The sequence below is a fragment of the Paroedura picta genome, chromosome 10, assembly GCF_049243985.1.
Source record: "Paroedura picta isolate Pp20150507F chromosome 10, Ppicta_v3.0, whole genome shotgun sequence".
NCBI lineage: Eukaryota > Metazoa > Chordata > Lepidosauria > Squamata > Gekkonidae > Paroedura > Paroedura picta.
This window is the reverse complement of record NC_135378.1, coordinates 71,166,172-71,238,260: the sequence shown is the minus strand read 5'-3', so window position 1 is coordinate 71,238,260 and position 72,089 is coordinate 71,166,172. Positions and strand designations below refer to the sequence as shown.

Below are 72,089 nucleotides of genomic sequence, written 5' to 3'. Positions count from 1 at the left end.
ATGGGGCGAGGCAATTTTTTTCTCTTTCTCTTGACACATAAGAATTGGGTTCTGTCTTTAGGAGGCTCCTGCAGTGGCACCGTTGAGTGTAATGGGCATGAGAAAGTATATGGTTGGAGGGAAGGAGGTTTTAGCTACACAGCTCACAAGGACTTTGTGGCCATGGAAGAGGTTTCAGAGATGTCCATACTGGATCTTACTTTCATTTGAATGAGAAAGCTGGATTTTAACATGAAAGAAGGAACAGGAGGAAGTACAGAAAATGTTGAACCCAGAGAGTAGGGAAGGGATTCCATCTATGTGTGAACTTTGTGTGAACTGCTGGAAGGGGCTCATGGGAATTGTAGTCCATGGACATCTGGAGGGCCGCAGTTTGACCACCCCTGGTCTAGTGTGTGTTAGGCTGAAACATTGCTTATCCTTATATTTCTTTCCAGAGGGACAACTGTACTAATTTGTTGCAGCAACAAAGAACCAGGAAGCTCATGGTGCTTTATAGAAAAACCATCTTCTTTCATCATAAACTTTTATGGGTGCAAGGAAGAAGTCCACTTATGAAGATCTGATTGCCTCACTCCCATATTAGCAACCTGATGTCCCTCTGCTAACGTGGGGCGGTTTGGGGGGGGGGTTAGTGGGGTTAGTTCGTGCTCGCCTGTTGCCTAACGTTGATAACGTTGATAGAGTGGATTGGTTTTAATGGTTTTAACTATGGGTTTTATTGCAATTTCCCCCCCTTAGGCTCACGGCAGTATAAAAGTTTAATGAACAAACACGCAAACAAACAAAAACAAATAAAAGGAGTAAGGTCTAGCCCATAGAAACTTATGCTGGAATAACATTTCGCCTATGTCCGTCTATGGTTAGTGTTTTTATTACACTGACATGTAGCAGCTCATGTTTCAGTTTAATTTTCAAGCGTCCTGCCAGAGAGCCTGCCTCCCCCAAGATTCCTCAAACCACCTGCTACAACATGTGCCTCTTATTGCTGAAATTCACTGCACTATTTTTATCACGCTGCTAAACAGTGCTAGGTGTCTCTTAGGAGGCTTGTGGCTGATCTGTGGTTTGCAGGGCAGTCCTAAGCAGCCCTGCGCCTCTATAAATTGAAGGCAGTGGTTTTAGAACTCTCTCTCTCTCTCTCTTTAGGATTCCATTGGTGGGAACTGAAACCACTGAACTGGGTGGGCTGGGCTGGAAGAAGAACTTGCTATTTTATGTAACTCATAACTGTTAAAATCTTATACGGGAGCAAACAAAAATTCACCTGCTTGTTGAGGTTGCTTAAGCCAGGGGTAGTCAACCTGTGGTCCTCCAGATGTCCATGGACTGCAGTTCCCATGAGCCAACGTTTGCTGGCAGGGGCTCATGGGAATTGTAGTCCATGAACATCTGGAGGACCACAGGTTGACTACCCCTGGCTTAAGGTATTGTTCACTCCTGAAAATAAAATTTGTGGGATGTCAATGGGAGAAAGGAGGAGAGAAAGAATTGCCAAAGGTTTATTGGGTACCTATGGTCATGTGGACCTTTCCCCCTCCCAAAATGGCCAATAATGGACTTGGAGAGGGTGGCAAGTGAAGGGGACCCAGGTGGGTGTATACACAGCTCTGCTTCCTAACCATATTCTGCACGACTGCACCCCTTCCGGGGTTTCTTGAGGCCTGAAGAATGTTTCAGGGATTTCTCAATGGTAAAATGGTTGAGAAAGGATACGAGGGAGAAAAGGCGTGACCTTTTCCTTGTGCAAAAAGAGGGGTACTGTGATGCCACCAGTGACGACAGCACCCTCCCTTGAAAATCCTGGAAGAAAACAAAGGGACCCCACAACTGTGAGAATCAAAAGGGAAGGCAGATCTGCAGAAGAACTGTTTCCAAACAGAATCCAGTGTTTTCAGACTGACTGCCAAGAAAATCAGAAGGAAGTCGAGTGTGAGTAGAAACCCTAAGGAGGGCTATATACATGAAGCAAATAAATCAATAAATATTGCACACTGCTTTTGAGATGTGGAGAAGCTTGTAGAGAGATTTGTGCCTGGAAGACTCTTGTCTTGCCGAGATCCTCCGAAAAGACGGTTGACTTGTTTGTTTTACTCCCCTCATAAAACCACTTAGCAACAGTGTCTTTTGCTCCATTAGGGAATAAGCATTATGTTTGTTTAATATATTAAAAGTATTGAATGATGACTTTGAAGCCTGTTTGGCAAAACACCAGGGCTACTGTCTGCAAATGTGACTTCAGGCAACTCTATGATTCTTTGTAGAAGAGGTGAAGAAGAGAAGGTCTTTATGCCCTGCTTTTCTCTACCTTCTCTACCTTAAAGAGTCTCAAAGCGGCTTCCCTTTCCCTTGCCACAACAGGAATCTTGTGAGGTAGGTGGAGCTGAGAGACTTCTGAAAGAACTGGGACTGGCCCAAGGTCACCCAGCAGGCTTCACACTAGAGGCTGCTGCTCTGAACCTCTGCACCACGCTGGTTCTTGTGAAATGGTAGGCCTGCCCCTAATATAGCAGAAGAGGATATCACTGTATTTCTTGTGGGAGATTTCTCCATTTTCTACTCTTCTGCTTAGCTGTGTCAGATGGCATCAGGCCCACTATAAAAATGTTTTGTCTGAAATGAGACACAAGCTTTCCCTCGAGAAAACCTCAAAGGGGGATAGCAAACACGGTCCAATCATAGAATGCATGAACAGTTTTCAGTAGCAGATTGCACAAACAAAAAAATATCTGCTAGTGTACAAGTATTTATCTGCAGCTTTGAATGAATGTATGAGAATGATCATTATCGCATCAAATTACTTACAAGTGTTTTGTCCATGTTTTCTCAGCAGTACTTACAATACCCCTATAAGATAGGCCAGTAATATCAAGCTTGGATGACAGATAGGGAGTGAGGGCTGAGTCAGAAAAACAGGGACTTGTCTCACTCCACTCAGTGCTGAACTGAGATAAACTGAGATCTGCAGCTTGGGCCATGCTTATCTGAAGGACCGCTTGTCTCCTTATGCCACCCCCCGCAGGACTCTTTGCTCTGTGGGTGTTAATCTGCTCATGGTCCCTGGCCCCAGGGAAGCATGCCTGGTCTTGACCCAGGCCAGGGCTTTCTTGGTCCTGGCCCCGACCTAGTGGAATGAGCTCCCGGAAGAGCAGAGGGCCGTGATGGAGCTGTCTAAGCTCTGCAGGGCCTTCAAAACAGAGCCCTTCTGCCAGGCTTCCTTGGAAGGTGGTGGGTTCTCCGTCTTTGGAAATTTTTAAACAGAGGCTAGATAGTCATCTGACGGAGAGGCTGATTCTGTGAAGGCTTAATGGGGTGGCAGGTTACAGTGGATGAGCGATGGGGATGTGAGTGTCCTGCGTAGTGCAGGGGGTTGGACTAGATGACCCATGAGGTCCTTTCCACCTCTGTTATTCTATGATTCTATGATTCTAGGTTTCTCGTTGAGGCCAGGGTCACGAACAACTGGGCCCCCTTCTCCGGACAACACTTTAACATCATGCGAACTCCACCCTGTGGCGATTGGCTGAGGATGGTGGAGGGTAGATGGGGATTATGCTGCCTTCTACATCTGTTTTTAAGTTGATTAGTTTTATTTGGGACTTTTATCTATTTTATGTAACCTGCCATGAGTCTACGGAAATTGGCGGGATAAAAATCCAATAAAATGTACGCGTCAGAGCCAATGCCAGGCTTGCTCTCTGCCCCAGAACTGTGATTGTCTTTGCAGTGCATCTTTGCTGGCATCTCCAGGCTCTGGCTGGCTGAGAAACAGCTGCAGCAGCAACAAAACCATCTCTTCTCAATCAACTGCCAAGGCTGAAGTTGGAAACACGTCGTTGGCCATTCCTTTCACACAACAGTCAATAGTTCCAAGGTCCCAAAGTTGCAAAGATAAATCAAATGCTGGTCCATCCTTTATGATGTTCACGGTGAGGTTTTTACACACACACACAAACACACACACACACACACACACACACAGGCAAGGAGCAGAGAAGATTCCTTCAAAATGCATGTCTCTCATTTTTAAAAAAGCTCTGCTGTGCATTTTGAGAGCTTATGTGTTGTAGTTAGTAGATAAAGTGTGGGACAAAGATCTTGGAAGACCCAGATTTTAATCTGCACTTCTACCGTGGAAGTTAGCCGAGTGACTTTGGGATTGCCACAAAGTCTAAACCTGGCCTACCAACCAGGGCTGTTGTGAGAAAATGGAAGAGAGGAGAATAGTATTCTAAACCACTTGTGGTCCCAACCAGGGAGAAAAGAGATATATAAACAAACACATACTCTGTACAGCCTGCTGTAACCTGTCAGCGGCTGCTTCCTGCGCTGTTACTGGTCCAGATCAGACCCAGGAGCAGCGTAGCTTCATGTTGTGAGTCTGTGTTTAGTGACACCTGAGACGCTTCTACCACTCTTGAAAACTGTCTTGTGGATGCACCCTGAGAGTAAAAAGGGTATAGTCATCTTTGCTGAATGCTATCATAAACATTAATGAGTGAAATGGGTGAGTGCTTTTGGAGAACACTTCCCCAAAATTATCGTGAGCCGTACAAAAACTTGGGCAAAGTCTCCTTGCGCTATCATACACAAGAGCCATTAACGATTTACATATTCTTAAGACTACAAATCCCATGATGCTAGGTATAGACCTATAGGTATAGATATATAAACTACAGGCAGAAAACAGCTGGAACATAAACATCTGCAGGACCAGTTCTAAATTTGAAGGGCAGTTTCTTTTTCTTTTTTCCCCTTTTTTAAGCTCTGGGGTCTCAAAGAGGTTTCAGGACAGAGCTCCTAACAGAAAGTAATTATTTTTTTAAACTTCGGTTTGACCAACTTCTAATGGCTAGCTTGTTTGTTAGAAAGTTTGTATCTTCTACTCTGTTTGAACACTGCAATGAACTTTTTTTTTGCCCTTCAGCCTCACAGGCTCATGCTGCTAGAGACGTGAGCCTGAAGCTTTCAGCTTTGTTCTCTGAGGTCAGAGAAGACGAAAAACTTTACATCTCTCCTTCAAGGACTGGGATTCATGTTTCTGCCAGACAACTGCTAATGTCATTCTTCCCTGTATCACTTAGTCAGGGGTAGTCAAACTGCGGCCCTCCACATGTCCATGGACTACAATCCCCATGAGCCCCTGCTAGCGATTGCTGGCAGGGGCTCATGGGGATTGTAGTCCATGGACACCTGGAGGGCCGCAGTTTGACTACCCCTGACTTAGATCCTTGACTGCAGAGTAACTTCCCTTAGTGATACCACAGCTCTCATTTCTTCCTCTATGTTCTGCAGTGCCTGAAAAGCACAGGTGAATTCGAACCTCCACAGTGATCAATTCCTTAACGCCGCGGATCCATTAACTCTCTGGCGCAATCCATCAGATATGCTGTTTGTGTATATTCGAGAATAATTAATGCAGCTTCAAAAGCACAGGGAAACAGTCAATTTGCACATCAGACTGGGCTATGCAACAGCAGAATGCATTTGCATAATGGCTACCGCTTGGCTAAATTTAACATTGGCTCTGAATACCAACAGCACACTAATGATCCCATTCCTGAAACTGCTGCTGAAAACAGAATGGGTCAGGTGTCTCATTTTCACACAAGGGAAGACGCTGGGACAAACCATAAGAGCATGCAAACAGCTCCTTCCTTGGCTAGGTCCTTTCCATCTGGAAAACAGAAATATTATTTGGAAACCGCAGTGGTCTGCTCAAGGTCAGGATAAAACATAATTTTTAGAACTCTGTGCATTGGCTCCTGGACACATTTGGACCAGAATTGTTCCTCTGCTCAGGTAGCCTGCCTGGCCTTGGATCAGCCAGAGCCTGGGTCTTCTCCACTGTGGCTAGAGGCTCCCTGAAGAGATGAAGGGAGCTTAGGGGGGCCAGGTTGCCAGTTTTGGGAAGACAACTCTTGCCTTCTAAAAATCCCTGCCTGCCTTCACACAGCTGAGTGGCAGGGGGGAATTAAAGGGAAATTTGGGGGGGGGGGGTCATGCCAACACAATGATGTCAGCATTGATGTCATGCCAACACAATGTCAGCACTTCTGGAGTGGCCTGGAAGTGACACCATCATGGAGGGTAATGTTCTAGTATTTGACAAAAGTTCTACGTTACATCATGGAGTTTGGGGTGAATGCTCAAATGTAACCCCTCTGTAACCATGTCCCTTCCAGGTCACACCAGAAGCAGCAGGCGTCTTGGTGGGGGTGGGTGGGGGTGGATTTGAGGATTGTATTTTGTTTTAATCTGTAATTATTGAATAGCTACTTTTAAGCCACCGTGAGCCCTAAGGAAAGGTGGGTATCGATATTTAAATAAATTAAATCGAATCAGAAGGCTTGGATGTGTGTAGCTACCTTATGCAGAGTCAGACTATTGGTTCATGTCACTCATCATTTTCTTCTATAATTGGCTATGGTCCTGCACCGTCATGGGAAAGAAAAGTTTTACCCAAATCTGCTTCCTGAGATCCTTGGTTAATTTTTGCATGGTGCCTGTGACATGACATCACTGCATAGATCATTACAAACCCTCCTGATGACCTCTGCCACTTTGAATGCCCAGCTAATGGCTTTTGCCTTCTTTTTCCTTTTTTCCCCTTTTGTGCCTTACCGTGGAGGTCCCTTCCAACTCTATGATTCATCCACCTTAAAAAAAACAACAAACTGGGGGCCCTGCTAAAAAGCAAAACCATCACCCAGGGACAAGGTTTACCCAGCCTCCTTTTTAAAGGCTATTTCTGAAACACAGAAAGCAGTGAGACTCCAAAAGGTCAGTGTTTCCGCACAAATCTGATCTGTGCACTGGCATTGAGAATTCATTTGAAAAGAATCAACATGCTTCTGCGGCTCCAGGATCACTTCTGAGTTAATCAGGACAAATGTGTAAATGTGGGGGCAGAAAAGTGGAATATAAATTTTGTAAATAAATAAAATAAATTAAAAATAAATTGTGTGGGGGAAAGGGGGCTGTGTTGATATTGTTGTTAGGAAGCAGAAGCATCCCAGAATAATATCCAGCTCAAGTGGATTTGATCTAAAGGTCAGGTCAGAGAGTATGCCTACTGTGACATCTAGTGTTTTGCAGAAACACCTTCAGGTTGATCCACCAGTTCCCCAGTTCTGAATGAAAAGTAGGCTGCTACTACATAGCATGATTTTTTCGGGTCTCAGAAGCTAAGCAGAGTCAGCTCGGGTTAGTATTTGAATGGGAGACCACCAAAGGCGTCCAGAAGCACTATGCAAGAGCAGGCAATGGCAAATCATCTCTGAACATCTCTTGCCTTGGAAACTCTATGGAGTCACTATAAGTTGGTTGTGACTCGATGACACTTTCCACCCCCACCACCACCACTGTGAATCTTACATGAAGTTGGCTTATACCATCAAGGTCACTATTGTCTACATCAGGTTTCCAGAGTCTCAGGAAGAAGTCTTTCAGATCACCTGGAAGAAGAAGAAGAGTTGGTTCTTCTATGCCACTTTTCTATACCTGAAGGAGTCTCAAAGTGGCTTACGATCGCCTTCCCTTTCCTCTCCCCACAACAGACACCCTGTGAGGGAGGTGAGGCTCTACACCACTACACCAAGCTGGCTGATCCTTTTTAGTTGGGATGCTGGGGACGGAACCTGGGACCTTTGGCATGCAAAGCACAGGTTCTTTCCCTGAGCCACAGCCCCTCCCAAGCTCGAGCAGCCTTTCCTCAAAAAAGCTAAAGAACATTTTCACACATCCATTCACTTCTGGCTTCCTTTAACTTTGCTGAGATATTTCCTTGATCTTTTTTGAAGGCTACAGCCAAACATTTGCTCCAGCAGGGGTGCAATGGTACACATTTTCCCAAGCACCTTCTGCTGGCAGCATTTCCCTTGCCTCAGTCCTCTACAGCTGCTGGTCTCGCATCAGTAATTGACATACTGGGGTTGCAATATGTCAATTTCCAGATCTTTTTAAAGCTAAAAAAGCCCTCCGGTCAAGCATGCAGGGAATAAAATGGTGAGTGAAAGGACAGTGTCTCTATGTTTACAGTAGCAACAAGAGCCCTACAGAGAACATATGGAAGCATCTCTAGTAACCTTTTTGCTGATTGGTCATCAATGGAAAGATTAACCAATAGCAACACCAACCTTATGCTGTAATCATTTATCTGGCATGAAGAAGAAGAGTAGGTTCTTATATGCCGCTTTTTTCTACCTGAAGGAGTCTCAAAGTGGCATACAATCACCTTCCCTTTCTCTCCCACCACAGCCACCCTGTGAGGGGGGTGAGGCTGAGAGAGCCCTGATATTCCTGCTCTGTGAGAACAGCACTATCAGGGCTGGGGCGAGCCCAAGGCCACCCATCTGGCTGCATGTGCAGCAGGACTGGGGAATCAAATCCGGCTCACCAGATCAGGAGCCCCCATCTTAACCACTACACCATAATGACTGAACTGCATGCATTTACCAATGAAAGGAGAAACGTAACACACCAGGAGATATGATTAAGGCCATTGTCAAACATATTTTGTTGACTATTGTATTTCTGATTTTTTCTCACCTGCCCTGAGGCCTTGGGGAAGGATGGGCTAAAAGCCTGCCAATGAATACAATAACAATAAAACAATAAAAGCTTACTTCATCACTGAAATCAGCAGTAGGCTTTTCAGAGGGAGGGCTATGGGCAAGGAATGGTGATGCGAGGCTGGTGGTTATGATTTGGGTCTGCCAAGGAAGAGAATGAAAGTGAGAACGGAAGCCATGCATATTCTGCAATTCACTTGCGGCTTTGCAGTGAAAGATTGCAAAGACAGTTATGGTTGCAGCAGGGAGAAATAAGAATGTATGAGGCCACAGTGAGCAATTGAGCAGAAAGCAATAAATTCTACTGCAGTGCATCACCAGTTCTTTTTTTTTTATTATTGCATACATCCGTAATACATCTTGCATATCAGAAATGTTTCTACTGCACAGGTTTTCGATATCTGTGACAACTATGGCATCTTGCCCCCCCCCCCATCCCCATGCAAATCTGCCAGGAAGTAGGGGGGCATCTTGCCCCTCCCCCATACTATGCAAATCTGCCAGGAAGTAGGTTTGCTTAAGCAAACATTTAACAAGACTTAGTAATTTTGCATTTGCCTCTTTCAGCAGCGCTAATGTGGATTTTATCGATTTAATTTATATGCTCATATCTTGGCTGAACAGCATGAATTTGTCGGCTCAGTAGTACATCTACTGAGGTGTGAGGTTGTTATGGAGGACAAATTAATGCTTTGGGAAAGAGGTTCATTTTGTTCTTCTAAAGGACATGGGCCACATCACGTATGTGGACCGGAAGAATTTTATTTTCCGTTTTTTAGTTTAGGGAGGGGCTTGTAGGGCTTCTTTTCCGGAGAAAAGTAATTGGTTCAGGTCATATGATGAAACATTTGGAGCATAATGTGAACTTATGTTGCAGTCCTATCAGTGTTTATCTTCAGTACCAGAGTCAAAGCCTGGAAAATGCAAAGTTATAAGAAGAATGCCTCTGAGCAGAAGACTTTCCTGGCTTTTTCTGTCCATATATTGGGGATGTTGGACTCACTTTTTAACCACAACACCAAACTGGCTCTATAAGTGATTTGACAGCAGTTAGCACACACAACCACAAAGTAACCACATGGTCAGGTCAGCTTTGGCGAAGCTAAGAACAGATGGTAAAATGCCTTTTTGGGGGATCTGCATCAGCTTGATTCAGCAATAAAGCTGGATCCAGAATCACCCCTAGGGCTCTTAACAGTATCAACAAGAGACAATTGAACCACACCAACAACGGGGAGACCCATGTCCTTAAGGACCTCAGCATCTCAACTGACATTATCTCCTTCTTGTGAAGATTCAACTTCTTTATCCTTAGCTGTTCAGCTACAGCAGTCAGGCACTGGTTCAGAGGCTCTGTAACATCACCAGATAGATAAAGAAAGGTAGAGCTAGGTGTCATCAACATATTCCTCAATCCCAAACCATTCCATTTCTATTTTATTAAGATTTGATAGCCCATAAACCATACATCTAAAAGTACAAATGTCTCAACGGACTGGTGTGGTCCATTGTTTCAAAGGCTGCAGATAAGTCTACTAAAAAAAGCAGACTGGCTTAGCCTTTGCCTACATTTAGATGGAGGTCATCTGCTAGGGCCACCAGTGTAATCCCCCTCCCCTCATTCAGGGGCTGTTAGAGGCTCCCCTCACAGCAGGCCTGAAGGAAGTGCGGAATCCTGAGCAAGAGCAGCAATTGGCCCTAGGGGAGGGAAGATGCCACCAATAGGAGTCTTTGGAACCTTCAGTATGTTGTTAGAAGTATGAATCACATTTTATGTATAAGACTAGTGGCAAAGCCCGTTGTATCCAGGAATTCAACAGGCGCTAGAGCTTGGCTGTGGGAAGAGGAAGGGGAGGAGTTGTCCAGTCTGTAAGAGCATGGGGTTGAATGTGTGTGTTGTATGGGAGGTTGTGATAGCAAATTAAGGCATAGGTGTGGAGAGATGGTTTGGAATGTTCATTGAGTGTGGGAGAGGACTGATATGTGAAGGGAAAATCAGATTGCCCTGGGCCAACCTTGGGGGGCGGGTCATGTTGCCTCCCTATTGGCCCCAAGTCTGAGGGGCAGGGACAGTCCAATCCTTGGTCCAAAAATCGGACTGGCCCCACCCACTCTCCGCTCACCTAGACCTTAGCTTTTTTATATTATACAGTGAAGCTGTTCTAGATATATGACAGTGTAAGAGTATAGAAGTTAAAGATATCATAAAATGACTATGCAAAGGGAAAACACTGGAAATGTTTCAGGTTGGAGAGTCAATGAAAATTGTAGGAAGATTGTCACAATGTTTATGGTTATATTTGGATCTGAAAAAAGACCTAAAGTATTTGACCTGAACAGAGAGGTAGATTTGTGCTGTTTATTTAGCCTCCTTCTTACCCTTCTGTATAATCCTTTAGATAAAGTTTGGCTTCTTTTGAGATGATCTCTTCAAATCAGAGTGGAGAATTATTTCGTTTGATGCATAATGCTTACACTGTACAACCAACTAAGTTGGGGGAAAATGGCAAAGATGAAACTAGTGAATTACCATTTGCAAATTGCTACATCCATGCCCTTTATGTGAGATCTGTAAGAAGCTCAGTGACAACTAAGCTGAAAGCAACAAAGGAATTTCCAGTACAATAAATCTTCTCTTCTTGCTTTGGAGGGTATTGATGCCAGGTTGACGGATTTTTAAGTCAGGGGATTTAACTTTTCCCAGAATGACAAGAGAAGAAGCCTTAACTAGTTCTGTCTCTTATACAACTATTGTACCTATGCCAAACAACCTGCATTGCAGAAGGAGAATCCAAAGCTGAAGGGAATTTCCATTTGACATGTCAGAGTTCAAAGGGATCCCACCTTGACCGAAGTAGATGTATTTGGGAAGAATTCAGGCCCTCACCTAACCCAATCAGGGCTGCTAAATCACCAGTCAGGTGCCTGGGTACCTGAATACGGTCCTGTACTTGCTTCTCTGAGCAAGTCTGGGTGCAATTATGGGATTATGAAAACATTCTTTTCCATTGGTGGTATAGCTCCTCTGTCCAAGTCTACTTACTGAAGCAGCACCTTCATTATGGATTTAAATTGACTTGCAAAGTGGATTAACTGGGCATGGTATTTTCATGAAGTTATTGAGGTCTATGGTGGGCTTTCCATGAAAAGCTTCGGAGTAAGTGTAGAATACGGGATTTTTTTCCTGTTTTCTGATATAGGACCATTACACATGGGCATTTTGCCCCAATTTTGTTATAGCTCTGTCGAGTTTTTCTTTTTCATTCTGCATTGATTTCCCCCTTCAGCGGTCAGTTCGTTTTCTAGTTCCTTAGGTTTTCTGAGAGTTGTGCTGTCCTGATTTTCCCCTTGTTTCGCTTCCAAGCCGAAGAGGATTCAAAGGTGCATGGATTCACTTGGCTCCCCACCCTGCCCCTTTGTTGCCCCTTGAAAGTCACTCTCCACCAACGCTGAAGTAATTCCACCTACTCTGTACCTTCTGCCATTCATTGGTGTGCAAGCTCCATTGATTACTTTCTCCCTCATTGTTCCTTTCCTCCCTTCAACAAACAGCATGATTGTAGTGCTGATATGGGACTATTGATAGGATCCCTCAGGAGGAAAAAGAAATGACAAGGAAAAAATATTTCTCTTGTAGGTCTCCAAGAAGCCTGAAAGTGGCAGGGGAGAGGGAAAGACTGGCAATGGAAGTGTGGGCCTTTGGGAAATCAAGTATTTGGAAGAGAGGTCTCTCTTTTCCCCTGTTGGCTGAGTTTCTGTTCTCTTCCACCCCACAACCCCTTGGTGTTATTAAACCTGGAAACCTTTTCTTCGCATCTGGAAAACCAGCAACGAGAATAAAATAGGTCTCAAAAGGCTGTGGTTCCCAGGGGGGCTGCTTCAAAGAGGTCAATCAGGGGGGTGGATTGAGAGGTTTGTTTAATGTGCAGGGGAAGGGGGGAGAAGAGACTTGTGGATGCATGTCAAGTGGCTTTGTGTTTTTGGGAGTTTTTCGGAGCTTGCTATCGGATAGAACCTGCAATTCTTCCAAGCTGGGCTTCTTGGATCAGATCGCAATACAATTTGTTTTGTTTGAAATGTGAATCTTTCTATGAATGAGGTGGTTTAATGGAACTGTGCCCCTTCCCCCATATTGCTCTAGACTGCAGATTCCCATTCCTAAGTGTGGTGTAGTGGTAGCATAGCAGGGGGGGCAGATGCCAGGGTAGAATGAGGACACCACACCAAATAGACTATTTTGGCAAAAGATTGGCAACAGCTTTATTATAAAATGAATGAGCATCAGCACAGCAAGGGGGCAGATCCAGCCATCTTGCAGTTAGCAGACTGCAAGGGAGCTCCAATGCTAGCAGCCTGTCCCCAGAAATGCATGTGACCTTGATGTGCCTGAGGCTTGCTGGGAAACCAGAAAGTGGAAAAGGAACGGGGGCTCTTGTGGGCAATGGCCTCTGATAGGAACTCCCTACACTTTTGCCACCCAGAAATGCCAGCAGTGAGGCCCTGCCCCTTCCGGGGATGATGCAGTAGCTCCATATCCACACAGACTCTTAAGGCAGTCCCCTGCTATGGGGGAGTCCAGCATGCAGGCTTGCTCTCCCCGCCCCCGCCCCCCCCCCATATAGATTTGCCTCATGCACAAAACCACCGGCTGTGACTAAAATAAAGGCTGTAAAGAACAACAAGGTGTTAAACACTTCAGTGAACAGCACAATAAAAGACAAGCCATGCAACTAGTGTGGGAAGGGTGGGTTGAAATGCCATTGCAGGAGGAGGAGAAGAGGTTGGGTGGTTGCAGAGAAGACCCTCATAAAAGGGGAACCTGCCCTGGAACCCAGGCCCAATGGCCATTCTCCACTAGGAAAGACTTCTTGCCCTGGGAGCCCTGGGAGCAGGACCCCCATCCCCAACAGCTGAGAGGTCGAAAACAGAGGGCTGCCATTCAATGCCAGCCTGCTGGATGCCTCCCTTGCCCTGTGGTTCCCGCACTGCTGCGATCTGCAACCTCAGTGAGTTGTGGCCACATTCGCACTGGGGTTGAGGAGACATAGCTTCAGATCCTAGTCCTCCATGAAGCATGATAAGTGACCTTGAGTCAAACACAGGCAGACACACACACACACAGAGAAATGAAGAGGAAAGGGAGAATTAACCTACAACCAATCCCCAAAGCAGAAGAGTCAAAAAGCTGAGAGTCAAGGTCAATAAGTGACAAGCAGACATCCTGTTTGTAAAATCAAAGGAATTCTAAATCCAATAAGCATGCTTAACTATACCAAAAATGTTGAAAAATAGTCATTGCATATATGGATGGAAATGCCGTCAAGTTGCAATTGATTTATAGCGACTCCAGTAAGGGACATCCAAGGCTGGAGAGAAGTAGAGGCTATGCTTCGTCGTTTCCCAGCTCTGCATAGCTTCTGCGGTCTGATGAGATCAGGCAATACCATGCCATCATGGCGTAGACAACATTCCTGCGGACAATGATAAGTCAAAAGACCAAATGTGGCTCACATCTGGGCAAGACAGCTGGTCCGGTCCCCCACTGGTGAAGTTCGAATATCCTAATGCCAGTGCATTACAGGTGTCATTGCACCTTGGCTCTTGCGTAGCGCCAGATATGCCAGCCTAATTTTGGAATTTCCCTGTGCAGTTCCCCTCCTTAATTTAGGATGGCCCAGTTATGCTCTCAGGCCATCTTTCATCACCATGTTATTGTGAGAATACAGTGAAGGCAAACAGGAACATCTCTATCAATCTGAACTACTTGGACGATAAAAATGGGATTACAGATATTCCAAGACCATCTTGGAAAATCCTCAGAAATTGGTTGACGGTAGCTTTATGACAATGGGTTTTTCAGTTGGCTGGAATGCAGAGGAATAATATATTGCGTTGGTGTTATAATATGAGCAAGGAGGGCACAATATCCAGTTGTTAATTCTTGGAAAAGAACCCCGAGGAGTACAGTAGTGATTAGAAACCGTATGTGACATCGCTGCTAACTAGAGATTTGTTCTGGGAGAGACAATTGCGTTTAAGACAGTGTTTGCTTCCCACATAATGCACATAGATTTTGGCTCCGCTGTCACCTCGGTCAAGCAGAGACTGCAAGCTTTTGAAACGAAAGAAGGTGATGATCAGGGAAATCTCTTCCAAAGCCCCTTCAGCTTGTTAGTGAATGAAACAAAACCGTCTTGTGTGTTAATCACCTGAAAGTGGTGGTCAACCACCACTTGGCTATATAGCAGAGGAATATGTAAACAGGTAGTTGAAGATTGGGGTGGTGGGGAATTAATAAGAAATCTGGTAGCATCTTGAACACTAGAGAGATTTACTTCAATGTGAGCTTTCTTCAGATGCATCAGAGGGAGAGAGAGAGAGATGGTGAGGCAAAAGGTACGTATTCTGTGGATTCTGATAAACAGCATTTCTCAGTGTCTGTTCGTAATGTAGAAGACATGAAAACACCAAGTCATTGTGCTTCACATACTGTGGGGCTTTTTGCACGCCTTCAAAATAGCACAATGGTTGCCAATTGAAAACGCTACTGATTTGCTGTTTTGCACAACGTCGTCGACAATCTGCCACACACCTGAAACCAATCTGCAAAAAGCGCTTCCTTGTAGCGCTTTCAGGGAAATCCCCAAAAGTGGATTCACCCTCCGGAAAGCGATACACTCCTGCAACCAATCTGCAACACTAGCGAAAAAGACCTGTGCGTTAACATTGTTGCGGTTTCTACAAAGTCCCTCCCCCTGGCTCTCTTCTCTGATCTTCCGGCGAAGCGATCGCCATTTTTTTTTTTCTCCGAGCGAGCGGGGATAAACGCACCAGCGAGCCTCTTTCAGTTTAGAGGCTTCCCCGGCTTCAGTCCCTCCCCTTCAGTCACTAAGCACACTTCAGTCACTAAGCACACTACTAAGCAGTCATTTTATTTTTTACACATTCATTCAGCCGAAAATCGGGCCCGTGAGAGGGGGGGGGGGATTTTTTTTTTCCACTCGGAGGGAGTGTGGCAACGATCAAACGACAGCTCAAACACACCAGGCAGCTGGATGGGTCTCTCCGTTGCAACGAATTAACACAGATTCGTTACAATGGGTCTGTTTTTTTTAAAAAAAAACCTTTCTTAAAGGGAAAGGGGCTGTTTGGGAGCATGCTAACGGCTGCACATTGGCTGCTTGACGGCCAGGGGCGGGACGAGCTCGGCAATAGCGCTTCCTTTCTAGCGATTTCTGCCGAGACCGGAAGCCTGTGGGAAACGCTACAAAACGCAACTGGATTCCACTACAAAGGCAGGTATGCATAACGACGAATTCCACTATTTTAAATGGCGATTTTTCATTCAGTGACCAATTTGCTACAAAGATCCCGGTGCGTAAAGCCCCTGTGTTTCCACCTACAATTGAACCTGGCATCTATTTAACATTCCCTGTTTCTGATATGTCTCCTATGTTTAAAGTTGCTCTATAATCATTCCGGGTCTTTTTCTGCTTTTCTCCCTACATAGGATAACAACCCTGTTGCGAGGAAATAAATATATAATGGCTTCTAGCAATACCCAAAGCTCAGACGTTGCAGGCAGACAGATAATAAAAAATTTCTTTTCCCGATCTGAGCCTTCGGTATTGGTAAGTCATGATATATTTATTCCTAGGAAAACAGGAGGGAGAGTTTTTCTTTGCATTTATTAAGTTCCAAAGTTTGGCCAATAGTTACATTGGAATCATAATGACCCTCAGGAGCCATATTGTAAGAACCAAGGAAGCAAAATTCATCACTGATATCCAGTTAGCTTTGTTGTTGTTAGGTGCGAAGTTGTGTCCGACCCATCGCGACCCCATGGACAATGATCCTCCAGGCCTTCCTGTCCTCTACCATTCCCCGGAGTCCATTTAAGTTCGCACCGACTGCTTCAGTGACTTTTAGTGACTTCCAGTTAGCTTTAATTTTCTTTAAAAGTAACCACGGTAGGAGGGGTGGTGGCGGTGGCAGGGGGCGGATATGGATCAGGGCCATGATGTAATGCAGGAGGGATCTCCTCTCCTCTGTGCTATGTCCCTTTTCAAAATCATACCACATCCCTGCTGTTTGCCCCAGAAGAGAACTAAGGACAGATTAATTTTTAGGTGGAAAAGTCACTATAAGGTTATTCTGCCTTCCAAGTATTCAGTGAGAAGGCCACCGTATCCAAGAGGAATCTCTTGAGGCTTTCCTAACTTCTGACAAATTTGTGTGAATTGGCTAAAATGATTCTTTAAATCACGGGCATGTGAAGTTTATGGTCAAACCTGCATATGTCACTGTTCCTTCCCAGCATTCATCACATCAGTGAGCCCAGCTATCTATATTACAAATATTCTTTTGAGGAAACAAATCCCCAACGTCCTTCTTCTCATCCCTGTATTATTACAGAATGCCAAACCCTTGCCATCAAAGGAAGGATTAGCTCCCATAAATCTATTGAAGGGATTGTTGCTCGCAACCGTGGAAACCTTTATGGTATTAGTTGAAAGATTAGGGCTGAACTCAAAATGACAAATACATCTGGATGCCAAGGTAACCCAAATTCTATAACTAATAAGGTGTCATTTCTACAGTCCTTTACCGAGAAGTAAGCCCCATTGAATTCAGCTGGGCTTTCACTTAGGTAATCATAGATAGGACTGGGCTGTAAATTATGCTTTCAGGAACTGTATCTGGCATATTTAATACTGCTTCTATTGATTGTGGGGAGGAGCAGTGAGGAGCAAGAACCCATCTGCTGACCTATGAAATGCCTGCTCAGTTTTCATCTGTGAGTGACATTTTGACCGTTTATGCACTGGAGGTTTCATGCTGGGCTGCAGGCTGGAGTTTTAGTCGTGGCAGGTTGCCCGACCTCTTCCTGCACCCACACAGGGGAATATTTGGCTCAGTGCACCTCATCTGCCCCAATTTGTGCTCCTGCACGAGAGCTGGGGCAGTGAAGTTCCCAGTGCGTAAATGGTCTTTGTCAGACATTGTTTTGTGAGTTCAAGTTAACTTCAGGAACAAAGGTTGGGGGGGGGGTTGCCCTCCAAGGACAAAAGTCTAGGTACCCTGGTCAATGGTGCTCCCAAAGCTGGTGAAGCAATCTTATTTTTAATAGGATATTTGACCTGTGTTCCCGTAGAGTGAGGGGACATTGGAGTGAATCTTTGATTGAGAGCCCTCAACGGCACTTTGGTGACTTTGTATATAGAAACAACATTCAATTAGATGAGGTTCCTTTATGTCTGCTTCATTAGGTGTTTGCTTTCAGGTTCAATTCAAGATGTTGTCTTGAATTTAAAATTCCTTTTCAGACTGGGATTCAAGTATTGGAAGGACTATGGGTTCAGTTCTAGCATTTAGCTCCATTGGGACCTATCCAGATGCATTCATGGAAGGCACTTCACAGTGGAGGAAATGTACAGGTGTCGGGTGGAACAAAAATATACGACCACTCCCCATTTCAGGCTGGAAGAGCAGAGTTCCTTAGGTACCACCAACCCGTAGAATGAGAACGATGGGGGCAAAGATCTTCTCTGGCAGGTATAATGCACATATATTTCTGAAGAGCAGGGAAAGAGCTCTTTCACTTTTCTGGAGGGGGTACAAAACTTAAAAAATAATAGCTTGCCTTTTGACATATGAGGATGCTTGGTCCTGGTTTTTGTAAAAAAACTTTTCATGAGGATGTTTTAACTGTTTCCTTTGCAATCTGAAAAGCTGCTGGAGAAGTGGTATATACGTTTAAAAAGAAGTAAAAACCATGGGCACCATCAAGTTTTGTCCTTGGGATAAGTGGACAGGAAATCCAGATTCCCCGTGTGACTGAGCAGCTGCAGCCTGAGGTATAAAAGTCTTTATTGGAAGTTCAAGAAAAAATGTTAATGTTTTGCTCCCTTGAAAGGAAGACTGTGTTTTTTATGTACAAAACCATTAGTCAAATATCAAATGCTTTTTTTTTGCATTACTAGGATGTGAAAATGTCACTGTTTTTACATAGGTGGAAAGCAATAAATATATACTATACAACAGTCACACCACAGACAAAAAAGAAAAGAGGATTTCCTGTGGGAAACAGCAGGCATAAACAAGAGAGAGAGTTTCAGAGTAACATGTTATACAGCAGTTAAATGTGCATATTCTATTTGTCTGCTGATCCACACTGTTCCAGGGGGCGGTTTCTGCTTTGGTGAGTGAATCCGGCAAGAAACCATGAAATAAGAATTCTTCACACCTGAAATGCACCAAGGTTGACAGTTACTTCTCCTTATAGGATCATTCTGCTATATGAACACTCTCTTAGTTGATTTTAGGCTGGCTGAATAAAAGGTACCTCATTATCAAGCAGCAGGGATAACCAGGAGAGTGTCTAAATGGCAAATCCTGCTTTGAAATCTCTTTGGCCTTTCTTAAGTTCAATTGAAACATCATGCTGGTAGACGCAAGAACCAGGCCTTGAACATACCCAGGCCTCTAAGGCTGCTCTATCATATTGATTTTAACTGCATTTGCATTTGACCCCTTTTCTAAAGAGCTTAAGAGGGCACCTCCACTTTACTATCTCCACTTTATCTCCACTTAACTATCACAACACCACACTATAATGTAGGTTAAGCTGAAAGTGTATGGCAGAACCCAAGATCATCTTTTGCATTTCATTAGACAGAGGAAGTCTGAACCTGTGTCTCCCCTATGCAAGCACTGGGTCATGTCTGACCCTTGGGGTGACACCCTCTAGCATTTTCATGGCAGACTCAATACGGGGTGGTTTGCCAGTGCCTTCCCCGGTCATTACCGTTTACCCCCCAGCAAGCTGGGTACTCATTTTACCGACCTCGGAAGGATGGAAGGCTGAGTCAACCTTGAGCCGGCTGCTGGGATTGAACTCCCAGCCTCATGGGCAGAGCTTTCAGACTGCATGTCTGCTGCCTTACCACTCTGCACCACCTAATCATTATACTACAATAGAACCTTCTAACCACATCAGCGTGTCTTCTAATTATGGGGGACAGAGTAGTTGCTGAATCGTAGCAGATAAAATCTCTTTATAGAATATACAAATTGGATCCAGGGTCCCCTCTCTGTCTTTTCTTGTAATAGCCACACATGACTTTTGGGGTTCCTCAATTCCTGTGCATGTAGTATGGGAAGGAATGCATTTTTTTCAGTGAAAAGTCTAAGTTGAGCATTTTAACAGCTTTTTTTCCTGCTCTGGGCAGATCAGGCGAAGGGGTGGGGTCAGTCCAATTGCTCACCTTCATTGGTACACCATCATGAAGGGAAAGGACTGACAACTACTGCTTACTTAACACCATTTCTGTAATTGAATTAGAACCATCATGGATACAATAGTCCAGAAGGGTGCTCTCATTTGGGAACGGGGACTGCATTGCCTTCAGCCTTTGTGATCCCACATTCAGCACTGTGCGTACTATGCAGTTTGTTGGGCATACTGACATTTAATTTTTGCCTAGTCTTACTGCACTGTCATTGTCATTCAGCTTTGTATTCCTAGTCCTGCTGCAATGTTGCATTGGATGTCCTCCATTATATGACTATTTCCTTTCTCCAGCTGTATTCTGTAACCCACCTTGAGTTTCAATGAGGGTGGAAGGCTATAAATAAGCACAGTAAAGAAATAAGCCAACCACCCAGCCGGGAGATAAGAACAGCAATACAACTAGGCACCATTTAATTCTACAGACGTAACTGGCCTTTTGAGGGGCAAGTGGACAGAAATGTATTGCTCTGTTACAGATGGTGCTTGAGTGGCAACAGCAAGAAACACCAAATGACAGTCATGGTAAGAAAGAAATTAGCAGCGCAACCCTAAATCAAGTTACTCCCTTCTAGGTCCACTGATGTTAATGGACTTAGAAAGGTATAAGTGCTAAGAATGGGACCATAATTCAGCTTTCAGTACACTGAGGGAAAACACTAAACATACACATTTGTTGCCCAAATGGGAAGAGGAGTCCTCATGCTGTCGAGTTTTATTCTTCCCCTGAGAGGAGTGTTCTCCTAAAGAAGAAAAGGAAAAAGATAGGAGTAAATTCATCTCGCCTGGAAACATAATAAAACCCATGTTGATTGTATCAGCCATAGGCCATTGCACTGGGAGGACAGCTACAACATAAATATATATCTAGAAACGTGTCTCCAAAGATATCAGACCATGGCACACAGCCACAAAAATGGCCTGGACAACTTTGCAGCACTTCACAGCACCGTGGGGCAGGCCAGGGTTTTAAAACTTTTTGCAGAAAGGTGGGATTGCATGGGAGCCTTCCTGCAAAATAAACCCCTTGCCACCAGTCCCCGCATGGCAGAACCTTCCTCCCGTGGGTGCATCCCCTGAGGGTGTCCCCACGTGGGTGTCCCACTGAAGTGTGTCCCCTGTGGGGCACATTTTGGAGCTGGAGCAGATCCAGTGCTCAAATGTTTTTCCCATGGGGACACAGAGTGCTGCAGAGCATGTAGCTCCCCAGCAATGTATCGGTGGCATGGCCACTGGCATGAAGAATGATGCAGCTATGCAGTACAGTACAATTGATTTTGTATGCGCATGGTAACATTTGCAGCATCTGTACACAAAAACTGATTGCATGTTCTATTTGACAAAACAGCAATGCAATGGGCCTGTGAAGAGGTAGGGTTTGATTATGCCTCTCATCCAAGTACTAACCATAGACAATCTTGCTTATCTCCTGAATTACCACAAGTTCAGCTATTCTCATTGGACCATGGAACTGCTGTAATATAGTCCGTTGTTCTCCACACTTTTATGCATTCTTCCCTTCACTAAGATTCACTTGCCCTGGCTTCTCTCCCCCCCTTGCCCCAGACCTTGATACGCTAGCTTCATTTCCGTCACAATGTAACTAATTGTATAAAAAAGAAATATCCCAGCAAAAATTGGCAGTGGAAATCCCTGCATTTTTGGGCTTTTCCAGTGAAAAATGGATTCTTTTACAAAACTTGAAAGGTAAAAGTGGATTTTATACTTATGGAAATGTGTGTGAGCTGAAAATGCATTAAACTTTGGAATTCTACCACAAAACTGTATTAAATATGAATCGAATTAACTGGAGTGTGAGAGGGAAGAGAAAAATAATGTTCCTCAAGTGGTTATGACTCAGACAGCTTCCAAATATAGTACATGGGCAACATTGTTCAGTAAAGAGATTATCAAGCATCTGCCTGGCAAAAGGAGAGCTCCTAGTCAGGGCTGGAGATTTAGAAGGATCCATAGGCAATGCTTTCCCCATTTCCTAAAAAACAAAACCCACGACTGTCCTATTGCTGCAAGGTAGAAATCATGACTGGCTTTCAGGGACACTTTAATAACTTTGCATCAGTGTCTTCTAAACTGTTCCACGGAACCTTGTGGTCTGGGGAAAGCTCAGAAAGAATTTTCAACAAGAAAATCAGTAATGGAAAACAAGTTGCCCTGGAAAGCAGCTTGGTGTGCTTATGTATTCAATTGTGAAAATTAGTATTTTGTCAGCCGTCTTGGGCATTGTGGTAGGGTGGGATATAAATATGCTAAAATGCATGAATACATAAACAATCACCTATGAAAGGTGACCATTTCACCCATCTGCTTGCAGCCCGGCAGGTGGAATTCCCTGCAGGAAGGGCACCATGCCGGAATTTGTCCACCCAAGTGGGCAGAAAACAGCAAACCCCCCCCCCAAACAAACAAGAACAAAACAAAAACAAACAAAACAAAAAAAATTACAACCCCAAATGCAATTTTCTACTGGAACCAACAGAAAGGAATAATAGAATAAAGAAAATAAACATGGGTAAGAACATAAGTTAAGAAAAAATGCAAAACGTTCTTGGGACAAAATGAAACGGAAATGGACTCAGGGCTTGGAAGGGTATTTCTTGCCCTTAACCCATTCTTCCCTGCTACAGTCAGGAATCTAGCCTTGTGGAGTGTTGCAGTTCAGTGTCCTCTTAAGCAGAGTCGAGGGATGCCAGCCTCCAGGTGGGACCTGGGGATCCCCTGGAATTATAGCTCATCTCCAAACCTAAGAAATCAATTCCCTGGTTTGGAGGGTGAACTCCATAGCATTACACAATATTGAGGTCCCTCCTTGCCCCAAATCCTGCCCATTCCCAGCTCCACCCTTAAAGTATCCAGGTATTTCCCAACCCAGGGTTGGCAAAACCTAGCAGAGCCACACCCTTCTAAGAACACTGACTTCAACGAAAAAGGAAGAATATTACTCTGGTTGAATAGCCCAGACTAGTTTGAGCTTGTCAGATTTTGGGAGCTAAGCATGGTTATGCTGCCTCTATTGCATCCATGAGCTCTCAACCGGTCCAGTTGTTTAGGATAGTTTGATCTTTGACTGCCCTTGAGGAGGGGCACCAAAATAGTAGTCAATTGGCACTTGGCTGTGAGACATTAGCCCTTCAGTGGTTGCGTTCCTTTCCCCAGAACTGGACAGAGTCTGGCAATGGGAGAGGAATTATCATGCCCTTATTGACTCCCTTGCGGGGTCCCTCAGGGTGTGGTTCTTTTCCCCACACTATTTAACATCTTTATGCACCCTCTGGCATGGTTAGTCCAGAGCTATGGGCTGGGTTGTCACCAGTTTGTGGATGACACCCAGCTCTATCTCCCCATGGATGACCACCTGGACTCCCCCCAGTTACATTTGCCAGATTTTTGGAAGCTGTTGCTGGATGATCAGAACAAAGTCATCTGAAACTCAACCCCTCCAAGACAGAGTTTCCTGTGGCTGGGCAGAAAAGTGGTCCTGGCCCTAAGGAAGGCCCCTGACCCTAAGGAAGTGCACTTGGCCTCAATCAGGGCCAGGGTCCAACCTGGTGGAATGTGCTCCCAGGAGAGCTGAGGGCTCTGGCAGAGCTGTCACAGTTTCATAGGGCCTGCAAAATAGAGCTCTTCTGTCAGGTCTTTGGTTGAGGCCAGTGCCAGTGCTAGGGATACCATGGCTTGGCAGAAGAGCTCCTAATAATTAATATTAATAATAATTATTAATAATAATATATGGTTAGGAGATCATCAGGAAATTCCAAGGGTTTCTGCGCAGAGGCAGGTAATGGCAAACCAATTCTATTCCTCTCTTACCTTGAGAACATGTGTGGTGACTGTGAGTGTATTATGACTTGGCAGCACTTAATAATTACTATTAACTCTGCTTAAGGCATGTTTATCAATTCTATCTGTATTGGTCCTGTGAGATTTAGAACTGTGTATTAGACTTCTTTTTATTATGACAGCTGTAGCCTTTTCTGACATACTCATATATTTTTACATCCTCACGTTCTTAAAGGCAAAAGGCACAATCTAGTACATTCAAGTCCCTCTAATTTGAGTGGGAATAATTTTAGCAAGGGCTTCTCTCTCCCACTGAAATCAAATAAGGGCTTAACTTGGGGCATTAATTTTGTATTTCTGGTGAATTATTGTGTCATAATCCCTAGAGAATCTGTTGTCCTGATTTGGATTGCCCAGATTAGCCCAATCTAGTTGGACTTTGGAAGCTAAGAAGAATCAGCCCTGGCTAATATTTGGATTGGAAACCACCAAGGGAGGAGAAGGGGAAGGGGAAGGAGAAGGAGAAGGAGAAGGAGAAGGAGAAGGAGAAGGAGAAGGAGAAGGAGAAGGAGAAGGAGAAGGAGAAGGGGAAGAAGAGTTGGTTCTTATATGCCGCTTTTCTCTACCCGAAGGAGGCTCAAAGCAGCTTACAGTCACCTTCCCTTTCCTCTCCCCACAACAGGCACCCTGTGAGGTGGGTGAGGCTGAGAGAGCCCTGATATTACTGCTCGGTCAGAACAGTTTTATCAGCACCGTGGCGAGCCCAAGGTCTTGGGCTGGCTGCATGTGGGGGAGTGCAGAATTGAACCCAGCACATCAGATTAGAAGTCTGCACTCCTAACCACTACACCAAACTGGCGCAGGGTCATGATCCTCACCTTGAAAACCCCTTGGGGTTGCCATAAGTCAGTTCTGACTTGATGGTACTTTCCACCCCACCACCCTCAGATAAACTGTTGGTGTTTGATTTCCCAAAGGCAAAGCCTGAGGTTTAATTATTAAATTAACATTCTATTTTTAAACACCTTATCTTCATTTCTTGCCAAGACCCAGCATAATCAGAGATGATTGAGCATGAAGGAAACCAACTTACCAGACTCTGGAGAAGTTGTCTTAACAGAAATTAATTTCACATTCTCTTTATCTAATGAAGTGCTGTCGGGAAACATTTAAGTAGACAATTATCATTGAGAAGAAAAAGTAGTATATTTCTGGACTAGGAGGCAGTGTGATTGGTTGTTACCACGAATCAATGAATATTCCTATTTATCTATTTAGCAAAACCTGTGCCTCTTTAGAGGCTTCCTTGAGGCAGCTCACAAACCAAAACAATGTTAAATTAATAAAAACAAAATAAATGATCAATATTAAAAACAGGCCAGGAGCATAAAACAACTTTGAGCAGTTTAAGATGATATCCGTAAAACAGTCCTTGGGCTAGAAGTGAATAATAAAAAAAGCTAAAAAACAAACAAACAAAAACCCTCCCTCAGTTAAAAGTCTGGGTAAAAAAAATATTTTCACTTAAGGCCTAAAAAAAAAACCCCTGAGGTAAATTTCAGGCAAGCGTTAAAGAGATGACATTCTCCAATATTGAGATCTCCAATATCGATAGCATTTGTTAGATCTACTGGATTGACTCCCACCCTCTTCTGAATATTATTTCCCACCAGGCTGAACATGGGGGAAGTGGGTAATTTTGATTAGAATTGTGACTGCTGCCGCTTATATATGTTATATGTTGTATGTAATTTGTAAAATGGAATTTGGGGTTTTATGGGGATTTTATTGTGTTTTTAACTGTTTTATGCTGTAAATCACCCTGAGGCCTAATTGGAGAATGGCGGTCTAAAAAATAAAATAAAATAAAATAAAATAAAATAAAATAAAATAAAATAAAATAAAATAAAATAAAATAAAATAAAATAAAATAAAATAAAATAAAATAAAATAAAATAAAATAAAATAAAATAAAATAAAATTCCAAAGGCAAGAAGAGGTCATCACCGAAAAGCCATTCTTTAGTCAACTACCACAGGCAGGAGCACAGAGAGCAAGGCTTAGGAAGATGATCAGCCATCTGGATCAGAATCAGACAGCTTCACATGGAAATGATCCCTAGTCCTTCCCCAGCTCTGTGGTTATTCTGTCCCCTCATAGCCCCTTGAATATACATGTGGAGCTGCCTTGTACTGATGCAGACTCTTGGTCCAGCAAGGTCAGTATTGTTTACTCCAGGGGTAGTCAAACTGTGGCCCTCCAGATGTCCATGGACTACAATTCACATGAGCCGCTGCCAGCGAACGCTGGCCAGGGCTCATGGGAATTGTAGTCCATGGACATCTGGAGGGCCACCGTTTGACCATCCCTGCCTTAGACTGACAGCAGCTCTCCAAAGTCTCAGGCAGAGGTCTTTCACATCACCTACTGACGCATCCTTATAAATGAAGGTCATGGCGGTTGAATTTGGGACCTTCTGCACAAAAGCAGCTCTTCCACGGAGGTACAGCCCCTCCCTCACTGATATTATCTAGGCAATGGAAAGCATTGGTAGCTGGATGAGAAAAGAATGAAAAAGAGTTTTTATTTATTTTTATTAAATTTTTCACATCCTACTTTCTCAATAATATTGTCATAAGCCTTTTGTAGCAACCATGAATATCACCCCCTAAAACTCCTCTACTTTCTCAGATCAAATACCCTCTTCTTCTTGAAGCCGCTTGACGATATATTCCCAGGGGATCCAAGTTCCTAAACTGTGTCTATCTGAGCATGTCAATGTATTTTTAGGGCGCAAGTCTGTGTATTTTCTAGGTGGATATTATGTATTGCCAATGACAGGAGGCATTGTAAGGAACTAGGCAACCAGTTATTCAAGTGCTGTTATTATAGTGCTCTTGTTCTGTTGAGAACTCTTTTTAGCCTGGTCATATAATGGTACCCTTGAGAGCTGGGTCCAAAGACTTAGCATTGGATATACCACAAAATATTAGAAGATTCCTAGCCAAGTATACTCATGTGTGTGCTCCCTGCAGACCGAAAGATGGCTCCTCTAGGGCTCTTCTGCTCTACCTCCTACTCCACTGGAATGGAAGAAATCCAGGAATGGCTCTTGGATATTGAGAAGAAGCAAGTGAGCAACAGGAAACACACTGGTGGCTAGAACATGGGCAATGTGTTGGGCATTGCTGTTCTGCCTTGTTCTCACCAACAATAAAGTTATTCTCTGGCATTAATTTTGAACAAGTTTGGCTCTTGAGAAGTACACAAAACATGAAACTGATGAAACACTGAACCAGAAATGCAAAAGGCTGCACTAGCAGCTCCTCTGTTTGATCTAATGCCATTATTCTTTTCAGCAATGGAGCATTTAGACATATCAGTATTAATACACATTTTCTTTCATATGATGGAATAAGGAAGGCAGAAGAACAACTTACTGTTCAGTTTCATTCTCTTGCCTCTCTGGAAGGAGAAGGAAATCCATGTTATCTCAAATTCCCTTCAACAGACAGCAGAAGGGTTCTAAGCTAGACTCCTTGACTTGCTAGTCTTTTGCATGAAATAAGGAAAGTTTTATTTTACACACAGAAATAGTCAATCTTGTGATGTGAGCATTCTCCAAATTCAGACATAGGTATTGAATTGCTTGTCTGTGTTCAGAAGGTGATGCAAAACTAGAGCCAAGGGTTCTCATTGTTCCCTTTTCATCCTAATGGGCCCTATCTAATAGCAAGCTGGCTTGCCCCAAGCTAATAACAAAAGCAGCCACAATGGGAGCCATCCAAAGTCAATGTAAAAATTCCTGCAAAGTCAGAGAACATTGCAGGAATGCAAAAGATACTTGATTTTAAAATATATATATATTGAATACAGACCTGGAGTTGTCTTCCAGCAGATTCTGTACAAAGCCACCAGGATGCATACTGTGAGGGTTATTACTATCAAAGCAATGATGACCGGCAAAAGAATGGCTGCAATATACAACAGAGAAAATATATATATATATATATATATATATATATATATATATATATATATATATATATATATATATATATATATAAAGGTAAAGGTATCCCCTGTGCAAGCACCAGGTCATGTCTGACCCTTGGGGAGACGCCCTCTAGTGTTTTCTTGGCAGACTCAATACGGGGTGGTTTGCCAGTGCCTTCCCCAGTCATTACCGTTTACCCCCCAGCAAGCTGGGTACTCATTTTACCGACCTCAGAAGGATGGAAGGCTGAGTCAACCTTGAGCCAGCTGCTGGGATTGAACTCCCAGCCTCATGGGCAGAGCTTCAGACAGCATGTCGGCTGCCTTACCACCCTGCGCCACAATATATATAACAGTTCACTGTTCATGGCTTTGAGGAAGGACCATGGCTTTGAACAATGTCCCAGATGCATACTCTAGTAGCAGGCATTGAGAGAGACACCTCACTTGTCAGGACTTCAGAGATCTCATGCCCAGCAGGGTGATTGGGAGCCAGAGACACCAATGATGTGACCTGGGCAGAGTCTGCACTTACTTTCTTTATTCCATTGTCAATCCTGTTGAATTCAGATCGCTTTGAACTCGGGTCTTCCTCTCCCCCCCTCCTCCCCATTGAAACAGGAAAGCCTTGTGTACGTGGTTAGGGAGGCTCAGAAGGTGGGGGGGGGGAGCCTCTTTCTTTCTTTTCTTGAAGCCTCTTTCTTTCTTTTCTTGAAGGGGGGGGGAGAAGCCAAGCAGGGAGCCTCTTTCTTTTCTTGGGGGGGGGGGAACGAAAAAGGCAGAGGAGGGAGGAAAAATCCAGGACCGACAGAAGTTGAGAGAAATTAGGGGCTTCTCCTTTAAGGCAAGCGTGTCACATGACCAGGTGTAGCCTATCAGAGGTTCTCTACCACGGAGCTTTCTTTATTCAGGATTAACAGCAGTCTCAGATATGGCACACTAAAGGTAGGGTCACTTCGGATCAATCCTTCTTGCTGCAGAAGGAAAATTAAAATCGCCCAAAATCCAAACTGAAATCGAATTCTGTGTAGAGGGCAGGGACTGAATCAATCTGGGGTTGGAATAAAAACTCCATGCAGTTTACACTCAGGTATAAGGCAGCTTCCTCTCGCTTTTCTCTAACTTAACTAGGCTTTTGTAAGCTCGTGAATATCCCCTAGGTGGCAGGCTTGCAGCCTTTATTTCAGAAGTTAGCTGCCTTTTTTCCTCATCCACAATTTGCAGCCCGTGCAGTAAATATGCACGTCATCAGGCTTTAAGGTTTAATAGCACCTTTCCCACGAGAATTCAGAACAGCACAATTATAAGAGATGCTAACAACCACTATTGCAGAGTCCTAATTTGTGTAAATATGTGAATAAAAAAGTGGGCATAAACATTCCATACTATTATGCTCTGTTGTTTGTTCTGTGCTAGAACTGCTGCTTTCTGTATGAAATCTCACTTCTTCCAGCCCTGTTCACATATTATGTCGCATGCATGCATGCATATCCTGCAGGTAAAGCTGTTTATAAGATTTATCCTCTGCCAGGCATTTGGTTGAGGTCGACCAAACCACCGCTTCCAGTTGGCCCTCAAGCTCCCCCCCCCCCGCTCTACGACCAACGTTAATCGGCTGCCCACAGGGTCGTAAGAGTTTTATGTATCATTGTTATTATCATGTTAAATTATTATTGTTATAACATTACTGCTGTTATTGTTACCTGATACCATGTGTTAATTGTATCCTCCCTGTTTTCTGTAAACCGCCCTGAGCCCTTGGGGAGGGCGGAATTAAATATATATATATATATATAATAAATAAAATAAATAAAAATAAATAAAATATGTGTAAGCCCACATGTGCATAAGGAGGAATCAATTATGCACTGTGTGTCTACCAAGATTGACTGTGTGTCTACCATGATCTGTGACAAGAAGAAAGTAAGCACCGGTCAAAGGAGATAAAAAATAAGGCCAAGGCTGATGGTGCAAAATCATGGGAATTGTAGTCCAAGAACATCTGGAGGACCACAGGTTGACCACAGGCTGACCACACCTCTGCACAGCAGGCGATGGGGAATTCCTTTGGGTTGTAAAAAGTGGGGTACAAAAATCAGCTCTTTTCTTGGCTTCCCAATTACAGTTCCTTAACCTCTTTGCTTGTGGATAAATGTGGAGCTCGAAGGTGAAAACAGTGCAGGGCCATTTCAGGGTTGATCTTCTCTTCTCTTTCTTTCAGAGAAATCCCAGACAAGACGGGAGGATTGTTTTGGGTTCATGGCTCACCAAGGACGGAGATGAGGCTGACAGTTCCAGTTTGTCATCTACCTTAAAGCCAAACCGTTTCTTTCCACGAATGTGACTAAGGGGGAAGGAGGAACCAAGTTTACTCACTGGTGTAAGAGGGGGAATCCAACACCGCTTCCGTGTTTCTAGAGTCGCTTCCTAGGAAAGAAAACTGCCATTCAAATTAAGTATTTGCAGGGCATTGTAGAGATGAAATAGCAACCGCAAAGTAAATATGTCAACTTTGTGCATGACACTTTAATTTTGCAACGTGGCTTTCTGGCACCCTGAGTCTGTCAGCAATAAAGTAGTCAAGACAAACAAGCCTGGGTCCTTCTCCCTGGCTATATTTGGGTAGCAAATATATTTGGGACCTTCACTCACCTATACTGTCAGGCTGTGTTGTATTTTGAGATGTGCTTTCTGGGTATGTTGGTTTCCCTGTGAGATTTCCAGTAGTGTTAGTATCTGGACCTGCGAAGAAATAAAAACCCTCATTTGAATGCCTATGAAACAAATACCAAGCCAAGCTCCCCGCCCCCTGCAAATTACTAGCAAAATGTTAGTCACACCCAACATGTTTCCATATTCCCAGAAGTTGCTTCCAGATGGTCACTCAACTCCATGGAGCCTTTTTTTGTTACATGAATACCAACAACAGATACCTCCAGGAACATCTGTCACTGCCATGGAAACATCCCATGAGATCTGGAATATCCCAGTGGTAAATTGCATGAGGATTTTCAGCAGGGTTCACAGAGTCAATGCAGAAATAACTCCCAAGGGCAGTAAGAGATGTTTTACCATCAAGTCCTAAGCAGAATCTGTTTCAGATGGCACTGCCAGACTTCTCCCTTCTAGTCTTTGCCAAACAGGTTTTTAGAATGCATAAAGTCATAGGGGAAACCTTTCATGGTGGGGGAACCATTACTTTCAGGACATGCCACAAACCAGACCTCTAATGCGAACAGTCATCTATTCAGTAAGATCTTCCATTGGCAGGCCTGAGGAATTTCCCATTCTGGCTGAGGGGTTGTGTATGTCCACACAAGACACAGCTCTCTTGGTTTGCCCTGTCTCTTCTTTACTGACCTTTCGAGGCCGTGCCAAGCAGTGTCACGTCATCTGCTGTATGATCCGCACTTCGGAAATTATTTCTTATTGCTAATTGGATTAATTTGGGTTTTGTTTTTTGTTCCTTTTTCTTTAGTACGTGGTTATTATTTGCTGTTATTTATTTGCTAGGCCTGAGTGTGTTTTGATATTTGATGCTCCTTTCAATTATTGTGCTGTGGTTATGATTTGTTCAGCACATGCCATGTGTGTAATGGAGCCAGGAGATCCTAAGATTGTCTGGCTGCCTGGCCAGAGTTGGTTTGCCATTGCCTGCCCCCGTGTCATGGCCATAGTATGCTTTCCAGGTAGACCCTGTTTAGCTTTCAAGAGCTGATTAGGCTTGCCTGGGTTATCCCAAATAATTCTTATGCTACAGTGTTTGTATAAGACCAATTATTGGGGGCAGGGGGAATATTTAGACGGGAAATTCCTCAACAGGGAATTCCTCAAAATTCCTCAACAGGCCAACCAGATCTATGCCATGCAAATCTGCCAGTTGTGGGTGCCAACCACAGTAGAGAACAGGGTTCACAAAGGTCTTCTTCCCACCTGACGAAAGGAATACATTGGCCTTGTCTACATTAAAAATGCCTCTGCTTCGTTTTGTGCAGAAGAAAACACAAATTTATGTCAGTAACTCAGGCAACAGCATCACAAATAAATACCTGGGAAGATCTTTGTTCACTTTGAATTCCTAGAGTAGAATTGCAGGTGGAATATTTGAAGCTACCCTTTCTTCTTTGAATGCCCGGGGCAAAAACAGGGTATTCTAAATAGTAACCTGAGGCCATTTTGCACCTTCAAGCTAGCAAGCAAACAGAAATGATCTCCTGAAAGAAACGTGTTGGGGGGTCAGAAAAAACAGCATGGCCCAGTCGCTGATCCATGATTACAAAAGCACTGAAAAAGTCATTCCACTATAAGCGAATCACTATAGGAAACTTGGCTTCCCAGAAATCTTGAACAGCACCAAGCTGAGACCTTAAACTGGCAACTGTGTGATTCAGACTCAACAAGGTTTGCATCCTTCCCCAGATACACTTTATCCCCTGATCAGTCCCAGAGGTTTTCAGAACAATCAAAAAAATCAAGAGGCTTTCCAATTTTAGTATATTTTAGTATATGTGCTGCTGAAGCAAGCACAATTCAGAGGTTTTCAACATCCATTTTAATTAGTGAACAGAGGGAATGGAGATGACATAATATTTTTTACAATTCAGAAGCCCTTCTGGGTATGCATAAGCATCTCCTGTGCACTTAATGGGATATTTCTGGATTGTAGCATCCTCTTGTATACTTCCATGCACCAGTTCCATTCCCAAGACAGCCTTAAGAATGTAAGAAGAGCCCTGTTGGATCAGACCAGTGGTTCACCATCTTGTCTCACACAGTGGCCAACCAGGTCCACTGTAGGGCCAACCAAAGGGAATAAAGACTGAGGCCTTCTCTTGAGGTTGCCTCCAACTCTGGGATTCAGAGGATTAGTACCTCAGAATATAGAGGTTCCCCTCAGCCACCACAACTAGTAGTTTGTTGATAGCCCTATCCTCCACAAATCTATCTAATCCCCCTTTAAAGCTGTTCATTCCTGATGCCACCACTACATTCTTTGGCAGTGGATCCCACATTCTGTCTTCTGACAGTATCCTTGCCTACACAGGCTATCTCTGTGGTCGATCCATTCCTTTGGAAAAGCCTTTCAGCACCAGTGTGTGTGTGTGTGTGTGGGGGGGTCATGTGTTGCATGCAGGGAACTAAGAAGACTTTATTCCACAGAATGTTCAGAGGAGTGTAAATTGTTATCTAGCTTCTGGACCCTTACATTTTTGTGTCCTTACAGCTTTTGTTGCAAGGGCTATGAGTGTACAGGCTACCAATATTTTAAAAATAAACAAACCAACAAACCATTATTATACGGCGTACCAGCAAAAGGTCCTCTGCTTTAAGAAGCCTTCACAAGGAACACGGTTGGACAAAGGAGGCAGAAGCAGAAGATCCTGCCCCATTGGAGGGCCACCGTTCCATTGCAGAACCCTTTGCAGTCTCTCTTGGAGCATGCTGGGATATGCATCCATTGAAGCCTCCCTGTGGCCATTCCTCAGGTTCATTATTCAGCCAGCTGCAGCAAAAGACCTCTGCCCAAGTCAGCAGCAGGGAACCTGAAGCTGCAGCAAAGCATCCCGGCATGCCGTCCTTGTTTAATGGGCCCGCTGTCAGCGCCTGATTATGAATTAGAGTATCAAGACAATGTCTTACCGATAGCCCTTGGAGTCAACTTGGAGGCTGCCGTCTCTGAACTCGGTGGAAGCAAATGGGTAGCCCCTGCTGATATTTTGACAAGATAAATGACAGTGTGTTAACTGCTGTGCTCAAAACATATTTTGTCAAAAGAACAATCAGTAGGAGAGAACCAGAGTCATTCTCCAGCACTGTTGTCTGAACATCTCTGGTCCCAGCCATATTTTTTTTTTGACGAGGAGGAGGGAAGGGGGAGATGTTGCTGCAAGCGCAGTGTAAAATTAAGCACCTTCACTGAATATCTGAAGAGCTGGAGCTTTTTGCTCCCCAAAGAAGTCATGGATTACAATCCTTCACTGAATATCTGAATACAGGAGTGAGGCAAGAATGTCCTTCCCCGAAGCATTAGAGAGACTGCAGAAGGGCCTGTTGTTGAAGGATGCACGGAACGAGAAGGAGCACAGCGGTGATTTGAAATTCAGATGATCAGAGATTTTTTGAATACTGTTATCACACATCTGCCACAGCCAAATTTGAAAATCTGCCTTCCAGTGACTGGATCGGAAGCAACACTGGGGAATTCAGGGGACACCTCCTGCTCCTTCCCTTTCTCTCCATACATGTGGAAGCCAGGAAAGTAAGGGATGTGGCTCCATGGAAGAGACTCTGCTTTGCAGGCAGAAAGTCCCTGGTTCAATCCCCTGCATCTCCCGTTAAAATGACAAGGCAAGAGATGATGTGAAAGTCCTCAGGGTTAAACTCTGGAGAGCTTCTGCCAGAGAGAGCAAACCAGCCTTTTTCAATGTCTTGACAATGGAGCAGCCCTCAAAATAAATTTTCAGGCTTTGAGGCCCACTGGAACTGATGTCAACTCACCATGCCTCCCTGCCATGACCCTGGAAGCGATATGACACCTGGAAGCGAAGTGACATCACCACCCACACCCTTCACCCTTCTTTCACTCCCTCCCTCCTCCTTTACTACTACTATGGCAGCTCTACCTCATGTAGGACAAAAAGAAGGACAGGAGCTGAAAGGTTAGCCTGGGCCCCCTCCATACCCTGCCACAACTGAGGATTACACCCACAGCCAATCCACTAAGCCCTCCTGGCAGGGGCAGCCAGTTCCATAGCTTGTAGCCAAGCCCATTAAGGCAGGAGGGGAAAGGCCGCAGACCCCCTCTGGAGCTCCCATGGACCCCTGGGGACCTACGGAGTTCTGGTTGGGAATCTATGGACTCCTGAAGGAAACAATACTGATCTTGATGGACCAGTGATCTGATTCAGTATGAAGCTCATTCACCCTTCCTCTCCCCATAACAGATACCGTGTGAGGTAGATGAGGCTGAGAGGGCTCTGACTGACCCAAGGGCACCCAGCCGGCTGCATGTGGAGGAGCGGGAAAGCAAACCTGGTTCTCCAAATTATAGGCTGCTGCTCTTAACCACTAGGCCACACTAGCTCTCCCCAAAGCCAACAAAGAAAGGGTCTGTGAGCTCAGTGGAAAAGAGCAAGTGGAGGAGGAGAAATAATGCTCTGCATTGCTTAAAGAGGACACTGTGCTTTCTTGTAGCATATCCAGCTTTGTGAGGGCTTGTGCAGTACATATAACAAGAGGTGACAGCAGCCACTGAAACAGGACCAGGGAAGGGAAGAGCTGTCAAATCTCAGTTCTTGGGATGGGTTCATTTCCCAAAGCATTTCTCACAGGTTCTTATTGGGTGGGTGTTCGGAGAGCTTGAGGTTAGCATTTGAGGAGTCTGAAATTCCCTGCTGTGAAGCATAATCAAATACATCTGGAAGAAAGCCATCGCAAAGAGATAAAAACCGAAGCCAGCCTATGTGCTCCTTCGCTGAGCCTTGTCTCCTTCCGACTTTAAATTAATCCGTTTTGTGCCAACAGCACATGCAGGCTAGCATGGGCTGGAGATGTGTGCAGAGGTACTTTCCATCTAACTGTGCCTTCGGTTGCAGCCTCAGCCCTGGCCGAGTGTCACTGGATTTTGTCTGGACGCTGCAGTAACAAGTCTAATCTCAAACTGATTTTAAAAATTTTACTATGGGTTGGGTACAACCAGTTTTTCAACTTCAGAAAGAAGAAGAAGAAGAAGAAGAAGAAGAAGAAGAAGAAGAAGAAGAAGAAGAAGAAGAAGAAGAAGAAGAAGAAGAAGAAGAAGAAAAGGGGAGTTGGTTCTTATATGCCGCTTTTCTCTACCCGAAGGAGTCTCAGAGCAGCTTACAGTCGCCTTCCCATTCCTCTCCCCACAACAGACACCCTGTGAGGCGGGTGAGACTGAGAGAGCCCTGATATTACTGAAGAAGAATTATATGCCACTTTTCTCTCCCTGAAGGAATCTCAAAGCAGCTTACAGTCGCCTTCCCTTTCCAACAGACACCCTGTGAGGTGGGTGAGGCTGAGAGAGCCCTGATATCACTGCTCGGTCAGAACAGCTTTGTCAGTTCCATGGTGAGCCCAAGGTCACCCAGCTGGCTGCATGTGGGGGAGCGCAGAATTGAACCCGCATGCCACATTAGAAGTCCACACTCCTAACCACTACACCAAGCTGGCAGTTCCCTTTGACTACCATAAGGCTACGCTACAGATCATGGGCCTTGCGTGGTCAAAAGCCACATGAGAATGCAAGGCTGTAGCAAGGAGGCAAATTGGATGAAATTCATTGGGAATGCTGGCTGACTCCAACCAAAGGCATCCTTTAAAGAACTGGAGGCAGCACAGGTGGCAGATGGGTGGCCAGGAGGGCTGCCGAGAGAGAGTCTGATCAAGTGAGAGGACAGTGTACTCATGCAAGTGATAGGTATTCAGATTCACTTGAATGCATCCAAAAGGCTTGCTGAGCAATTGGCTCCTCACTCAAAACGTACCAGCAGGACGTGAGATGAACCAGCAGGCAACTGAGCAGAGCTAGTGACACACAGGGACTTGCATGTCTAGTCCCTCACCATTTCATCAAACAAATCTTTAAAACTTATTTTAGCCAATTAGAGATCATTTGCTCTCAACATCTGTTAGTCCATACAATTCATGACATTAAAATGCCTCTTAACAGTGCTTAGAGCAGGGGTAGTCAAACTGTGGCCCTCCAGATGTCCATGGACTACAATTCCCAGGAGCCCCCTGCCAGCGTTCGCTGGCAGGGGGCTCCTGGGAATTGTAGTCCATGGACATCTGGAGGGCCGCAGTTTGACTACCCCTGGCTTAGAGGGTAGGGAAGTCCTCTTACTTGATTGATCAGATTTTTTTTACAGCACTGCTCACCCAAAGAGTCTCATGGCAACTTACAACCTTAAAACCAATACGATAAAAACAACATACAAGTCACAAATATAAAATATTAATATTAATTAAATTAATTAGAATATTAAACCATTCATTTCTATTACCACGCTGCTGATAATGACAGCCCAAACATGTGGTTATCTTGACTTGGAAAATTTCCTCTCTTGAACAAGCAGACTGATTACTGTATTTGCCGGCATATAAGACGACTGGGCGTATAAGACGACCCCCCAACATTTCCACTCAAAATATAGAGTTTATTACATTACATTACATTACATTACATTACAGTACTATGGGCCACTATGGGCAGCTATGTCTATCCCAACTGAAGTGCACCCGGTGTATAGGACGACCCCCTCACTTGGAGGCATGATTTTCAGGGGGGAAAAGTAGTCTTATGCGCCAGCAAATACTGTATATTTTACAACTCAAAGTAATGAAAGTTTAGTTTATAGTGAACTTCACAGTAAAATAGAGAAATGTTACACTTACTTGTGGAGTTGCTGTTGTTTGTAGTTGATAATATCTGTCCAACGGTGGTGGTTGTTTGAGATGTATTATTAGAAGATGATACAGAAATATTTCCCAATGATGAAACTGAAAACACAAAATTTAATATTAGACTATTTCCCTCGCCAAATCAATGTAATTTGCCTTCCATTTACCATTGTTTTAGCTTCTTGGTATACATTCCACAACATGGAGGCTAGCTTGAAGGATATCAAAATTCAAACTAATGTGGCAGTAAGCTTTTCACCATGGCTAAATCTATTTAAACAAGAATGTGGTTGGTGCAAAATATTTACTGATTTTGGGGAGCACATATTATTTATTTTATTTGTGTGCCAACCTCTGGAAGGCCACCAAGGCAATTAATAGTTAAAACAAACGATTAATATTTATGTTTGGGTGTGTGAATGCATATACAGATAGTATTTAAAACAGAGCAGGAGACAAGGATCATTAAAAGAATGCTGGATAAAACAAACAAATTCTTCACCTGTGGGCAGCATATCATAACAGAAGCATAGAAATGAATGACCATTTCTGCATGAGGAATATGCCCCTGGACAGCCTTCGAATGTTGGAGGCTTCTACAGCCCTCTCCACATGATGTCACCTGCATCTTGAGGCTGTCAAGGAGCTGGGTCGGGTTTTGGCCATTTTAAACTCGCGATGAGGGAAATCACCAAAACTGGATTTACTGCCCTCAATCCCGCATCCCATCAGTGAGCAACCAGTGAACAACAACAAGCCCGTACGGAGGGGGAAAGGTGTGATAGTCTCTGCAGCATTGTCCTGCCCTCACACCTGCCCTCCCCTCTCCATTTCCTGCTCCGAGTAATTTTTTAAAAATGACGTAACCACAAACCTACATTGTCAAAGGTAAAATAAAATCTTCTGCAAAGTGTCCATGGTCTTTTTGGGATCAGGCAGGCAAAACATAGCCCCTTTTTGTGTTTTCTGGAGGTGGGGAATGAGCTGGGAAAGAAGGGGGGCAGGTGGGTGATCATGCATCCTTCTCCTGATCACAGATGGTTCTGAGCACCTTGTTCTAAAGCCAACCATTTACACAAAATGACTTTTTCCCTCATTAACTGTTGAAAGCTCCGACGTGTCTGTTTCTATTTGAAATGCCATTTTGAGTAAGTGCGCCTGTCGGATTTATTTTTTGTTCGAAGGGGTGTGGTTAATTTGTTAAATTAGTTGCTAGTTAGAAAGTTGGTTTATTTTTAAAATTATGAAATTCTAAATTTAATTAAGTATGTTGCTTATTTATTTTAATTATGTTGTAATGCCTCGAGCCCTATTTGGGAGGCAGGCAGTCTAAAGGCATCGTCATCATGATGCTTACAGAGTGAGACAGGAAAAAAAGAAACTAGGCTTCAACCTTATCTGTGATTTATCCCCCTGTGCAGCCAAGGAATAGTATCTAGGTAATACATTTTACTGATTGTTTTATTGATTTATGTAACACTTTATGCTATATTCTGCATGCAATTATTTTTATGACTGGTCTTGGACCGCAAGAGAGAATGAATGAATGAATGAATGAATGAATGAATGAATGAATGAATGAATGAATGAATGAATGAATGAATGAATGAATGAATGAATGAATGAAAGAAAGCAAATTGGGAGAGGAATCTGGCTTCTTCTTCTTCTGCAGCATCTATGCCCTCTAAAATTTTGTTTTTGGAGATCAGCAGACCTTCAGGAATAATTTTGGGAGACTGATCAGGGAATGGTAGAAGTGGCAGAAATTGTCATTCCCTCTTCTGTTTTATTTTGTTGGAGGAACTGGATGGCTGGACTATGGACCATTCATGCTTGAAACGTTTCCAGGATGCAATGTAGTGATTTCCCCTCCCTCCTATCATAACAATTGTGCAAAGGTGCTAGTGAAACCAGGGGGTGGGTTTGATAAATAAGCTACCAGGGAAGCCTCTCTCATATCCCCTAGGTTTGCAGTAGCTTAGGGCTTCTCTGTATAAAGCTGGCATAATAGCATTAATACTCACTTACTTTGCAGAGGAGTTGGGAAGATGAATTAGTAAATGCCGCTAAAGCGTTTTTGAAAATGAAAAAGTGTTAACCTTTATTAGAGGGAGGCTCTTCCAAGGGACGATTCAGCTTCATTCCGAGACTGTAGCCGAGAATTAATCACTTTGAGAAGAGTAAATGGCACTCTGAGGAAATCATTCCAAATGTGATTTGCCCCATTATTGCTGTGCTGGTTTTGATGTCAGCACATGCTTTTTTCTCGACACTGTAAGGGAATGCAAACTGAAGTTCCAACTCTAGCAACGGTAACTACAGAGGACTCATAGAAGCAGGCAACCCAGAAAGGAGAACTAAAATTACTGAGGTGATGCAACACCTGTCCTATGCTGAGTTGACAAATTTAAGAAGTTGTCATCTTTCAGCTTAGAACTGCTGCTCATTCCTTCCTTGTCAACAAACCTTAGTCTGAAGGTCACAAAGGCCTTTATGCACTGGTGTTTTCCTTCGCTTTTACCAAGCATTCCCATTTTTCCCTTCAGCATGCCAACTTTCACTTTGCAGGAGTGTTGGGCTGTCGTTTTGCTCCCTTCGGTGCTCAGTTCATTTTCTGTTTGCAGTATCTCTGTTTTTTTTTTAAGTGCTGTTGCACAGTCCCCCCCCCCTTCTTTGCTCCCAAGGTGAAGTTGATTCATAAGCCTAATGATTCCATAGGATTTTCTCTCCCCCCGCTTTTCTTGCCCCTGGGGGGCCAGTCCTCCACTGCCCACATTATGCCACATGACTGGCCTCTCCTTATTGGTGAGTTTTATGCTGGGTGTGTTTTTTGAAACTGTAAGAAGAGATTCTCCAAGCTGTGTTTACTGCCCAGGAGCCATTTTAGCAGATTTCCCATCATGTCAATTTCATTTTTTTAAAGAAAGGAAATCAGACTAGTGATGCATTGCTGCCTTGCAAGACTTGAATCCCTGGTTTGTAAAAAACACCAGGAAAAACTTTATATGGTGCTTTTCTGCCCTGACTTTCAGTATAGCCAAAAGCTCGTTTTGGAGGGCATTAGGCTAAAGGACAGAAAGTCCCTGGTTTGATCCCGAGTTTGGGCCTTAATTTTTCTCTCTCACAGAATTGGCATGACAACAAACTGAAGGTAATGTTTCTTCCCTTTCAGTACAGTCAATTGCTCACTTTGGAGGGCACTGGGCTGAAGAACAGAAGGTCCCTTGTTCAATCCTATGGCTGCACACTTCAGTGACATAGGCCCTGATGGATCATGACTGGAGTTTTAAATAGACTGCCTTTCAACATCATCTGGCTTTGTCCTATGATGTCATCTGGATCCATTACATAACTGCGAGTTGAGAGGTTTCTCATCTGGGACAGGGTATGTCTTTGTTGCATCCTGGGCAGGGGGCCTGGTATAGCAGCAGGACAAAACTGGTGGAGAAAAATGATGTAACTGGAAATGACATCATGTGTCACTGTGATGTCACATCCAGTTAAGTGACTGGAAGCGCTGTAGCAGAAACCAGAGATGATGATGCAGTGTCAGAACCCAATGATCTGGCTTCCTGATAAATTTCTTATCATGGCCCAGCAGGGATTTAGGGAGATCGTTCCTCAGGTAGGGAATATTTAGATCCCTCTCTTTAAAAACTGCTGCTGGGACCTGGTGAGAAAATGGGGAGGTTCTTGCAATACAGACTGTCTCCCCAATGGAAACAGCTCATTGTAACCATATCCAGAAGTTATAATGAACACATGTACAATTTGTCTACAGTGTACACTTGATTTTTCTTTATACATGTGATGAGCAATCCTTTACAGCTGAATGTGTACATTTGTTTAAGTCCCCAGTTTCATTTGTGAATTAATGCACCTTGGCTCTTTCTTACAAACAGGTGTATGTGCAGTATGCACATATAGTTACTGTAACATGTCAACAGGGCATGTGTCCCTGCAGGGACATAGCAGGAAACCTGTGGGGCAGGCATGGGTGGGAAGGGAGTCCTGGGTCAGCATTCTAATCTCTTCATCCCAAGGAAACTGCTGTAGTGTACCAGCTGAAGCTTGGAGGGGGTGGAGAGGACCAGAAATGACTCCCTCCTGGGAACATAGGCCACAAAATCAGAACCCATGGGGCTTAGAATCATAGAATCATACAGTTGGAAGGGGCCACACAGGCCATCTAGTCCAACCCCCTGCTCAACGCAGGATCAGCCGTAAGCATCCTAAAGCATCCAAGAAAAGTGTGTATCCAACCTTTGCTTGAAGACTGCCAGTGAGGGGGTGCTCACCACCTCCTTAGGCAGCCTATTCCACTGCTGAACTACTCTGACTGTGAAAATTGTTTTCCTGATATCTAGCCTATATCGTTGTACTTGTAGTTTAAACCCATTACTGCATGTCCTTTCCTCTGCAGCCAACAGAAACAGCATCCTGCCCTCCTCCAAGTGACAACCTTTCAAATACTTAAAGAGGGCTATCATGTTCCCTCTCAACCTCCTTTTCTCCAGGCTGAACATTCCCAAGTCCCTTAACCTATCTTCATAGGGCTTCTTGCAGTCCACAAGCCATATATTGAACAATCTCACCCTGAATAAATGAACTTGACAAGGGCATGAGAAAAGGTCAAAATTAATCCAAAGATAAAGATACTTCTCCTTATATACATACAATTCTTACACTAATTTTGTTACACTTCTCTTTCCAAAAATCAGGCTCAGATTTCTTGAATTAAATTGTAGACCAAATGTTAATTCTGATTTGAAGGAAAGTCCTTGAAGAAGATTCACTGGAATGGGAGATGGAATGAAAACATAAGGCAAAGAGATTTAACACAATCAGTAGACCCTTAAGACACTGAGGTATGCTAACTATACCATATTCATTATTACAATAGTTTATCATTAAAATTCCAGAGAAGTACAAAGTTGAACCCTACCTGTGCTTGCTGAGGCTGGGCTTCTTGTCAGAGATGATACTGTGGATTGTGTACAAACAATGTTAAGTATTCAATAGGATCATTTTTTATTGGTGTTCAAGTTAATCTGACAACATGATGATAAAAAACTCTGCTAGGGACTAACTGAAACCAGTGTCCCCTTAGTAGACCCTCAGATTTGATATTTAGTCTACCTTATTTACAAATTATGGCATTTTATCTTGTGAAGTAGGCTATGCTGAGAGAAACTGAATGGTAAGATTTGTGGGTCTGTGAGGGGGGAGAATAGGTGTCCCATCATGGATATATGAAGCTGCCTACAACCAAGTCAAGTAGTTGATCAATCAACATCCGTGCTACCTGTTCTGAAAACCAGGGGTTCATCAGGCTCTCAGTCTTTCATTATGATTGCTGGGTAGTGTTTGTGGCAATGCAATTATAGGGCATGGATATCTCCTAGGGTTGCCAGTTCCAGATTTAGGAAATTCCTGGAGATTTGGAGATGGGGCCTGGGGAGGAGGGTTTGAGGAAGGGGGGGCGACCTCAGAGGGGTATAATGGCATAGAGTCCACCTCTAAAGCAGCATGTAGGCATGCTCAATGATAGGCAGTCAGAGCTAGGAATGCCAGTCTGCAGGTGGGACCTGGGGATCCCCTGGAGTTACAGCTAGAGAGATCATTTCCCCTGGAGAAATAGCTAAGAGTGGCGAGGTCCTGACCAAGGTGGTCTTGGGTAGCCTGATCATGTTAGATCTAAGCATCTAAGCAGGGTTAAAGGTAAAGGTATCCCATGTGCAAGCACCGAGTCATGTCTGACCCTTGGGTTGCCATAGCGTTTTCATGGCAGACTCAATACGGGGTGGTTTGCCAGTGTCTTCCCCAATCATTACCGTTTACCCCCCAGCAAGCTAGGTACTCAAGCTTGGGTACTAAACAGGGTTGGCCCTGGTCATTGCTGGGATGAGGCCACCAAAGAAGTCCAGGGTGTAAACTGCACGGAGCTTTTATTCCAGCCCCAGATCGATTCAGTCCCTGCCCTCTACACAGAATACGATTTCCGTTTGGATTTGGGGCGATTTTAATTTTCCTTCTGCAGCAAGAAGGATTGATCCGGAGTGACCCTACCTTTAGTGTGCAATATCTTGGAGTGCTGAAAATCCTGAATAAAGAAAGCTCCGTGGTAGAAAACCTCTGATAGGCTATACCTGGTCATGTGACATGCTTGCCTTAAAGGAGAAGCCCCTAACTTCTCTCAACTTCTGTCGGTCCTGGATTTTTCCTCCCTCCTCTGCCTTTTTCGATCCTCTCCCCCTCCCTCCAAGAAAAGAAAGAGGCTCCCTGCTTGGCTTCTCCTCTTCCCCTTCAAGAAAAGAAAGAAAGAGGCTCCCCCCCACCTTCTGAGCCTCCCTAACCACGTGCAGAAGACTTTCCTGTTTCAATGGGGAGGAGGGGGGAGAGGAAGACCCGAGTTCAAAGCGATCTGAATTCAACAGGATTGACAATGGAATAAAGAAAGTAAGTGCAGACTCTGCCCAGGATTGTTCCCCAGAGGCAAGCAATGGCAAACCACCTCTCTTCATCTGTGGCCTTGAAAGCCCTCCTGGATGCTGTTAATTGGCTGTAACTTAATAGAAGTTTCCAACCTCAGTAGCAGTAAGAGAAAGCAAGGGATTTCCCCTTAAGTGGGAGTCACAGTGTTCTTCACCTGAAACTCTCCATGTGGATTATTTATATTAGTATGATAAATCTATGACACCTGGGATTGAACCTGGGCCTTTATGCATGCCAAGCTCTCCAACGAGCTAGGTTCAATCTCTGAGAGAATAATTGTGGTGTCGTGGCTAAAGAGTTGGAAGAGGATCTGCCACGGAAGCTTTCTGGGTGGCCTAGGCCAGTCACACGCTCTCATCCTAACCTACCTCACAGAGTTGCCGTAAGGATAAAATGGAGGTGAGGAGAAGGATGCTAGCTGCTTTGGGTCACCAAGGGTAGGACATAAATAAATAAACAAATCTCTACAGTTACATCTTGAATATATGAATACCACAAGGCAAAGCCTACATCCGCAAGGCACTTAATAACAACAACTACTACTACCACTACTACTACCACCACTTTATTTATATAGCCCTCCTTTTCCAGTTGGCTCAAAGCAGGTAACAAAAGCCATCTGTTCTTTTTCTCTGCTGAAGCAACACTGAAGAAAAAACCCGTTTGCAAAGACCGTGGCAATATCTATTTTCTGATCATTTGAGAAGGAAGTATTTTTTAAAACAATATACATCTACCACTGCTACAGTCTAGATGGCCCCTTAACTGTTGTTCTGTCACCACTTTCCTTTTGATGATGCATTGCTTCAGTAATTAATCAAGTCATCTGCTCAGCCTTCTGACGCTGAGATTCAAGCGCAGGAAATATATATATTTTTTCCTGAGCTTCACGCCAGGAGACGCAAATTGATGGCAGTACATGGCGGCAGGGGAAGGAGTTATTTTTCTAGAACAAAGCCACCCCAATTGATGGGCCTGTTCTCAAAAGATGATTAAAAATAAGATGATGAAGGGTTATGCCTTACTAGGAGGTGCTTGCGTTGTGGCGGATCTCGTAGCAGGACCAGCAGTTTCCTGAGCCGAAGCTAAAAAGGAAAAGGGGAAAACAACAATGATATGAGTGTTAGGCATTGTTCTGAACCAGTCTCTGTCAAAGGAATAATTAGCACTCAAACAGAGGGAATGGAAAGGAAGCAGGAGTCTGTTCTGCACGGCAGCTGCTTGAACAGTTGGCAATACATCTCTTTGATGGTTTATTGATTAACCTTTTCTATTATAAACTGCCAATTGTTTAGCAGTTTTGTGGTACCAGGGAATACTGCAGTCACGACTGGGTGCCTGCTGCCCCTTTATCTACCTAAAAATATTTCCAGGTACGCCTGTTTGGAACATATTTTCAAAACTTTGATCTCTTACATCATATTCTCATTAAAATGTGGACAGTTCCTGGCTACTTTGGTTGACATGGCCTACAGAAGCATCGCCATTTGTGGGAAGTATATGTTTGTACTCCTTTTCTTTTTGCCCAATGTGAGAATATGTTCAGGTTCTTATTGACTTGAAGGTAGCTGTGAGCCCCTGGGATGAATGCAGGTGAAAGAAACACAAGGGATCATCAAAGAAGGTTGAAATAACTATGGAAGATGCTGTGGCACAGAGCATGCAAGCTGAAGGTCTGCAGGGGTATAAAGAACTGGGAAATGTTTCAGACCTTTTCTGCACCAGAAATTTGCCCCGACTCAGCTCATTCAGTGGCTAGGCAAATTCCTGGTTCTGCATGATATCGGCGCTGTCCTGGGGCAGGAGACGGAGGGAGCAGGAAATGGAAGGGGGAGGATAGCTGTGAGGGTGGGCAAAACGCTGCAGGGACTGTTGTGCATTTCTCCCTTCACACAGGCTTGCCCCTAGTTGCTCCCTGATGTGAAGCGAGATAACAAGCGGCAAATCCAGTTTGGGCAATTTCCCTCATCTCGAGGCAAATCTGCCCAAAACTCGAGTCAGTCCCTGGACAGCCTCCAGATGCAGACAACATCATGTGGAGGAAGTTCTAAAACTTGCCAGCAACCAGAGACTGTCTAGGGGCAGATTTCTCATGCAGAATTGGTCCTTTGTATCACCCAGCTGAAGTATCAGTGGATTTGGGATCTCTTGTTTATTTTATTTATTCCACTTCTATCCCACCACTCCCATGAGTGACTTGTGGCAGCTAACAATCAAAATAGAACCACATTAAAACCCGTTAGAAATAACAACATAATCCCAAAACCAATTGGCAACCAATAACTCTTCCCGTTCCCCCACTCACACAGATAGATACATATTTGGGTCACAACAAGTTGATGTTAAGAAAATGCTTGGTTTGCAGAGATAAGAATTGCTACCTCTTTTAATTCTTGCTTTTTAAGAAAACCCCAAAAACAGGCATTGGATCGTGTCTGTAATTGGATCCCCCCCCCCCAGACTTGCACCTATAAATGGAAATGGATAACATGGCTGTGCGGCAAAAAATAACCTCTCTCTCTCTACCCGCACATGTGTGTGTGTACAGTTGGACTAAGTATAATTTCTTTCCAGTAAAGATACTTAACTGCTCCTGTTGACCGCCCATTGACTCTGCTCTGAAAGGGGTCAATCCACTATGAAAAGCTTAATTATATGGCAGCTAATAGTGTGAAAAGGAAATTATAGTAGACAGCCCAGGCACAGGGAAAGTCTATTGGCGGTGAGGACCGGTCTGAAAATATGAGGACAATGTGAAATATAAATTGCCATCATTATTGAAGACACTATAGAGCAGTAGTAGCTGGGAGGTTTGAGAATCCTGCTGGCAGGAAAAAAGATGTCACTTTTAGTGTTCATTAAACAAGTACACAGTCTGGTGTTTGTGCTATTTTAATTTATTGCCAGAGCTGGATTTTACTGATTGGACCGACAGGGCCTGGAAATATTCTCCCTTCTCTGCCTGGAAACTGCCCCTCTTTTATCTTATTAGCAATTATTCCCTGGACCCCAAATTAACCACTTTCCTCTATTAGTTATCCACATGAAATTAAACAATCTTCTGTTTCTGAGCTGTGCTGCCTCCCTATAACTTGCATCCCAAATTATCCACGTCCCCAAATTCTGCAGTATCCTGTGAATCTGGCCTCTTTCCTTTTGGATTATTTGCTGCCCAGATGCTCAGTTCTTGCTGTTTCTTTCCCTTTAATTCTTTGGCCTATGGCCTCTTGGGTTGAGCTACTTTTATAGTGTTTGATGTTTTGAGTGACTTGCTTCTTAAGGGGCTCCTTTAATGGACTTTCGAGTATGGACATCTGAATGCTGTGTCTTATTTTGAACGCTCGGGACTGATAATTCCCCAGTCCAGATAATTGTAGTATTCTCAATGCAATCCCGGTGTTCCCTCCATGCTTGCAAGGGGAGCTTTGTCAGAGATTATTGAGTGTTGTCATGGGGGCTATTGATCAAATTTGGGAAAGGGGTTGCATCTTTAAGACAGATATAAAGCATAAGCCAACAACTTCTTGACCTTACAAGCGAGAGGCCGCAGAAGAAAGGCCGTATTCTTATTCTGAGGTTATTTTGGTTTGGATTTGGAGCTGAGCAGGCTATAATCATCCTGACATTGGTTTCCTGACCAGACAGAATGACAACGTGGGACAGAACCTTTTTGGGCATCATGTCTAGGCCGTGGCAATTTTTCTCCCAAGGAGGCAGCCTCTCACGTCACCTGCTGAGATCATTTAAAGCCTTTGGAAATAAGGAAAGCTTTAAAATTGTCTGGTTGTGTCGTTTCTGCATGTGTTTGGGCATTGCTGGTTTATTCATTCTTTCGTTGAACTTATAACCACGCCATTCTGTTCCGAAGAAAAACCCAAGGTGGAAAAGAAGAAGAAGAAGAAGTTGGTTCTTATATGCCGCTTTTTCCCTACCCGAAAGAGGCTCAAAGCGGCTTACAGTCGCCTTCCCATTCCCAAGAGCATTAACCATTGCACAGATCATGATTCAAATGTGGAATCTGCCACCAGAGGATGTAATGATTGCCACAGGAATAAATCACTTTACAGAGGGATTAGAAAGATCCATGGTGATTGTGGGGAACCTTCATATTCGGGGGCACTATGCCGTGGAATCCCAGAGCCAAGAGGCAACATCAGGGGAAGATCTCAGCCTCACTCGGGAACAATTCCAGAGTCCCTCCCCCCTTTCCAGGGGAATGTATCTTTATATCCAGTGATCAGTTGTAATTCCTGGAGAACCCAGGAACCACCTGGAGGTTTGTAACACTAATTTCTCCAGGAATTACAACTGAAGAAAGTGGTGGTTTGGGAGGGTAGATTGTATAGCATCATAATCACACTGAGGTCTCTCCCTTCTCCAGGCTCCCTCTCCCAATTCTCCAGGAATTTCCTGACCTGGAGCTGGCAACCCTTTACGTTGCAGGAAGGAGGAGATGCACAACTATGGGACTGTGGTTTATTTGTGATACATTTATTAGCTGAATCGAAATAATATTTTGTTTTATTCATAGTGTCTTTGCTGCCTTGATCTGGAATAGAACGTGAGATACAGAAGCTGGGGCCTAAAAGGAATCTTGGGGGGTACAACAACCGTTTGGAAATCCTGTCCTGCAAAACCTCTCACTTTAAAATTTTATAAATACACAGGGGCTTGGGCAACCTAATTTCTCTTTTCCCCAGCCGTTTTGTTCTGACTCTCGGCTCCTTTATCAAAATTCCATCCCTTCTGAACCCTATAAAGTCCTCAGATAATTGTTTTTGAAGTTCTTTCTGTCTCGGTTAATTTACAAAAGCGTATTATCCTGTGTATTAGGAAAGCATGTTGAAATCCCTGGATTTTCAGTGCTAGACACTTTGTTATTCAGATAACAGGAAAGGATTCATGGGAAAAGAGGAGGCACTGAGAATGTGCAAAATCTTCTCCTGAATATTTTTATAAATCAAAGTTATGTGCTGGATGATTTCCCCTCTACCCATTCCTTTAACTAACACTGTTACAATATTGCCCTCCACAGCATACTCAGTCTAAATCAGCGGTTCTCAATAGCTGCCGCTTCACGCCCCCTATAGCAAGGTGTACATGTGCACATGTGCACATGCACATGTGAGGCGGCACCGAGGAGGCCAGTGCTATGCTGCCACCACAGCACCACCCCCACCCCAGGAAAGGCTGAATGACCCCTCAAGGGGTCGTGACCCCTGGGTTGAGAACCATTGGTCTAAATCAAGGAAGATTTTAAAGTGTCATTCCCCCCACCCCACACACACACCTCAGTCATACTTGTACAACTGGACAGGGAGAATTTTACTGTGCACCTGGACAGGGCTGATTCTGCACTTACATTGTTTATTCCACTGTGGATCCTGCTGAATTTAGATTGATTTGAACTTGGGTCTTCCTCTACCCCCCCCCCCCATTGAAACAGAAAGTGTTCTTCAATTGATTGGGGAAGCTGCAGAATTGGGGGGGGGAGCCAAGTGCAGCATAAGCCTCTTTCTTTTCTTGAACAGTGGGAGCGATTGGAGACAGGAAGAGGAGAAAAAACCAAGAGGCAAATCTCTGCTGAGAGAAGTTAGGGCTTCTGGAGCGCAGACACTTGAAGGGAAGCCTTGCAACTGGGATCCAGGAAGACTTTGAAATGACACCCTGGCCAGTCAGGGTAGACTGTTTTGCTACAGCGCTGGGGGCACGAGGCAGCGAGTTAATTCACAAAAAGCAGAGAGTTGCACATTTATTCATGGCGTTTAAAAAAAAAAAATATCGAGGCTTATATCCACTCCAGGATATGGCGGGGGAAAGGTAGGGTCACCACAAATCAATCATGCATGCTGCAGAGGGAAAATTTAAAGCACCCAAAATCAAAATGCAAACAGAATTCAGTGTAGACGGGAGGGATTCATTTGAACTAGGACTAGGTAAAAAGCCCCGTGCAGACTATACCCTGGAGTGTTTGCTGCTTGTCAGGCTGACAAAACATCCCCGCCCCCCAAGAACACATGGAACTCACTTCTGCAGGATGTAGCGATGGCTGCTAGCTTAGAAGGCTTTGAAATAGGATTAAACAATTTTGCAACAGAGCATTGATAGGTATATCTTTTTAAAAAATGTTAAAGAAAAGGTCCCCTCTGGAAGTAACAGCCCATCCCCAAATTTCATATGGTGCTAAGAGAAACTATTTTGTATGAGCGCAGGGGCACTTGCCTTTTTCACCTGTCTACAGGAAATGGGGGATTAGGATGACCCACATGATACCCATTTGTCCTGTAGGCCAAGAACCAGTTTGAGCAGAAAATCTGGTATAAATCAAGTCAGGCATGTGGGCAACTCAAAGTAGAATTACAGAATCTTAGAGTTGGAAGGGATTTCCGGGAGGGGGAGATCTTAATACTAGCTACCAGCTCTTCACATGATGGCCCGGTTCACATTTCTGCAAAGAAGGGGTAGGGTAGTTACGTGTAATTATCCATTTATAATACATCTAGGAATTTCATCCTGTGAACAGGCTCGATGGATGTGGGAGAAAATCAGGTTATCATAATTCCAGCCAGGAACGGAAAAAGAAAAAGACTCTTCTTGACTTCACACCAGGCAGGAATTGGAATTCTGAACTTGAAGCAAATCATTGCCGAAGTTGTTTCTGCATTATTCAGTACAGTCTCGGTGTGTTGCTAGCTTGACCTCGGTGAGTAATAGCAGCAAGAGGAACGTGATGAAGCCATGTACAGCACAAAAGGGGTCACTGCAGCTGCTCCCACAATGTGCTTATTTTTGGAATATCCTGCTATCTGTTTGTACACTGGCTGCAGCCACATCCAAACACACCACTGGGCTCCGGCTGCGAGTGACGACGGCATGGGGGGAGTCACAGCTTTCCGTGGGAACGCTGCTAATCATTTCCTCAAGAGTTGTAAATCGAAGGCTGTCCTGACTGGTATTTCCCCCAGTTATTTGTTTAAACTGTAGCTTATGGACAGTTGTCAACTTCCAAGTGGAGCCTGAAGATCTCCCGGCGTTACGGTTTATCTCCAAATGGCAAGAGTTCAGTTCCTGTGGAGAACATGGCTGCTCTGGAAGGTGTGCCGCACAGCATGGTCGCCTCACGCTGGAATATCCCAGGCTTGCCTTGTTTTGTTTATCAGCTCTGCAGCAAGCGTTCAGCTGGTGCAGTTTCCTCCCCTCTGAGGGTTGCACCAAGTATACCAGGGGTAGTCAACCTGTGGTCCTCCAGATGTTCATGGACTACAATTCCCACGAGCCCCTGCCAGCGTTTGCTGGCAGGGGCTCATGGGAATTGTAGTCCATGAACATCTGGAGGACCACAGGTTGACTACCCCTGGAGTATACTGTCTGTATAACCTCTCCCGGTACTACCGCTATGGAACACAGAAAGGAATCTTCCCCCAGCTGTTCAACAGATGACCAGCCTTGACCATCTTGCTTGCTTTCTGCCGCCGTGCTTCCGTAATTTCCCCCAAAGCCAGATTTAGAGAGGAAATCATCAGAGGCAGAAGCAATCATTACAAGCCCTGAAGTGGATTGAAGGTTGACAGAAGAAGAGGCAGGAGAAGCCAGAAAGTGGTGCCAGTTTGAGGCGGAAGCTGCTGTGGGAGATGCAGAAGCTGGCGGGGCATGAAAGTTGGAAATGAAAGAAGGGTAGGAGGAAGACAAAGGCAAAGGACGGGCTGGCTGGGTCTGTGGAACGTACTCACAGCATGCCTGCCGCATACAACATGCACGTTGGCTTGGAACTAAGCCCAACAGAATGTATATTGACTTGGAAGTAAGCCCAACTATTGACTTCTGAATAACCATGCACAGCTTTTTAAGAGGCCAGCTCTACTGCAGGCATCCTTTCATGGAAAACGACCAAGAGCTGGGGAATTGTGTGGCAGATCAATATGCCTCTGAATTTCCTGAGCCAGAAGGAGGGATGGAGACCAAAATAAGCCATAGGCAGTTAGTCTGATTCTCCCCAAGGTGACTTCTCAAGTAAAGAGTTATCAAGCAGTATCTTATCATCTGGATGGCCCAAGTTAGCCTGCTCTTGTCAGATCTTGGAAGGTGGTTAGTGTTTGGATGGAAGACACCAAGGAACTGAGGGTTGTAACACAGAGACAGGCAAGGACAAACCATCTCTAAACATCTTGGGCCTTGAAAACCCCATGAAGTCACCACAAGTAAACTATGACTCAATGGCACTTTCCACAACTACCATCTTATTGAACCCTGACTAAAGACCTAGAGACATTGTTATATTCTGATAAAGCAATGGAGAAGCAGAGATAAATAAAAGGCTTTAATGAGATCTGTGCAGGGACCAGCAGCCTGCCTTAGAGACCTCTAAGTCCTTGTAGGAGAGTTTGGATTTAATCAGCACTTTGCATGACTGGCATGAAGGTAGAAAGACCAAAACAAGTGAAATCTTGGACAACATCTCCATCTGTTTGCACAGGAACATGAAACTGCTGCAGTCATCAAAAGAGGTTGTGGGTGGTCTGACTTTGCAGTAAAAGAAGCATAGAGTTGAGAGGTGCCAACCCTTGACCCTCATCTCTTACATCCCTGCAGCATCTCTTCTCAAGTGCTTTTCTTTGCAGCTGAAGTCTGCTACAAGAAGCAAACTTGGCTGTATGAAAAAGACTTGGGTACAGAGTCTGGAGAGAGAAGTGAGCACTGGAGATGGTTAAAGTTTTGGTTTGCTTTATTAGCACAGAGCCATTCTCGGTGATGATAGGTCCCATTTATCACCCCCAACGACTATATTGGAGATCATCGGTCATGGTTGGACAAAAACAGCCATGTGGGACAGCTTTTGTAGCAAAGAGGAGATTAGGGATGGATGTTGCAAGCAAAACTGACTGGACCCAGGTAGCAACTAAATCTGGTTACAGGAAAACTTGCCAACTTCCCTATGGAGTCTGGAGATCTCCCAGTATTACCGCTGATCCCCAGATTATAGAGATCAGTTCCCCTGGAGAAAATGGCTGCTTTTTGGGGTGGACTTTATGGCACTGTAGCCTGCTGAGGTCCCTTCCCTCCACCAACCCCAACCTCCCCAGGTTGCACCTCACAAATCTCCAGGTATTTCTCAACTCCAGAAATGCAACCTGAAGTTACATGTGAGGGATGAATGCAGGCATGTTTAGAACCCCAGCTGGTGGGAGGGGAATAAACACCAGTGAAACTGTGCCTGCATTTGTATGTAAAAATAATGAACTGGGAGGGGGGGGGGTCCCCAGTGAAGAAACAAGTATAGAAAAATACAGACGCACTGCGAAACCAATATGGCAATAAAATATCCAAATTCTGAAGTGTCACAAGCTAAGTTTAGCTATTGTATGACCTTATACTCTATCAAGAGATTCCTTAATAAGTTAAAGTTGGTCCTTAAATATAAAAACCATGCCTTGAAAAAGCCGTAAGGGGAAATGTGTCGGGACTGGTGTGAAATAAGAATAAAAGAATTACAGAAGAGAGATGCCTCTATACAAGTCCAATTTGGATATTTTATTGCCGTATTAGTTTCCCAGTGCGTCTGTATTTTTCTGCGTTCGTATGTAACCAGAATTACTTTCTAACTGGGGTTCTCATATGAGAAGGCTGAGAGTAAGGAAGGGCACAGGTGAGAGCCTGGCAACAAGCTGAGATCATGAACATCCTGGCTGAATGCTGGTGATGTCTGAATGCACTCTGTATACAGCCCTACTGCCCTTCTGTTCCTATCACCCATTCTTATGGGTGCTTCCCTTTGCAAAATTTTTTGCAAAAAATAGAGGAGTATCCCCAAGAACACCTATGCAGCGGTTCCATCCTTCGGTTGCCAACTCTGGGGCAGAGTCTGCACTTACTTTCTTTATTCCATTGTCAATCCTGTTGAATTCAGATCGCTTTGAACTCGGGTCTTCCTCTCCTCCCCCCTCCCCATTGAAACAGGAAAGTCTTCTGCACGTGGTTAGGGTAGTTCAGAAGGAGGGGGGGGGGGAGCCAAGCCTCTTTCTTTCTTATCTTGAAGGTGGGGGGAGAGGAGCCAAGCAGGGAGCCTCTTTCTTTTCTTGGGTGTGTGTGTGTGTGTGTGTGGAGAGGATTGAAAAAGGCAGAGGAGGGAGGAAAAATCCAGGACTGACAGAAGTTGAGAGAAATTAGGGGCTTCTCCTTTAAGGCAAGTTTGTCACATGACCAGGTGTGGCCTATCAGAGGTTCTCTACCACGGAGCTTGGTTTCCCAATCCGGATATTCAGGCTTAAAAGCAGCCTGAGATATCGCACAATAAAGGTAGGGTCACTCCGAATCAATCCTTCTTGCTGCAGAAGGAAAATTTAAATCGCCCCAAATCCAAACAGAAAATCGCATTCTGTATAGAGGGCAGGGACTGAATCGACCTGGGGTTGGAATAAAAGCTCTGTGCAGTTGGGGAAACTCCTGGAGGATTTAGGAGAGGAGCCTGGGGTGGGTGGGGTAGAATGGTGGAGTCCACCTTCCAGGGCAGCCATTTTCTTCGAGTGAACTCTGTGATCTGGAGATCTGTCGAAAGTCTGAGAGATTTCCAGGACCATCTGGCAACCAGAAAGTGCATCATCCTGGGCTGGAGAAGAGCAGCTAAATCCCCATTTATTTACAGAGAACTGGTTAATTTGCCTAAGTGGGCCTGGTCACTTTCATGTGTAATTTATGAAAAATATGAGAGATTCTACTGGGTCAACACGCAGGGGTAGTCAAACTGCGGCCCTCCAGATGTCAGTGGACTACAATTCCCATGAGCCCCTGCCAGCATTCACTGCCAGGGGCTCATGGGAATTGTAGTCCACGGACATCTGGAAGGCCGCAGTTTGACTACTCCTGCATAGGATTAGGGTAATTGTGCAAGTCCTGATTAATCCTAGAAAATCGCAAATGCTGAAATACTGGATAAAGTAGCTTTAATATCCCTAACTGATACTGAGTATCAAAAGATAAGTGACATATCCCCTCCCTAATCCCAGCTGGTCCCAGGAGAGTAGGAAAGGCAGGATGTGAGGCCCTCTATAGCCTCAGAGGGGTCAGCAGGGGAGAAAGACCTCATGCATTCAGCAACCTGGCATCAAAATATACAAGTAAACAAACTTAACAATGCCTGCCCACGGATTTCATGCTCTGTATCCATCCATCAGCTCTGTAGACATAAACATAATAAGCCCAGTAGACTGATGGGCACAGAGTTGTGTCGACACACCTTCCGCACACATTTCACACAGTGTTTCGCATAGGAAAATCCATCTGCAAAAGGACATTGAAAGTGAATTATCCCATGTGCGTGGACAGTGCGCTTCATCAGGGCACCAGTTTGCAAAACTATGTCAGCGTTACTATGTAGGAGACTCATTCTGCAGAGGGTTGGACTAGATGACCTTGGTGGTCCCTTCCAGTGCTATGATTCACTGGGTGACATTGGGCCCTTTCGTTCTAACTCAGCCTAATCTCTCTTATAGAGTTTCTGTGTAAACAAAGTAGAGGAGGGAGAGAGCCATGCATCCTGCCCTGAGCTGGTTGGAAGAAAAAGTGCAATAAAATATAATCTCTCTGCTTTAAAAAAAGGGGACAGGGGCGGCCCCTATAAGCATGAAAGTAGCAAACCCAAACTATCCATATAAAAACTACAGACATTAGCTAGATGGGAAGCAAAAGTGACTTAGTAAATTAGCCAAGACTTTAACCCCCCATTCCCACCCCCACCCCTGTAGCTAGAATTCACAAAATATCGAAGCCTGCTGAAAATCAGGTAAAAACAAAGCGGAGAGGCAATTAGTCTGCTAAAGCCTTTGAGATCTTCCCTTGAATGAGGAGATAGAGGGAGAAGAAGCATGATCCCCTCATTGCTACCTTTCTCAGGCTTCCTTGCAGGCCTTGCAGGTAGATTAATTAATTAAAACATTTATACTGTGCCTTTCCTCATGGCTCTCTGCTTGTGAGATGGACTGCATCACGAGATGGATGAGAGGGAAGGGAACTGGTAATGTTACCAGCTCCGGGTTAGAAAATACCTGGAGATTTTGCAGGTGGAGCCTGGGGGAGGCAGGATTTAGGACAGGTAGGGGCTTCAGTGCAGGATAATGCCGTGGAGTCAACCCTTCCAAGCAGCCATTTTCTCCAGGGGAACTGGCCTCTTTCACCTGGATATGAGCTATAATTCCAGGGGGTCTCCAGGTCCCAACTGGGGAATGGCATCCTTGAGTTCCAGGAAGCTAGCAGATTCTCTTATCTTCATACACACAAACATACGGGCAATACCGACATTGTTTACAAAATAGCTGCCCTGAATTATATTCTCCCATTTCTAATTGACATCCATACACAAGCAGATGCCAAAAGACTAATTTCCTGTAACAACGACGGAATCACCCATTAAGGCAGTTTCTTACACTCGCTCGCATGTTTGAGGCCATCTTTGTGCGGGAAAGAAATCTAAATCCAGCGATCGCTCATGCTACGTTTTACAGTTTATTGGAATCTCTATGCATATCAGTCAGAGTTTTGCACACATCCAATTATTTTCTGGAAGAACAAAGAGATGGCATTAAAAGGTGGCGGGTGCACCTCCTCTTGCTCGGTTGCTTTCTCCTAAGTGGGGCGCCAAGTGGCGTCTGCCTCGAGTAATCCGTTTTCCATCCTGCTGCTTAGGATGCATTCAGAGTTTAACAATGGCAGCAAAGGTTCCTTATTCTAACATTTTCAGACAGCATAAGTGGGCCTCCAGCCTGGACTTTCAGGCCTCACACTGACACGGACATGGGTTTAAAAGCAGATCTTTCGGCAGCGAGGCTATTAATGCCAATCTCTGACGCCACATTTTTAACAGCAGTGCGCCTGAACAATAACATGGGTGATGCCGTACCAGATTCCTCTTTATTGCCTTTAGTTCCTAACAAGTAGCTCAAGAAAAGAAAAGAAAAAACCCTTTGCAATATGTACTTGAGACGACACAATCCCTTTTAATGACAGCCATTCTGATTCATAGCTGTTCCGTCGACTCGTCTATTATGATTGCAATGAAAGGGTTCAGGTTTTTAGGCATTGTTTTTAAATGCACAGATGCAACCTTCCCTCCCCACCCTCCAAAAAAATTAAAAAGTTCTGGCCTTCCAATGGAACTCTTTCCCAGCTCCATCAAAGTACATTTCCAATTGCTCTCTTGCTATCAGTCTGAATTACATTCCAGATCTGGCTAACCTCACTTACACTGGAATAGGTTTGGGGATTATTCCATTCATCTGTTGCCCTTAATAACATTTTCAAAGGTTGGAATGTTACATTTGTCTCTTTGATGCAATCGTTCCTTCCATGTTCTTTATATTTACAAATAAAAAGGGTTGTAAATGCCAGGGCAATAATGCAATATATGAAACGGCTTGCTATATTTAATTTAAGGTTAGCCTGAAATTAGGCAGGCAACTCTAATAAGTGACATAATACTGTCCTCCCCCCTCCTAGGTTGGAACACCCTGTAGTCTTGGAGAGGTGGATTAACTTCTCCAGGTTTTTAATGTGCAGAGCATTCTAATTTTGGTAGGATTTGCCCACCATAATCCGACAATCAGAGATCTTCCATTGTCATTTGTTAGAATTCAGAATACCCAGGAGAGTTTCCCCGGAAAGAACCAGTTTTCTAAGAAAGCAGCATTTTGGAAACCCAGCGTCCTCCTCATTCAGTTCCAGACATGAAAGCTGCCCAGCCCAGGCACAAGTGAACGAAGTGGCGAACAACAATAGACCAGCAAGGAAGCAGCGGTTCTATCACGGACAGCATTTACTAGCCAGAAATCCCCAGAACAAGGAAACTTCCCGCCAACTCTGAGCGGTCCATCAAGAAAGCTGAAGGAACAGCCAAGAGGAAATGTGACCTTACCAGTAGTGCTCCATAAGCTGCACACAGCCAGAGAGAAGAAAGCCATTCGAAAGAACTTCATGGTTATTCTCGGTATCACAAGCATTCCCTTCCAGAGACAGCAGGCCCCAAACTCTCTCGCTGCGAGACAAGGCCTTAATTAGTAAGTGGAAAAGGTGTGCAAAGAGGCTGTGAACAGACTCTGCCCATTCCTGCTTATTTGGGGGACCTTGATAAGGAACAGGAGGAAACACAACAGACTCCCTCTGGGAGTTCAGCTCAGAGGAGATTTATTGTTTCAGCCCTTTAACAGGAACTCCTTTTCCTTGGCAGGCAACTGTGTTTTTGTTACCACTTTATTTTGTTCTTCTTCGCCCTCAGAGGTCGGGAAAGGTTCTGAAGAGAGCACAGCTTTCTTTAGAAGAGGATTATCTTCATATTATTTTGTATAGCTTTAAAGAAAGAAAAAACTCATGTTGGAATCCCGTGTATTTAGAGAGGAGAAATCAGTGTTAAAAGCAACGCGCAGTACTTGCAACTCTCTCTTTCATAAAAGAACGCAGCTAGTTCTAACTCTGCATTATTTCAGGTGGGTCGCCATGTTGGTTTGGAGCAGCAGCACTCAGTGGGGGATCGTTGGCACCCTTAAGACCAGGGGTAGTCAAACTGCGGTCCTCCAGATGTCCATGGACTATAGTTCCCATGAGCCCCTGCCAGCATTCACGAATGCCAGCATTCGCGAACTGCCAGCATTCGTGAATGCTGGCAGGGGCTCATGGGAACTGTAGTCCATGGACATCTGGAGGGCCGCAGTTTGCCTACACCTGCTTAAGACTAACAAAGCTTTAGTCAAGATATAAGCTTTCGTGCGCATGTACACTTCTTCAGATACAATAAAATGGAAATTACTCATCCATATATATATAGGTAGAGGGTGAACAATAAATGCGCATACAGGATAATGAAAGTGTTTAACAGAGTGAAGGAATAATAACGCTCACCGTTTATTTATGAGGATAGAGATAGGGAAGGAAATAAATAGTCAAAATTGGAGACTGAGGGGCAGATAGAAGAAGAAGAAGAAGAAGAAGAGTTGGTACTTATATGCTTCTTTTCCCTACCAGAAGGAGGCTCAAAGCGGCTTACAGTCACCTTCCCATTCCTCTCCCCACAACAGACACCCTGTGGGGTGGGTGAGGCTGAGAGAGCGCTGATATCACTGCTCAGTCAGAACAGTTTTATCAGTGCTGTGGCAAGCCCAAGGTCACCCAGCTGGTTGCATGTGGGGGAGTGCAGAATTGAACCTGGCATGCCAGATTACAAGTCCTAACCACTACACCAAAGTGGCTCCTTTAAGACCAACAAAGATTTATTCAAGCCTAGATTCAAATGGGCAGCTATGTTGGTTTGAAGTAGCACAACAACATCAGAGTCCTTGCACTCAAAGAGTGCTTGCACTCGAAAGCTCACACCTTGCATAAATCTTTGTTGGTCTTAAAGGTGCTACTGGACTCTGAAATTACTGGATTTTGTTGCCCTGCCAGGTCAGTTAGGATGATTCATCCAGTGAGTTTCATGGCAAAGTCAAGATCTGAACCAAAGCCTAGTTAGACATCAGTGACGCTACTACACTGACAGCACAACATAAATTCCAGTTAGCACCAAGGGTCGCCTTCTTTGCAGTGATGTTTGTAACTCATGAAAGGCCTTCTAGTGGAAACCCCTGTTTAAGCCAAACTGTTGGTATACCACAACAAAAAACTTGAGTTGAATGAGTTTTGGGGCCACCTGGGTTTCCATACCACAATTGTTCCAGTGGTCTGTGACTGTCAGTGGAATACATTGCCTGAATTTTTTTTGTTGCTGTTAATAGAAGCAAAATAAAGCCTTTTGCTATGGTTTTAAAAATAGGGACTTTCCTCGGTTGATAGCCCATATCCATCTTGGGACAAGGTGAGCAGAGGTATTGTTTGTACTGTATACATCATCATCAGAAATAAATCCTGATATGTATCTGGCAAGGCCAAGGCAGAAAAAGTTGTGAGGTTGCTGACAAGTTACGTGGCATGCTAATGGGCTTGGGAATCTCGAGGCAAGACGGGAGGGGGGGTAGAAAGAGGGGGCTCTCGGCTCTAGTGAATAATTGTGTCACCAAAAAGCTCCCAGTATGTGTTTATGAGCCCGGCATCCTGCTCTAGCCTAATTAAATGGGAAACAGTGAGTCAGTCTCCTTGGCATCCCTTGATATTTGAAATGCATGTCCTGATTATACTCCTGGCTGTCTCGCAGGAAGCAAAACAGAAGCCATGTGTTAGGGCCAAGCCTTAATTTTCCAAAAAACCGGGGAAGCTCAACCAATGTCTATCAGAGCACAAATTGCATCTCGATCCAAATCCTATGTAATATGAAAACAGCAGGGAGATTGGAGAGGAGAACATAGGGTGGATATGGAAGAATTCCTATGCTAAGCAATGGTTAAGAACATAAGAGATGCCTTGCTGGCTGAGGCCCACAGGGGCAACCCATGGGCCTTGGGGAAGCTGACAATCAAGGTGTGAAGGCAATGCCCCTCCTATGCTGTTTGCCCTCCAGCACCTGCTATTCGGAAGCTGTTCCATTTAGCCGTCATGGCTGTCGAGAGACCTATTTGCCATGAACGGGAGATGAATCCGAAAGCATAACTCACTCCCTTGTGCGTTGTTAGTCTTCCTAGCCTACAGAGGGCAGTGCAATAAACACCTCCTTTGACTTGTGCAGAAAACTGGCACGGCAGCTCCAGATTAGAAATGAGAGACCCAAGGAAGGGTTCAAACAGCAGCTGAAGTATTCTGCAGTCCGAGTCATTAAGACTAAGCCTTTTTTACTCTTAGAACAATCCAAACACTACTAAAGCATGTATTCTAGAAAGGAAAGGGCTTTTTCTGAATATAAGCTGAAGCAGCCCTTTTCAGAGGGAACAAAGACATCAAAGCTGTAAAAAGAACATTACAATTTTCAAAGCTGTGACAGTAGCTTGTTTTCAGGGATGTAGACAACAGAGGCAATCTTTAGGTTTGTTAGGTTAGGGGAATGGTTGCTTTCCCCCCATTTTTCCCATACAGCACCCAAGTTTGAAGATCACTGTCCACTAAGGATGTGCAGGAGGAACAATGCACTTTTTGAAAGCATGGTAAATTCTCTGGATTTCCAGGGAAATTCTGAAAATCAGATGCAAGCAAAATAAGAATGGTTATTGTTGGAATCTGCAAGGTCTATAGAATTCAAACCCTCATGCACTCAAAACTCATGCTTGGAATAAATCTTTGTATGTCTTAAAGGCTGTATTGGAATCAAATTTTGTTAGGCAATTTACAACAGTTAAAAAAAAAATAGAACCATACCATAACACCCCTCCCACCTAACCCTACCCAAAAGCCCACCCCAACCCCTATACTCAACCCCACCCCACAGCTGGTATGCCCAGGAAGAGGGGAAAGATCTTCCTCATTTCACCTGATCTCAAACAAAGGCCTGGCGGAAGAGGTCCTGCCGGGCGCTCTGCTATTCCGGAAGCTCATTCCACAAGGCCAGGGCTGGGGACTAAAAAGCCCTGGCCCTGGTCAAGGCCAGGCAGACTTTCATGGCCCAAGTATTTCCGTCCTATTTGCCATTGCCAATTGCACCAACCTATGCAGGGCATAGGGCATTAGACAGTCCCTCTCTCTCCTCTTTCATTACAAAGCTGCTTCTCTTCAGAACAAAATAATTTTATTTTTTTTAAAACAGTTTAGTTCTGTCTTGCATATGTAAACATTTCAAACAGGGTCATGGGCCCAGCATGAGCAGGCTGCAGAATAAGAGAGATTTTTGATAGGCAAAGAAACAAAATGGCAGTTTACTGCAATACTGTGCATAACTACCTACTGGACAGGCTTACTGCAGGAAACTACCTGATCTGGAAGGAGAAAATGAAGAGCCACTTGCTAGAAACAGGAATGCCATGTGCCACAACAGACCCACAATCAGATGACAAGCAGGCAAAACAAAAACAAAAACAAAAAAAACCCCAACAACAACAAAGGGACCTGAGTTTCTGATAATGAGAAGACAAAAAGGGATAATTTTAAACAGCCACCCTTAAAGAAATGTCTTGTATTGACTCAAGGTACAGCTGAGGTGGCTAGTTTTTAGAAGAGCTGTATAGAAATTGAATTATAAATAAAAGTATATACATGGTATTTGGACAGTGTCTGTACAAAGAACATGTGTTCACACAGGGACTTAGAAATTCTCCATGAAAATAGAAAAGAGACTCTCAGATGGAAGGTCTGTGGTTGCAGAAGAGGTAGGGTCAGAATGTGTAAAATGCATGCTTCCAAATAGTCAAATTAAAGAGGTTCTCATTAAACATTACTTTTATGTGTCACAACATGCCAAGAACCTAATTTCACTAAGAGTACTTGCTAAAAGAGGGATGGTAACATCATTTGGAGAAAGATGTTTTGACTTAGCAGCACTTTCCACCACCAATGGGTCCAGGAAGCTGAACTTGTTGACAGAGTTGAAAAATGCAAATGAGCAGAACACTGGCTTCTTAAAGAATAAAAAGAGAGAGAGTCCTAATCCTGACAGTCTAACTGGTTAACTGTTCTTCATCCTTCATCTGCAGACAATTAAAATATGCTCAGAGGAGCAGAGAGTCTCCAATTGAGTCAATCAGGACACAGAAGGAAATTATTTGAAAAATACCAGGAAGTTCCTGATCTAAATATGCTGACTACATATCTCCTCCAATGCCCCCTGTAGGATATTGTTCATATATGCTGATGAATCATGCATACTACGGATCATGCATATTCCAACAGAACGTTCCTTTTTTGTCTCTTCAAAGTGGTTTAGGATATAGGTAGAACTAGGGAGTGGAAGAACAAGTGTGATGTGAAACTTTAATTTTAACACAGCAAAGAAGAAGAAGAATATAAAGAAGACGAAGAAGACAGTGATGACAGAGATGGCCTTGATGCTGCTGCAGTGGCCACCCAATGCCCACTGTATGTCTGGTATTGGTGCAAATGAGCACCAAGTATCTGCTAGTGATTATCCATAGCATTACTTGCAGTGTTCAGAAATACATGCCTAGCACTTCGGCTGCCTTCTGATCTGCACCCTTATGGATATCTCACCTCCCCTTCCCCCCGTTGTCTGTATTTCTCTTTTCCAATTTATATAAGACATATAAAGCAGGATGAAATATTTTCCACACCATGGAAAGCTATCAATTGTGGCAGTAAAGCAACTGGCTGAAAATAAAAAGCGTTCAGAGCAACTTGCTGAAAGCCAATATTTCAAATTACCCAGAGAAGGTTTGAAAGTATAGACAATTTTTTCACACATGTACACTTCTAGCCATTTATTACAGCGCTGGACATTTTGTCGCAACAGTATATTCTGGAATGCACTCTCTGTTCTTACAGTATTTCTAGCCGGCCAGGGTTCAAAGGGAACTTTGGAAACGGAGCTACAAGGCAAACCCATCCTCCATAAACAAAACAAAGACCTTAACCAGTTTCAGATAGACACTTATTTTGTTGGGAAATAGGAATTGATTGTACATAACCCGAGAACAGATCAATACTTTAACTTGTCCACTGCACATATAAAATCATTGACATACATAAGAAACCATCATTGTGGCTTGTTCTGTCCACCTTCTATATTGTTCTGGTCTTTGATGCCCACCTGTTGGCAGAGGACACCAGTCATTTACAGGGGCAGCTTTCATTGCTTTGCTTCAGGTTAGCAATGGCAGGATGGGCTCCCCCTGGCTAATCCATTTGGGGACTTGACTGGCCCTCAGTCAGCTCACAGAGCAGGCAAAAAAGACCGAGGAATTTGTGGCTCCTTTTTTCCCATCCAGTTCAAAGGAGAGAATCTTTTATTATTGAGCAGGCACTATCCTTGCATTGCACTGCATTTTTTTCCTGAGGGGGACTTTCATTATGTTTTTAAAAATTGCTTGTATTTGCAGTGTCACCATGACCTGGATGGCCCAGGCTAGCCAGATTTTGCAGCGACTCAAAAGCTACGCAGGGGTTAGCCCTGGTTTGTATGTGGATGTGAGACTACCATGGAAGCCCATGGTTGGTACACAGAGGCAGGCAATAACAATCCACCTCAGAATGCCTTTTTTTCTTGAAAATCCTACAGGGTTGCCAGAAGTTGGCTCTGACTTGATGGTCCTTTCCACCACCACCATATGCAATTTCCTTGTTAATCCACTTGTAAGCATTCTTTTCATTTGATCGGTTTTGTTGAGTCGGTTTACCAGTCTGCATTGAGTGCCAGTCAAGTAAAAGAGACCCACGTGACCTCTCTGCCCGTGGCAGTGGTGCCATTTCTATACAGTTTGCAGTCATGTGGGATAGAACCAAAAAGAAGCTGATTTTGTGCTTTCTGGCCATGTAAGAACCAGAACCAGAACCAGTCCCGACAGGGGTTCTACTTTATCCATTGTGGTTTGTTAATGTTCATCGTCTGTCGGCGCTAGAAACCTCTTGTTTACGAGGATGGGAACACTCTGAGGCAAAGCAACTTTAATCAGATTGAAATATTGGGATCATAATTGCTCTGGATTTACTGCACATTATTTCAGAGGAAAATTAAACAACTTTCCTCTGCAACCTGTGATCAGTTTTCTTGCTGGGCTTTTAGAAACTAGGCATTATTGTGCTCTGAAAAGGTAGATAATTTAATCCTTTCAGGTAAATGTGATAAGAGTACATTACAGAACGGGGCCTATCATGTGTTATTACAAGAACTGGGGAAGCTTCCATAATAGCATGTCATTCTCCCGCCTTAACAAAGGACAGATGGATGACCAAGAGCAAAGTTGAATGCTGCAGAAAAGCAGTGCCGGCAAATAGGTGGTTTTAATGTCAGTGGAATGAACTGCGTCATGCATTCCGTTTCTCCCTCTACAGTGAATATTAAAAAGAATTAGATCTAATTGCAAGGTCAAGATACTTGTTCTCCAAATGAGATCAGATGAATTGTACTATTTAGAGAAAGACATATATAATTCAGCTCAGATAAGCCCGAAAGTACCCAAATCCATGCTGATTCGGGTACTTTTCAGACTTATCCAAGCCAAATTGAACATCCTATCAGTTTACATGAACTGAATCAGACAAACCCCTTTGGGCTTGATTTGGGTGATTTGGCTCATTGACAAAGATCCTGAGGTGCCTAACAAACAGCTGTTGTTTCCCCCCCGAGGATAAGCTGTTTGGTTGGAGCTTTAAATGTCTCAGCAGCAGACTCCTCTGCAGCTCTTAAGAATGGGCTCTCCACAGCCAGACAGCTCATCCTCCAAAAAATCAGCTGTTTGGTGAGGTCTTTCTCCCTTGCAGACCCCTCTGAGGCTATGGAGAGCCTCACATCGTGCCTCTCTGACTCTCCTGGAACCAGGTGGGATTAGGGAGGAGATATATGAGGTTGACATGTCCACCCCATGCCCTGATTCCTCAACCTTTAAGGAGCTGGCTGCTAAATGATTTGGAGTGGGGAAGTATGGGTTTAACATGTCAACTCCACACCTGCCTTCTCTGACCCTTAAGGAGTAAGCTGATGGCTTGGATAAGGGAGGGGAACCAGAAAGATGACATGTCACCCCCATGCCCTGCCTCCCTGATGCTTAAGGAGCCAGGTGTTGGCTTGGATTGGAGAGGGCTGTAGCTGGTTGCCTGAGCCAAGCTGCCCACAACCCTCCCCCCACAGCCACAATGATCCAGGGAGAGAAGTTTCTCCTTGGATCAGCTGGCTATCAGGCAGTTTGAACCACCCCCTCACATCCCAACAAACAGCTGATCCCTCTGAAAGTGGGATCAGCTGTTTGGTGGGCTTGGAGGCATTTAAAGTGATATACAGGTTCCTTTAAATGCCTCGGAGCCTGAATTGGTTCAGCTGTAGTGAAATCATCCAAATCCCTGTACCACCTGAATCATTCCCCTTGGACCTAAACTGTACCAATTTTTCTTTATCACACATCCCTATGTATAATGCTACCCTAATGACCTCAATGAACTTAGAGGGGTGTGCCAGTTTAGGAACACACTTTCAAGAACATTTGATCAAAAGAAGATTGAGAGCTGTTGAATTAGCAGCTAAACAGGAAATCCTGTGAAGGCACGGACTGGAGCCAAGGGAAACTCTGCCACTATTTCTCACTCAAAGTTTCAGTGCCCATCTTGAGTGAACAATTTGATTACAGTACAGTACAGAAGCCTTTACTGGCAATTAAAAACAAAGTATACAGAATATAAAATGATATAGCTATGGTACAACAGTGTTTCTACGATTCATTAAGAACATAGAATTAATTTTAAAAGCATTGTCTAACACTGCAATATGGGAGGTTGGTGTAGAAACAGAGCCATCAAGCAGTCTACTCACAATTGTTATTTCATCCAGCTTAAATTGCAAAGGGGATAATATATCATTAATCAGAAAGCAATAAGGGGAGAATTTGGTACAGACCAAAATAATATGAGGAAGATCTGGAACCCTTGCAACCATGAAAGTACAACCTCTCTGCTGTAGGGATATGGTTAAACCTCCCTAGGAGAACATTAAAGGGGAATGAGTTTACTCGAGCGAGCAGAAAAGTTTTTCTTTCTAGATAAGATTGTATAGTGACAAGATAAGGAGGGATAGCTTTATATAGTAGGGTAATGTTCCGTACATGAGGAGAGAATATACAGAAGAATGGGAAGATAGAGTTTGAAATTCAATATCCTCGGATCTCCTTACAAAATATTTATAGATACTTTTCTCTTCAAGGCCCGTCGATGAACGAATATCTATGCCAACTGAGGAAGGTTTGTTAGACAATTTGCACATCCAATTTGAGTTGTGGGGATCAATTAATAGAGCAACCCAAAGGTTAAGGTAAAGGTAAAGGTATCCCCTGTGCAAGCACCGAGTCATGTCTGACCCTTGGGGTGACGCCCTCCAGCGTTTTCATGGCAGACTCAATACGGGGTGGTTTGCCAGTGCCTTCCCCAGTCATTACCGTTTACCCCCCAGCAAGCTGGGTACTCATTTTACCAACCTCGGAAGGATGGAAGGCTGAGTCAACCTTGAGCCGGCTGCTGGGATCGAACTCCCAGCCTCATGGGCAAAGCTTTCAGACGGCTGCCTTACCACTCTGCGCCACAAGAGGCTCATAACCCAAAGGTTATTGAGATCTAAAGTGAAAGTGAAGCCAATATTTATAGGTTAGTAACTAGGATCTAGTTTCAAGTCACTGCTGGCCTAGTTCAGCAATTATGGTGTTATTAGCCACATTTCTAGGAACCGGAAAGAGTGATTTGAGAAAAGAATCATGAGGCACTTCTAAATCGTGGTTAAAAGCTTTGATCCAGATCAGTATACAATAGAGGATCTGTGGGACCATTTTAACATGGTATATTTTCAACACTGCATTTAGATCTCGTTTACCTTTTTGAAAATAAAATTTTCTTAAAAGGGCCAAACAATTTGATTATATTTGCATAATTTATTTTGCTTCATTGATCCAAATATTTTGAAATTTGGGGGCAAGAACGGAGTGGAGCTCCATGAAGCATAAAGAGACCTCATGAGATTTCCAACCCCTTCTCCATAAATATGAGGCCTACAAACCTGTTATCTAAATTGAGTTGGGGAATTTATCATGTGAGAAGGGTAACAATAGGATTCTCCGCCTATGTGTACCAGGGTCTTGTTCTTAGAAACTCACAGAGACCAGTTTGAGATAAATAAAAATATTTTAAATTGAAAAACAAGTTAAAAAGGAAAACTAGCACACTTGCGCACAATAATTAAGTTAAGCACACACACAAGAGAGAAAGAGGCAAGATGGTATGATAGGGGAATAAAAGGGGTGGGTGGGAAGAAAAGTATAGCTACCTTCACAATGTGCTGAAGTCCAAGATGAAATGGCCAGCACATGTATTTATAGATGTGCCTATTGGATTTATGAACACAAACATGCAAAGGGACTCTGGTGTGTGCCTTAAATAGTCAGATTCTTATCTAGAGGCTAAGGTAGGGCGCTGTAGCTCCTTGAACAAAGAGCTTGATGAGATCACATGTGTATAATAAAGAAATTTAGAAGGCATGTGATGTTCTTGTCTGATGTGGACAAAACATCTACCACACCCAGATGTTTCCCAGGACAGAGACAATACCTGGGATTGCCACGGGTGGATCCTTGATGAGCAAAAGACAAAAACATGGCAACGTCAATTGAATTAGGCAAAAATTCAAATGTTCCTGTGACAACCCTGGAATTAGTTGATGGGAAATGGACTGGGTGTGGTAGATGTGTTAATCATGGCTAATACAGTTCCATAGGTGCAGTAGGAAGGAAGAAGCACTAAAGGGTTGATAAAATGATATACTTTCTTAAGTATGCCATTGACTTGCTAATGGGTATTGTTTCTAGACAGGAGAGAGAAAATCCGGCCATAGAATACCCCGGAGGGTCCATAATGATGTCACTTGTGGATTCCAAGCAGTTCCTGGAAAGCATGGCATCTGCCTGAATAGTACATGCAGATGTTCCTGGTCAGCCTTTGCCGAAACTAACACGTATTTGTACATTTCCAGCACAGTGATGCAATTACACAGCAATAAGCAAATGGCAGGCAACGTTGACGAAGGGTGTTTGTAGGCAAACTTCCCCTGACCACTAACAGAAATGTGTTTTAATTAATGGAAAGCCAAGACACTTAGTAGAGTGAATTCTATTGTTATTAACTTCTATACACCATTCATCCTTCAAAGAGTTCAGGAGTTTCAATCTACCCTAAGTGTCTATCAGCTGTACAGTACCAGATGAGATGGTCAACCTCTTTGGGGGAGCCAGAAACCAGCAAGGGGGTTGCACTGTGTGTGGATAACACAACAGGCCAGAAATAACTGCAAAAAAGTCCTGTATGTTAAAATCAAATTCAAAAATCAAAAATGTTTTAACCAAAACTACAATATTCAAATGCTTAGAAAAACGCATGCAGGTTATACAACATTGTGCTATTAATTTCTTACTTCAGACGTCACACTGTTGTCCACAAGAAGACCCAGATGAAGCCTTATTTCGCCAAGGTCTTGCTTCTTCATTGCACAGTAACCTCCACATGGGACCTGGAGATCTCCTGGAATTACATCTGGTCTCCAGATGACAGAGACCAGTTCTCATGCAGAAAATGGCTCCCTTGCAAGTTGTTGTATATGGCATTGTACTCCTATGAGGTCCTACCTCTAACATCACCCACACTGGGATCTCCCCCCTCCCCCCAAATCTCCAGGAATCTTCCAAAGCAGAGCAGGCAACCCTGTTTACAACTGGTCTCCAGTTCCCCTGAAGAAAATGGCTGTTTTGAAGGGTTGACTCTATGATACAGTACCCTGCTGAGGTCCCTTCTCTCCCCAAATCCCGCCCTCCTAGGCTCTACCCCCAAAATCCACAGGTGTTTCCCAACCCAGAGCTGGCAACCTTAAACCAGATTAGGATTGTCAAATCCAGGCTGGGAAATTCCAGATATTTTATTGTGGAACCTGGGGAGGAGAGGTTTGGACAGGGACGGGACCTCAACAGGGCATAATGCCATAGAGCAGTGGTTCTCAGCTTCCCTAATGCTGCGACCCTTTAATACAGTTCCTCATGTTGTGGTGACCCCCAACCATAAAATTATGCAAGTGTTCTTTCACAGAAATTAAACCAAAACTCACCAATGGGATGAAGATCCATTGTTCATGATTGTATATACAATGTTTTTCTTTCCGGGGACGCTGCTGGATCAACTGGCGGCCAAGTGCAGGCGCTTGCAGGAGGTTCGGCAACAGTGGTGCCCCCCCAAACCAAGTTGCTTGCCCTGCCATGACCTCTGTGAAAGGGTCATTTGACCCCCAAAGGGGTCCCGACCCCCAGGTTGAGAACCACTGCCATAGAGTCTACTTGTTAAAGATCCAGAAGAGTTTTTCTCCAGAGGAACTCATGTTTCTAGTGTGGAAATCAGTTGTAATTTTAGGAGATCTCCAGGATACACTTGGTAACCCTATTTTAGCAACCCTAGGCCAGATCTTAGCTTTGGATCTGCTTAACTTAAATTGCTTGAGTCCATCATAGGTGAAAGTTGACTTAAAAACAAGTTTTAAAAGAATGAAAAAATAGAACTACACCTTATATCTTCAGACTGTCTACTCTGCACCAAGGGAGTAGATCCAAAGATTTGCCCAGTATGCATATTTGCCCAGTGCGCGTATTTCCGATATCTTAATTTCTCTGTTACTTAAAGGACTTCCAAAATGTATGTTGACCTAATTTCAACTGTTCCCAGACTGTTCTCACATCTGTGTCAGAATATATTTATCACATCCCACTAGGCTGGTCTTCCCATTTTAATGGATATATTTCTATAGCTAAAACACTCACAAGCTTGGAATATCTCAGACCAACATGCTCCCCAGGTCTGGTGGGCCCTTAATCTGGTGACCAAGCAGATGATTAACCTCCAGTAGATACTTGCAGGACTAATTCAAGAAACAGAAGAGAGTGAAAGATAGAGATTTCATGGAGACATGGTGCTTCGCAAGTCAACAAACAAGGGAGATTAAAGTGCAAGTGAAAAGATTAAATTTGTACATAGCTATATGAATCCATTTTCTCATTTTGTAGATCGCATTTCTTTGCCATCTCCAAGCAAGCAGGGTAACAGTTTACCCCCCGGCAAAACAGATTATGTTTATTTGCCAGCTCGAAAGTGCTGTTTCCATACTGAAACAGAAAAAAGATCCAAACATTATGAAACAAGCTTGCTGATTGCATTTTTGTCCATAAAAGATGGCTGTGAGGAGTATATTAGTATGCAAATAAGTGCAAATCACAGTGGAAGTGGAATACTGGGGTTACAAAAGAACACCAAAGAAGATGAGAAGATGATTCAACGAACTGCATCTCACCTAGCAAAACCCTCATTTTACCGGCTATGCCCTTTATATTGAAAACAACACATTACAAAAACTTCAGGGGAAATTTAATTTGAAAACCCACGAAGACGTGGTTTGTAGCTTTGTCACCTACAGGTAGCTTTCTCCTGATGGTGTGAAAACGCTTGATTAAACCGCTACAGCGACTTCTTGAGCACTGTCCAAATTAGCTCCTTTTCCTATTCTGAGAAGAACCGTTCTTATTTTCATATCATTAGACCCTGCAGCTTCCCGCTTAATAAATGGCCGTTTTAACTGTGAAGCACTTTATGCTGTTTGTCGAGGAAAACATTGTGATAGAATTAAATATTTCATCCTTGCTCTCTTTGTTGTAAAAATAAATAAATAAAAAGCCCTGCGAAATACGTGCAGCACTTCAAATTACTGTTCTTGGTTTGTAGCCCTGAGCTATTCAGATCACTAGATCCGAGGAAAATGAGAGGAAATGCAGTAAAACTGCTAAAGCCTATATCCCATCCACTCCATAAAGGATATTTCTTTAGTTTGCAATCTGCCCCCCTCTCAGCCTGCGTGCCAAAATTGCTGTGCCTTGGGTCTGTGCGGGGACGTAGTTTCTGTGCAGTGGAATTATGTAACTTGGAAATGAAAGTGTTCCAGTGAGTCATCCGGGCATCTCCTTACCTAATAACAGGAAGAATAATACATTCCTTTAAGGGAGGGAGGTAATCCCATCACGGACCAGAGCCAAAATTTAGAGCTGCCTTAAAAATCTGATCATTTAATCCAGATCTCATGCTTCCTTTATTGTATACAGATAACAATTCCAGCCCAAATTCAGTACAGCTAAGAGCTGAACCAGACAAAACAGTAGGAGATCTGTGAACAGACTAGCCACGGAGAGGAGGGATTTGTGTCAGGGTTAAAGAACGGGGAGAAGGCTTTTTTTTAAAAAATGTCTTTTCCTGACAGCATCTTTCTTGCCTCAAATATTTTCCTTCTGTTTTGTGGGAAACTTACCAGTATGCTTGAACACAGACATTTCTGTATACTGACTCAGACTCTGGGTCTCCCAAGGCCACTACTTTCGATCCTGACTGGTGGCAGTTTTCTAGTGCTTCAGAGGACTTTCGCAGTGCATACGATCTGATCCTTTTTGGAAGCCGAACCTAGGACTTTCGGAATCCAAAAACCAATGCTCTAGTTTTGAGCCCCAGCCCCTCTGCCCATTCCTTGAACAAAGCATATAAAAATTCTGGAGCTAGGCTGGTTTGGAAAAGGGTGCAGAGGGAAAAGTTAAATACGCTTATTTCAATACCTCAGAAAGGGTGAGGTATTTATTGAAATTGAATCAATAAGTTAGAAGAAGAGAGAACCAAGGGCCAAATGGCATGAAACTACAGAAATACTATTAGGCCCTGAAAGGCAGAGATGAGACTAGTCCCAGCTGAGACTAACATCAACCGAAGTGGGCTATTTTTTTTACTTTGGAACTGGTACAGGGGAATATAGTTTACTTCCTCTCCCCTTTACCAGCAATGTGACCATGATTCATATCACTATCCTATACTAGGTACTTGGTTTTACAGCCAAACTAGCTGGAGGACTGTTAATTTGATCTAATTTCCTTTCCCTAGTGGATAGGCCTAGAAAAAAAAATGCAATTTTTGAG

The 72,089-nt window shown here is 43.9% G+C and overlaps 1 protein-coding gene across 2 annotated transcripts; it reads right to left on the bottom strand.

The window, feature by feature from the left end:
- Nucleotides 1–18,426: 18,426 nt before the first annotated feature.
- Nucleotides 18,427–57,723, bottom strand: EMCN (endomucin). Of its 2 annotated transcripts, none has more exons than XM_077300776.1 (12): nt 57,473–57,723; nt 44,598–44,657; nt 42,023–42,061; nt 37,072–37,176; nt 33,298–33,363; nt 30,310–30,399; nt 30,034–30,084; nt 27,540–27,635; nt 27,102–27,126; nt 24,755–24,816; nt 20,533–20,606; nt 18,427–18,819 (listed from the first exon to the last, which is right to left on the bottom strand). In XM_077300776.1, the coding sequence occupies exons 1-12, from the start codon at nt 57,555–57,557 to the stop codon at nt 18,814–18,816; spliced, it is 759 nt and encodes a 252-aa protein (XP_077156891.1). In that variant the 5' UTR covers nt 57,558–57,723; the 3' UTR covers nt 18,427–18,813. The 2 variants fall into 2 exon arrangements, with proteins under 2 accessions (XP_077156891.1, XP_077156890.1); XM_077300775.1 differs by having other exon boundaries at nt 33,298–33,366; nt 57,473–57,721.
- Nucleotides 57,724–72,089: the final 14,366 nt, after the last annotated feature.

Excerpts from the sequence above, each read along its gene's own strand:
- EMCN (XM_077300775.1), bottom strand. The coding sequence starts at position 57,557 with ATGCTTGTGATACCGAGAATAACCATGAAGTTCTTTCGAATGGCTTTC. Across the intron at positions 42,062-44,597 it reads CACAACGCAAGCACCTCCTA|TATCATCTCTGACAAGAAGC; the intron begins GTAAGGCATAAC and ends CACAATCCACAG. Across the intron at positions 24,817-27,101 it reads CAAGAGAATGAAACTGAACA|CACTTCATTAGATAAAGAGA; the intron begins GTAAGTTGTTCT and ends GTTTCCCGACAG.